The 71532-nt window shown below is 35.3% G+C and overlaps 2 protein-coding genes and 1 non-coding gene across 6 annotated transcripts; 2 read left to right on the top strand and 1 right to left on the bottom strand.

Annotated features, from left to right (window-relative positions):
- Window positions 1–24020: 24020 nt before the first annotated feature.
- Window positions 24021–45226, top strand: CLEC2B (C-type lectin domain family 2 member B). 2 transcript variants are annotated; one of them, XM_032854953.1, is made up of 5 exons: window positions 24021–24257; window positions 30742–30828; window positions 39979–40142; window positions 43643–43746; window positions 44588–45226. In XM_032854953.1, the coding sequence occupies exons 1-5, from the start codon at window positions 24188–24190 to the stop codon at window positions 44694–44696; spliced, it is 534 nt and encodes a 177-aa protein (XP_032710844.1). In that variant the 5' UTR covers window positions 24021–24187; the 3' UTR covers window positions 44697–45226. The 2 variants fall into 2 exon arrangements, with proteins under 2 accessions (XP_032710844.1, XP_032710845.1); XM_032854954.1 differs by lacking the exon at window positions 30742–30828 and having other exon boundaries at window positions 24022–24257.
- LOC116866465 lies at window positions 33763–33869 on the top strand. The gene has a single exon (XR_004382397.1). It is a non-coding gene; the product is annotated as a U6 spliceosomal RNA (small nuclear RNA).
- Window positions 45227–46474: 1248 nt separating the features above from the next.
- On the bottom strand, window positions 46475–59308 carry LOC116866188 (killer cell lectin-like receptor subfamily F member 1). Of its 3 annotated transcripts, XM_032854951.1 has the most exons (7): window positions 59072–59308; window position 58728; window positions 52591–52689; window positions 51534–51689; window positions 48682–48821; window positions 47593–47705; window positions 46475–47098 (listed from the first exon to the last, which is right to left on the bottom strand). In XM_032854951.1, the coding sequence occupies exons 1-7, from the start codon at window positions 59156–59158 to the stop codon at window positions 46978–46980; spliced, it is 717 nt and encodes a 238-aa protein (XP_032710842.1). In that variant the 5' UTR covers window positions 59159–59308; the 3' UTR covers window positions 46475–46977. The 3 variants fall into 3 exon arrangements, with proteins under 3 accessions (XP_032710842.1, XP_032710843.1, XP_032710841.1); XM_032854952.1 differs by lacking the exon at window position 58728 and having other exon boundaries at window positions 46477–47098; window positions 51543–51689; window positions 59086–59305; XM_032854950.1 differs by lacking the exons at window position 58728; window positions 59072–59308 and having other exon boundaries at window positions 46477–47098; window positions 51543–51689; window positions 52591–52895.
- Window positions 59309–71532: the final 12224 nt, after the last annotated feature.

Below are 71532 nucleotides of genomic sequence, written 5' to 3'. Positions count from 1 at the left end.
TCTAGAGAAAAATGCTTGTATGAGGCAAAACAGGAAAATAATAGTAAGTCTCAAAGTGGTGGGAACAAGAGTTACTATGAACATAGTAACTTTTCAAGAATTTTTTTTTTTTTTCCAGAAAAATTCCTGGCAGAGAGATTTTTTTCCTTCTGTAAGTGTGGTAGTTACTTTTATGTATTGACTTGCCTGGCTGGGCTACAGAGTGCCCAAATATTTGGTCAAACATTTTGACCATTTTTGTGATGATGGTTTCGGATGAAGTTCGTATTTAAACCAGTAGACTTTGAGGAAAACAGATCACTCCATGATATTAGTGGAACTCATGCAATCAGTCGAAGGCCTGACTAGAACAAAGACTGGCCTCCTAAGAGACTCTTAACTCTAGGAAACAAACTGAGGGTTGCTGGAGAGGAAGGAGGATGGGGGATGGGGTAACCAGGTGATGGACATTAAGGAGGGCACATGACGTAATGAGCACTGGGTGTTGTATGCAACTAACTGATGAAGCACTGAACTCTGTCTCTGAAATGAATAACACATTATATGTTAATTAATTGAATTTAAATAAAATAAAATTTAAAAACTGGCCTTCTCTGAGCAAGAAATACCCCATTAATCCATTGTGTTTTCCTGCTTCTTCTGCAATATTGGCTTTTCCTGGTTCTACAGCAGATGGCTTAAAAAACTGATGGGGCGCCTGGGTGGCTCAGTCTGTTAAGCATCTTCCTTCAGGTCAGTTCATGATCCCAGGGTCCTGCTCAGTGGGGACTCTGCTTCTCTCTCTCTCCACCCCACTTGTGCTTTCTCTCTCTCGCTCACTCTTTCCCTCAAATGAATAAAATTAAAATAAAATAAACTCAAACTGAAACATCAGCTTTCCAGGGTATCAAAAGTGCCAGTCCATCCTGCAGATTTTTGATTTGCTAGGCTCTATAATCTCATAAGCCAATTCCTTATAATGAATCAATCATCTATCTATCTATTTATCATCATCTTATCAGTTCTGTTTTTTTAGAGAACTCTGACTTACACAGTCAGGTTTGGAGTATGGTCCAGTAATCTTCGCTTTAAGAATCATCACCAAATGATATATATACAAATACTTGCACCATACACTTAAAAAACAGTGTTTTGTGAATAGTTTTAAATATACTTGATGTATGCTCAATTAATGTGTTTTAACAATGAATCCCACATTAAATTAAAACCTTTTATATAGTTGTGGCCAAAATTAACAGTCTATATTTTGACATCCTCTAATCTTGCCTAAGATCTGTTGATTTACCCTCCTGTTTTTCCTCTGTACAAGTTTGACATGTAGTCACCCTTGTTTCAGGGGCCTTATAATAAAGCAAATTTCATCTTCCTCCAGTCTTAGCCTGCACTAATCTGCTAGGGTCATTTTAAAGAAAAATAACTCATTTAAATCATCCATGACTTCCCAGATGTTAATTGCAGTACATATATTTCAGCCTGTAGCTTATAAGAAACTCAGAATTATTAAACTTTTGAGAAAAAAATTCCCCTCTTTTTGAAAGTCTTCACCTCAATTTTGTGATACCACATTCCTCTGATATTTCTTTATCTTCTCTGATAGCTTTTTTTAAAGCAGATTTATCTTCCTTTCACTAACTATTTAATGTTAGATTTCCTATAATCCTAAATAATTTCCTCTCTTCATTTCACTTTCTTCTCAGTAAAACTCTTATTCATAACCATGACCTAAATTAGTATCTATTTTTTCAACTACCCCTAAAGCTCATCACTGAAACTTCATTTGAGCTCCATACAATACACCCAACTGATTTCATAGTATCACAATGGCTCAAACAAAGTATTTCTACAATTGAATGCATGATTTTCTTCCTATTCAGTGTTTCCTACTGCACTCTATTTCACCACTACCCAACCAATTGTGAAAACAGTTTTGTTCCTGTCCTTTGCCCCTTCTTCAAGTAAGCACCAAGTCCCATAGATTTTGCTCCTGAAATGTCTGTCCAATCCATTTACTTCTCTCCACCTCAGTAGCCTTATCAATTAATTATCAATTAATAAGGTACTCACATCTCAAGCTTCTAATATTTCAATGACCTCCATATGAGTCTTCAGGGGTCCCCTTATCTATTTTCCTTTCTTCATCCAGACAAATCTTTGGTAAACTTATTCAGCTTCTTATCGCCTTTTATCAGTTCTTTTAATGAATACAAACTGCATAGCATGACTTATAAGCAATAGTCTTCATCTGTGTTTTCTTGTTAAGATCCTGCTCTCTGCTCCCCTTTATAAGGACCACCCTCTATCCTATTCATGTGATTCACCTTCTCTCTAAGATTGGCTGCCCTGACCAGATCCAGGGACAGCCATTTCAAGACATTTAATACTAAACATGCAAGTAATTATGTCCATTATTTTCAGATTTTTGACACCAGACTTTTCATTAAATTCATGAAGGTCTGAAAAATGCAGACAAAACTTAATATTTATTCACTACTATATTTTTATTTTAATATTATTTTTTAAAAGATTTATTTATTTATTTTAGAGACCAAGAGCAAGGGAACACAGGGTGTGGGGAGGGGGGTAGGGAGGGGGGAGGCAGAGAGAGAGGGAAAATGAAACCTAAGCAAACTCTGCACTGAGTGTGGAGCCAGATGTGGGGCTTGATCTCATAATACTGAGATCAAAGTGGAGCTGAAACCAAGAGTTAGAGGCTTAACCAACTATACCACCCAGGTTGACCACACTACTATATTCTTAAAATGCTGTTAAACTATAACATAGTTTTACTTTCACTAGGAATTTTTCCAATTTTTTCCTCTAATGAAAACTTCACCTATTTTACATTACTTTTAACCACAATTTTCCCCAAATATTATTAAATTAAAAATGTTTGCCTTCAGTCCCAATTACCTGTCTTTTCTTACTGTATCTTTTTTTCCTTTATCTCTCTAAATCAGTAATTTTTGACAGTGCTATTAATTACTAGCAACAAAATCAAAAGTTACCACTTATAGAAGTTATACAAATCTCCCTTGAGAAAACAGAACCAAGATCCAGACCCAAGCCTCTCTTGTTTCCATTAACACCACTCTGAGTCACAACAGATGTTAGCTATCTCAAGACTGCATCATTTATGGCCTGGACTCTTCCAATGGTCAATTGGTGGAGTCAAAGTCTACCCAGATCCTTTGTGTTCATCCTCCATGAACACACCCACAAAAACAGAAAAATTAGCTTAAAATTTTGAAAAAATATATATGAGGAAGTTTGGCTAGTGAGTTATAGAATAAGTAGATCTTATTTCTTTGAGAAAATATGGTGTGTTAAGAAAAGATGAATAGTCCCAGGCTCAATAACTACTGGACCATAGGATGCCCAGATATTTGGTTAAATTTTATTTCTGGGTGTATCTGTGAGGGTGTTTCTGTAAGAAATTAGCATTTGAATTGAAATGAACCCCCAAAATGGATGAGCTTAATCAGATCTGATGACGGATTAAAAAGTTTAAAAAGTCTGAGGATGTTGGAATTTACTCTCTCCACATCAATTTGTTTTTGAGCTGTTGATGAAGTCTTAGAATATAGATAAGGTTTAATGATGTAGAGTTCCAAGCAGATGGACAAGAAAGAATTCTTGAGATGTCTTTTGTGCAAAATGGTGGTTTATTAAAGCACAGGGACAGGACCTGTGGGCAGAAAGAGCTGCTGCCCTGGGGTTGTGAGAAGTGGTCCATTATATGCTTGTAAGTTGGGAGGGGGTCAGGGATTGCATAAGTCTCTAAGGACTTTTGGAAGCAAAGTTTCCAGGACCTTGAGGAGCTAGCTATTGTTGGGAAAAGGTTATTCATTACCAGTAATAAAACCTTTTCGTGAGACCCTTTAAATGTATATCAGTGGGCCATACGCATGGGAATGATTGTCGACACTATGTTGGAGGGTTTACAGATAAAGTTTCTGAAGGAATTGTTGAAGTAGACTTACAGGATCCTGGTTGGGGTAGGATCGGTCAGGGTAGGATTGCCCTTTGCCCTTAGTAAAGCCTTAAGGTGGGGGTAGTTGAGTCCCTAAAGGAATGTCACTTTGCCTGTTTTAAGGACTTATCAGTGAATAAGGAAATTTAATTTTCTTCTGCCTCTGTGTCCCACATCACTGTGATATCAGTTTTCTCCTTCTCTTGGGCCAGAACTTTTATCAACAGCTCTCCTGGTTCTTGGGCTTTCAGATTTGGACTGGAGCCACACCCTCACCTCCCTTGAGTCTTCAGTTTGCCAACTGCAGATTGTGGGACTTCTCAGCTTCCATAATTGCGTGATCCAATGGAGTTTCTGGGATCCATTCTTTTATATGATTAGAGTGAGACACTAATGACTCTATTTCCAGTAGTGGTAAACAGAGTAGAGTACTGAAGTAATCTGCCAATAGAGATATGCAAAATATCCCCATGGATACACCTAGTCAACTGTACACAAGAAAGAAGGAACTCAGTGTTTGTATATATGATACCTTCATTGATGCTATGATATAAACATTTTCACAAAAGTAACACATATAATGAGATTGCCTGGTTGCTACTAATGTTGCTAGACAAAGTGGTGAAAGAAAAGGATGAGCTCAGGGATTCAAGTTCTCAGCTCAAATTCCACATGAATGATCCACATCTTCTGGAGCCGCAGAGCTGAAATTGCTGAAAATCAAATGAAAAATCTACTGCTGTGACTGGCTGAGTTATAGCACTAGCTAAACTTTCAGACTTGCAGTGTCTACTGCTAAAATAAGGGCATTGATAGGGAAAGAATGAGATCCTGTCAGCTGAAATGGGGACATGTGGGAAGACCTTGTCAAATCTGGGCACATTGAGCCCCTAAATTCTGTTGAGTATTCCTTGCCAGTTGAAGAGTTTTCCCTACCCCCCATTAAAATGACCTCTACAGCACAGAGGAAGTGGTTTTCCTACCCACCAGAGTATGAGCCTCACCACTAACAAAGGTGTACGCCTTTCCACCCCTGTCTGAGGGGGATTAAACTTGCATTACCTGAGGAAGTGGTAATATCCTTTTATGGGGAACCAGCATGCACAACAATGATGATTATCCTGAAGACCCACCCCCATCACCTTTTTTTGTTTCTAGACCTATAACTAGACACAAGTCACAGCGGTGTCCTAAAGCTGATAGCCCATGAGGAGATGCATTTCACTCCAAAAGAATTATTTGAGTTTTCTAATTTACACAGCAGAAATCTTGGGAACATGTGTGGAAAATAAGGATACGGGATAATGGTAAAAGGAACACAAAGTTAGATCAGGCCAAAGGGGTATTAAGCAGAGATTATTCATTAAATGCTTCAGCTTGAGGAGTTAGAAAAGACCCTTTGACAATTCAGTAGGTTGACTAAAGCATGGACCAAAAGGTGGGCCTTGGTGTGCAGTGGAAATGATGGACCTGCCTTGGATTATGTAGAGGGAGGGATGCAAAGACTTAGGGAGACTGGAATGTCAACTTGGCTTTGTCTTTTAAGATCTATTACCTTCCCTGGGAAGGTCCAAAAGAAATATCTTTCAGCAACACTGAAAAAGTTCACGAAATGAAATTGGTGAACAATGCTCATCAATCGTAAAGAGCTCTGCAATTGATCTTTTCTGTAGGCAAGACAACTGATGTCTCTGAATTGAGAAACTTAAATGCAATGAGAATACTTTGATCCCTGGGTGTCAAGGGCCAAGTAGCAGCAATCACAAAAGGCAAGGTGGGTGCGGTTACTGTAACAGACAGTGGAGTCAAAACAGCAACCAGAATAGTCTGACCCTCACAGACCCATGGTGATGACTAGTTGATTATGGTTTTCCTAAAAATGAAATAGATAGGAAGTTTATTAAATTCTTGTTTGTCCTTTATAAGCAGAAAACTTCTAGGTCAAGTGAACATAGTGGACAAGTCCAACCTGAATCATAAAAACAAAGTCACAACTTTTCTTTTTGGCTTAAATTCATTTTATTTATTAATTATTTATTTTTAAATTATTTTAAAATTATTTTTATTTATTTTAAATTTAAATTCAGTTAATTAACATATGGTATATTATTAGTTTCAGAGGTAAAGCTCAGGGATTCATCAGTCTTACATAATACCCATAATTACATCATGTGCCCATCTTAATGTACATCACCCAGTTACTCCATCCCCTAACTTCCTTCCCCTCCAGCAACCTTGTTTGTTCCCTGTGATTGAGAATCTTATATGGTTTGTCTCCCTCTGACTTTTTTTTAAGATGTTATTTATTTATTTGACAGACAGATCACAAGTAGACAGAGAGGCAGGCAGAGAGAGAAGGGAAGCAGGCTCCCTGCTGAGCAGAGAGCCCAGTGGGGGGCTTGATCCCAGGACCCTGAGATCATCACCTGAGCTGAAGTTAACCCACTGAGCCACCCAGGCACCCCTCCCTCTCTGATTTTGTCTTGCTTTATTTTTACCTCCCTTCCCCTATGATCTTCTGTTTTGTTTCTTAAATTCCACATATGAGTGAGATCACATGATAATTGTCTTTCTCTGTTTAACTTATTTCTCCTAGCATAATACCCTCTAGTTCCATCCACATCGTTGCAAACAGCCATCATTTTTTTGATGGCTGAGTAGTATTTCATTGTGCATGTGTGTGTGTGTGTGTGTGTGTATGTATGTATTTATATACATATATATACAGTGTGTGTACATGTATGTATACATACACACACACACACCACATGTGTGTATATATATATACATACATATACACACACCACACCACCTCTTCTTTATCCGTTCATCTGTCAGTGGATATCTGGGCTCTTTCCATAGTTTGGCTATTGTGGACATTGCTGCTATAAACATTGGGGTGCTGGTGTCCCTTTGGATCACTGTATCTGTATCTTTGGGGTTAATACCTAGTAGTGCAATTGCTGGGTCATAGGGCAGCTGTACTTTCAACTTTTTGAGGAACTTCCATACTGTTTCCAGAGTGCTTATGTAAGCACTAGCTTACATCTCCACCAACAATGTAAGAGGGTTTGACTTTTTCCACATCCTCATCAACATCTGTTATTTCCTGACTTGTTAATTTTAGCCATTCTGACTGGTGTGAGGTGGTATCTCATTGTGGTTTTGATTTGTACTTCCCTGGCACTGAGTGATGTGGTGCATTTCTTCATATGTCTGTTGGCCACTTGGATATCTTCTTTGGAGAAGTTCATGTCTGTTCATGTCTTCTGCCCATTTCTTGATTGGATTATTTGTTCTCTGGGTGTTGAGTTTGGTAAGTTCTTTATAGATTTTGGATACTAGACCTTTATCTGATAAAATATTTGCAACTATCTTCTCCCATTCTATCCCATTCTATCCACTGTATTTTGGTTTTGTCAACTCTTTCCTTTGTTATGCAAAAGTTTTTTATCTTGATAAAGTCCCTATAGTTCATTTTTGCCTTTGCTTCCCTTGCCTTTGGAGCTGTGTCTAGCAAGAAGTTGCTGCAGCCAAGGTTGAAGAGGTTGTTGCCTGTGTTCTCCCCTAGGATTTTGATGGATTCCTCTCTCATGTTTAGGTCTTTTTTTTTATTTGAGTCTTTTTTTTTTTTTTTTTGTGCATGGTGTAAGGAAATGGTCCAGTTTCATTCTTCTTTCCAATTTTCCCAACACCATTTGTTGAAGAGACTTTTTTCCATTGGATGTTCCTTTCTGCTTTGTTGAAGATTAGTTAACTATAGAGTTGAGTGTCCATTTCTGGGTTCTCTATTCTATTCCATTGACCTATGTGTCTGTATTTGTGCCAGTATCATACTGCCTTGAATATTACACCTTTGTTATAGAGCTTGAGGTCTCGAATTGTGATGCCACCAGTTTTGGTTTCCTTTTTCAATATTCCTTTCACTCTTCAAGGTCTATTCCAGCTCTGTGAAAAAAGCTGATGGTATTTTGAAAGAAATTGCATTGAATGTATATATTGCTCTAGGTAGCATAGACATTTTAACAATATTTGTGCTTCCAGTCCATGAACATGGAATGTTTTAACATTTCTTTGTGTCTTCCTCAACTTCTTTTATGAGTGTTCTATAATTTTCTGAGTACAGATCCTTCCCTTCTTTGGCTAGGTTTATTCCTAGGTATCATAAGGGTTTGGTGCAATTATAAATGGGATTGACTCTTTAATTTCTCTTTCTTCTGTCTCATTGTTGGTGTATAGAAATGCAACTGATTTCTGTGCATTGATATTATATTCTGCAACTATGCAGAATCCCTGTATGAGTTCTAACAATTTTGGGGTGGAGTCTTTTGGGTTTTCCACATACAGTACCATGTCATCTGTGAAGAGTGAGAGTTTGACTTCTTTTCCAACTTGAATGATTTTTATTTCTTTTTGTTGTCTGATTGTTGAAGCTAGGACTTCTAGTACTATGTTGAATAGCAGTGGTGATAGTGGACATCTGTGACATGTTCCTGACCTTAGGGGAAAAGCTCTCAGTTTTTCCTATTGAGAATGATGTTCATTTTGGGCTTTCATAGATGGCTTTTATGATATTGAAGTATGTTCCCTCTATACCTAGACTATGAAGAGTTTTAATCAAGAAGAATGCTCTACTTTGTCAAATGCTTCTTCTGCATCTATTGAGAGTATCATATGGTTCTTGTGCTTTTTTTAATTTATGTAGTGTACCACATTGATTGATTTATGGATTATTGAATTACCCTTGCAGCCCAGAAATAAATCTTACTTGGTTGTGGTGAATAATCCTTTTAATGTACTGTTGGGTCCTATTGGCTAGTATCTTGGTGAGAATTCTTGCATCCATGTTTATCAGGGATATTGGTCTGTAATTCTTTATGGTGAATGGTGAGGCTTTGTTTGGTTTGGGGATCAAGGTAACATTGGCCTCATAGAAAGAGTTTGGATGTTTTCCTTCCATTTCTATTTTTTGTAACAGCTTCAAAAGAAAAGATAGTAGTTCTTATTTAAATGTTTGGTAAAATTACCCTGAGAGGTCATCCAGCCCTAGACTTTTGTTTCTTGGGAAATATATTTTTTAAAGATTTTATTTATTTATTTGTCAGAGCAAGAGAGGGAGAGAGAGCAAGCACAGGCAGACAGAATGGCAGGCAGAGGCAGAGGGAGCAGCAGGCTCCCCGCCAAGCAAGGAGTCTGATGTGGGACTCGATCCCAGGACGCTGGGATCATGACCTGGGCCGAAGGCAGCTGCTCAACCAACTGAGCCACCCAGGCATCCCGATTCTTGGGAAATTTTTGATTACTGTTTCAGTTTCCTTGCTGGTTATGGGCCTGTTCAGGTTTTCTATTTCTTCCTGTTTCAATTTTGGTAGTTTATGCATCATATGTTCCAGCTTAAGGTAGCCATCCCAGCAGGTTATAAGGACTAGATAAAAATATCCCTATGAGAACATAAATTTTAAGTTATGAGTAAGGCCCCCATATCAATATAAATTACATGTCTCTTGTCAGTCTTATGTTCCATCTATCCTTACACCACATAACTCCATAGATGATATTCCAGTTACTGCTAAGCCCCATAGTTTTGTTTTACCACGTAAGCTATTACCTCTCAAAACAAATGCTATTCTTCTCTATTTAGATTATGCTTTTGTCATGTGGAAGTCATCATCTGGACACGAAGACAGTAAGGGGAATATTCATTCTGTGAGGTACCTGCTTAAGGTAAGATCATTCAATGGTTTTCAGTTGTAGGAAGATTATTATTCTCTGGCAAAGGATAAAGAAACATTATCATTCTGAGGGCAGAGAGGAATTTTGGAATCTAAGATTTGCAGACTCATCTGACCAAATATTCCTATGTCAGGTCTCTGGAACATATTTATTTGTTTTTAGTCAAGGTTGATTTTTACTTACAGATGCACATGACTTTTATAATTGGATTTTGGGACAGATTCTTATCACAGTCTACCCTGAAGATCCAGAACATGCAAATTTTCACAAGCTGCCTTAGAAACATTCCAAATTTCATGTAATTCATTCAATTTTCAGCCAGTGAACAGACTTTAATTTTCTTTTACTAAGTTTTCTATTAGTCATCCCTTACCACAATGCCTATGATTACCTCCATACCAACAAAGGACCACACCATCATATACTCTTTACCTTCCCTGCACTCAGAGATATTGATCACAAGTAAGTATTTTAATATTTTGTTAATCCATGTACCAAGGGTCATTACTGTTTTATCTGCTTCTAGTGATGGAGTGCCCACTGTCCTCAGCCTAACTGACAAAATCACATTCAGAAAATCTACTTCTTGAAGTCAGTCAGTTACTAGTTTTTCTAGGAAGTGTGGTTCTTAGAAAATAAAGCCTGAGTGAAAGGCATTGAATGCTTTTTGCAGAAGTGCAACACAGGGAAACAGGAATGAGTGAAAGAGGAATGAAATAGGAAAAAAGAAAGAATAAATGTAAGTTGATCATTACTCAATATCAAGGATGATTTTTCATCTCACAGAATCATCTTTAGAAAAGTCATTTAGATTACTTTGTCTCAGGAGCAAAGAGCAGAACAAGGGAGAAAAGCTTATCCATTGCTCTAGTCCTTACATTGGTAAAAAGTTTACTCTACATGGCACTACTTTCACATTTGTGCATTGTGCATGAGTGTACACACATGAAAATGACTCTTTCAGTGGCAACTGGTAAGTGATAGGCTGTAAGGTGAGAAGCACATAATAAGGTCACAAGAAAAGGTTATATCAGCCTTCCTTTGAATTGATTGTCTTAACAATTAGCTTAAATAGAGAGGGGAGACAAGATGGCGGAGACAAGCAAGCTGAGACTACTTCAAGTAGCGGGAGATCAGCTAGATAGCTTATCTAAAGATTGCAAACACCTACAAATCCAACGGGAGATTGAAGAGAAGAAGAACAGCAATTTTAGAAACAGAAAATCAACCACTTTCTGAAAGGTAGGACTGGCTGAGAAGTGAATCCAAAGCGACGGGAAGATAGATCGCGGGGGGAGGGGCCGGCTCCCGGCAAGCAGCGGAGCAACGGAGCACAAAATCAGGACTTTTAAAAGTCTGTTCCACTGAGGGACATCGCTCCAGAGGCTAAACCGGGGTGAAGCCCACGCGGGGTCAGCGTGGCCTCAGGTCCCGCAGGGTCACAGAAGGATCGGGAGTGTATGAGTGTCACAGAGCTTACAGGTATTAGAACTGGGAAGCTGGCTACAGAGACAGAGCTGAGGAGTGAGCTCTAAACTCGGGGTTACCTTGAAGCGGTCACAGGCTCGGTCAGCTCAGAGCGCGACCGGAGGCCAGGGTGACGGGAGTAATTGGGCGCTGTTCTCTGAGGGAACACTGAGGAGTGGGGCCCTGGGCTGTCGTCTCCTACAGGCCAGAGACTGGGAGGCCGCCATCTTCATTCCTGTCCTCCGGAACTCTAAGGAAAGCGCTCAGGGAACAAAAGCTCCTGAAAGCAAACCCAAGCGAATTACTCAGCCCAGCCCCAGGTAAGGGCAGTGCAACCCAGCCTGGGGCAAAGACACTTGGAAATCACTAAAACAGGCCCCTCTACCAGAAGATCAACAAAATCCAGCCAGGACCAAGTTCACCTACCAAGGAGTGCACTTTTAATACCAAGGAGAGCAGCGGAATTCCAAAGGAGGAGAAAGCAAAGCACGGAACTCATGGCTTTCTCCCCATGATTCTTTAGCCTTGCAATTAATTTATTTTTTTTTCTTTTTCAATTTTTTTATCCTTTCTTCTGCTAAATTTTTTTAACTTTTACCCTTTTCTTTTTTAATGTTTTTTAACTGGTTTATCTAATATATATATATATTTTTTTCTTTATTCATTTTCTTCTTTTAATTGTTTCATTTTTGTTTTTCTCTCTGAACCTCTTTTTATCCCCTTTCTCCCCTCTCACGATTTGGGATCTCTTCTGATTTGGTTAAAGCAAATTTTCCTGGGGTTGTTGCCACCCTTTTAGTATTTCACTTGCTCCCTCATATACTCTTATCTGGACAAAATGACAAGTTGGAAAAATTCACCACAAAAAAAAGAACAAGAGGCAGTACCAAAGGCTAGGGACCTAATCAATACAGACATTGGTAATATGTCAGATCTAGAGTTCAGAATGTCAATTCTCAAGGTTCTAGTCGGGCTCGAAAAAGGCATGGAAGATATTAGAGAAACCCTCTCGGGAGATATAAAAGCCCTTTCTGGAGAAATAAAAGAACTAAAATCTAATCAAGTTGAAATCAAAAAAGCTATTAATGATGTGCAATCAAAAATGGAGGCTCTCACTGCTAGGATAAATGAGGCAGAAGAAAGAATTAGCGATATAGAAGACCAAATGACAGAGAATAAGGAAGCTGAGCAAAAGAGGGACAAACAGCTACTGGACCACAAGGGGAGAATTCGAGAGATAAGTGACACCATAAGATGAAACAACATTAGAATAATTGGGATTCCAGAAGAAGAAGAAAGAGAGAGGGGAGCAGAAGGTATTGGAGAGAATTATTGGAGAGAATTTCCCCAATATGGGAAAGGGAACAAGCATCAAAATCCAGGAGGTTCAGAGAACCCCCCTCAAAATCAGTAAGAATAGGTACACATCCCATCACCTAATAGTAAAATTTACAAGTCTTAGTGACAAAGAGAAAATCCTGAAAGCAACCCGGGAAAAGAAGTCGGTAACATACAATGGTAAAAATATTAGATTGGCAGGAGACTTATCCACAGAGACGTGGCAGGCCAGGAAGAGCTGGCATGATATATTCAGAGCACTAAACGAGAAAAACATGCAGCCAAGAATACTATATCCAGCTAGGCTATCAGTGAAAATAGAAGGAGAGATTAAAAGCTTCCAGGACAAACAAAAACTGAAAGAATTTGCAAACACCAAACCAGCTCTAAAGGAAATATTGAAAGGGGTCCTCTAAGCAAAGAAAGAGCCTAAAAGTAGTAGATCAGAAAGGAACAAAGACAATATACAATAACAGTCACCGTACAGGCAATACAATGGCTCTAAATTCATATCTCTCAATAGTTACCCTGAATGTTAATGGGCTAAATGCCCCAATCAAAAGACACAGGGTATCAGAATGGATAAAAAAACAAAGCCCATCTATATGTTGCCTACAAGAAACTCATTTTAAACCCGAAGACACCTCCAGATTTAAAGTGAGGGGGTGGAAAAGAATTTACCATGCTAATGGACATCAGAAAAAAGCAGGAATGGCAATCCTTATATCAGATCAATTAGATTGTAAGCCAAAGACTATAATAAGAGATGAGGAAGGACACTATATCATACTCAAAGGATCTGTCCAACAAGAAGATCTAACAATTTTAAATATCTATGCCCCTAACGTGGGAGCAGCCAACTATATAAACCAACTAATAACAAAATCAAAGAAACACATTGACAATAATACAATAATAGTAGGGGACTTTAACACTCCCTTCACTGAAATGGACAGATCATCCAAGCAAAAGATCAACAAGGAAATAAAGGCCTTAAATGACACACTGGACCAGATGGATATCACAGATCTATTCAGAACATTTCATCCCAAAGCAACAGAATACACATTCTTCTCTAGTGCACATGGAACATTCTCCAGAATAGATCACATCCTCAGTCCTAAATCAGGTCTCAACCGGTATCAAAAGATTGGGATCATTCCCTGCATATTTTCAGACCACAATGCTCTGAAGCTAGAACTCAATCACAAGAGGAAATTTGGAAAGAACCCAAATACATGGAGACTAAACAGCATCCTTCTAAAGAATGAATGGGTCAACCAGGAAATTAAAGAAGAATTGAAAAAATTCATGGAAACAAATGATAATGAAAACACAACGGTTCAAAATCTGTGAGACACAACAAAGGCAGTCCTGAGAGGAAAATATATAGCGGTACAAGCCTTTCTCAAGAAACAAGAAAGGTCTCCGGTACACAACCTAACCCTACACCTAAAGGAGCTGGAGGAAGAACAAGAAAGAAACCCTAAACCCAGCAGGAGAAGAGAAATCATAAAGATCAGAGCAGAAATCAATGAAATAGAAACCAAAAAAACTACAGAACAAATCAACGAAACTAGGAGCTGGTTCTTTGAAAGAATTAATAAGATTGAAAAACCCCTGGCCAGACTTATCAAACAGAAAAGAGAAAGGACCCAAATAAATAAAATCATGAATGAAAGAGTAGAGATCACAACTAACACCAAAGAAATATAGACAATTATAAGAACATACTATGAGCAACTCTACTCCAACAAATTTGACAATCTGGAAGAAATGGATGCATTCCTAGAGACATATAAACTACCACAACTGAACCAGGAAGAAATAGAAAACTTGAACAGACCCATAACCAGTAAGGAGATTGAAACAGTCATCAAAAATTTCCAAACAAACAAAAGCCCAGGGCCAGACGGCTTCCCGGGGGATTTCTACCAAACATTTAAAGAAGAACTAATTCCTATTCTCCTGAAACTGTTCCAAAAAATAGAAATGGAAGGAAAACTTCCAAACTCATTTTATGAGGCCAGCATCACCTCGATCCCAAAACCAGACAAGGATCCCATCAAAAAAGAGAACTACAGACCAATATCCTTGATGAACACAGATGCAAAAATTCTCACCAAAATACTAGCCAATAGGATTCAACAGTGCATTAAAAGGATTATTCACCAGAATAAAGAGCCCAGAAATAGACCCTCAATTCTATGGTCAACTAATCTTTGACAAAGCATGAAAGAATGTCCAATGGAAAAAAGACAGCCTCTTCAATAAATGGTGTTGGGACAGCCACATGCAGAAAAATGAAATTGGATCATTTCCTTACACCACACACGAAAATAGACTCAAAATGGATGAAAGACCTCAATGTGAGAAAGGAATCCATCAAAATCTTTGAAGAGAACACAGGCAGCAACCTCTTCGACCTCAGCTGCAACAATATCTTCCTAGGAACATCGCCAAAGGCAAGGGAAGCAAGGGCAAAAATGAACTATTGGGATTTCATCAAGATCAAAAGCTTTTGCACAGCAAAGGAAACAGTTAACAAAACCAAAAGACAACTGACAGAATTGGAGAAGATATTTGCAAATGACATATCAGATAAAGGGCTAGTGTCCAAAGCCTATAAAGAACTTAGCAAACTCAACACCCAAAGAACAAATAATCCAATCAAGAAATGGGCAGAAGACATGAACAGATATTTCTGCAAAGAAGACAACCAGATGGCCAACAGACACATGAAAAAGTGCTCCATATCACTCAGCATCAGGGAAATACAAATCAAAACCACAATGAGATACCACCTCACACCAGTCAGAATGGCTAAAATTAACAAGTCAAGAAATGACAGATGCTGGCGAGGATGCGGAGAAAGGGGAACCCTCCTACACTGTTGGTGGGAATGCAAGCTGGTGCAACCACTCTGGAAAACAGCATGGATGTTCCTCAAAATGTTGAAAATAGAACTACCCTATGACCCAGCAATTGCACTGCTGGGTATTTACCCTAAAGATACAAACGTAGTGATCCGAAGGGTCACATGCACCTGAATGTTTATAGCAACAATGTCTACAATAGCCAAACTATGGAAAGAACCTAGATGTCCATCAATAGATGAATGGATAAAGAAGATGTAGTATATATACACAATGGAATACTATGCAGCCATCAAAAGAAATGAAATCTTGCCATTTGCGATGACGTGAACGGAACTAGAGGGTATCATGCTTAGCGAAATAAGTCAATCAGAGAAAGACAACTATCATATGATCTCCCTGATATGAGGGAGAGGAGATGCAACATGGGTGTTAAGGGGGTAGGAGAAGAGTAAATGAAACAAGATGGGATTGGGAGGGAGACAAACCATAAGTGACTCTTAATCTCACAAAAGAAACTGAGGGTTGATAGGGGAAGGGGGGTTGGGAGAGGGGGGGTGGGGTTATGGACATTGGGGAGGGTATGTGCTGTGGTGAGTGCTGTGAAATGTGTAAACCTGGCGATTCACAGACCTGTACCCCTGGGGATAAAAATATATGTTTATAAAAAATTTTTTAAAAAGATAAAAAAAAAACAATTAGCTTAAATAATTTTCCAAAATCCTTTAAAGAGGTATAGTCACTATGGTCTGAGGTGGTTCTCAAGAGATGATCATTAACAAAACAATGGTACAGTGAATGTACTATAATTCTTTGCATCTCTAGATGATGGCACTGCAGAAGATCTGTGGGTACCAAGGCAAATTCATTGTATTGGAGTATGAGTCTACCTTATGAAACATAGTGTTGCCTCATTCAGTATGATAAAGAGTCAATGTAATTAATCTCCCACCAGGCTAGTCAGCTGTCCCTCCCTGATTTGGTGTTTTTTCTGAGACTTATATTCAGCTTCGGTATTTGGCAGGTTAGGCATTCATTAATTCCATTTATCCTTGGGTAGTAGAACCAGCATATCAAGCAACTACTTAGTCCTCTCCACCCCATTTCTAGGAATCAAGTCCAAAATCAAGTACCCATTGTCATAGATTGCTGTGAATCAAAACTCTGATTACCAGTAAGTTCCTTTGGCTTATCACAGAAATTGAATTCACTTGACCTTTAAAACCAGATAATTACCAGTGATATCAGAAATCTGATTCCACTGTAGCAACTTCCACTACATCTCTACAGAGAACAGTAGCTATCACCAATTGACTTTGATGTTGCATTCTTAAGGTTTTATTGTAAAGCATGCCCTCTGGGCCCTCCGGGGAAATATGGTTAAAATGTGGTTGAATAGATCGCACAGATTAGATTCATTTCAGCATAACCATTTCTCTGAGCCTTAAGAGTCTATCCATACCTTGTGCTATAGAATTTTCAATGTTTAGGGGCGCCTGGGTGGCTCACTGGGTTAAAGCCTCTGCCTTTGGCTCAGGTCATGATCCCAGGGTCCTGGGATTGAGCCACACATCCGGCTCTCTGCTCAGCGGGGAGCCTGCTTCCCTTCCTCTCTCTGCCTGCCTCTCTGCCTACTTGTGATCTCTGTCTGCCAAATACATAAATAAAATCTTAAAAAAAAAGAATTTTCAATGTTTAAGCATCATTAACTATATCCAGTGAATTAGATATCAACATAGCCTGGATAGAGAGGATAAAAGAATTATTTCTTTAAGAAATAGGATCACATGATTAGCTAATCTGTATTGGTAAGAACATGAGACCATATATTAGGGTGAGTTCTAAGAATGCCACTGCAATGGGATAAAATAGGTGAATTGAAAAAGATTAATTTTTTGACATTGAATTAGGACTAATGTTTGCTTCATCATCTAGGAAGTGAGTTAATGATTATCTAGCTTGGCTATCAAAAACCTGGATATAGTTAATGATGCTTAAACATTGAAAATTCTTTTTTTTTAAGATTTTATTTATTTATTTGACACTAACTTTGAGTCTGATTGTAGTAGGAGTTGATGGATTTGAATGTTGAGATAGCTCAGAGATATCCAGTTGAGAGATACCTTGATTTGAACATGTCTACAATTTATACCATAGTTTTTACCCCAAATTTAAGCTGTATTCAGTGTTTTCTATTCAATTAATCATAACATCCTGTCAGTTTAGCCCCTTGCACATTTCCCTAGTCAATTCACAACTGCCCATCTTAAGAGCCCTCATTTTAGTGCAACCTCCATTTTGGTCAATGTATAATTTATTTCATCATGGCATTTGGTCTACTTTTTCCCTGTCCTCTAGCTGACCCATGCAAGACAAAATACAGTAGCTTTCTACTAAATGTTATGTGAAATCAATGTGACAATAAAGAAAAGAGAATAAAAAATAAATTATTGAAAATTTACACCTTTTACAAAATTTATATCATCACCTATGAATAAGTTAATAGAAGAAAGCCTTTATTCTCTCCAGAAATGTTATAAATATACTCCCACTGAAATTGAAGTTTTACTCACATCCATGCAAATTATCACTTTAATTTTACAGGCCCATTTTTAGTCTTATTGATAAGCTGTTTTATTATATGCTTTACATTTCTTGGATTTCCTTTGACATCTTTGGATACATTTATGGACTATATTTCTTTCATTATTTGGGTAAACTATTGATTCCTTTATTTTTTTTTCCCAAAGTTTATTGAGTGATAGTAAAGTTTATTGAGCAATAGTAAAAGCCCCAAAGAGGGAGGGGACCTGAGAGGGCTGCTCTTTTTTGTTGTTGTTGTTCATTTTTTACTAACTTCTTAATGATCATTTTGCTATATATGTTCATCATATATTAATTCACTCAATAAGACTTTTTGAATACACATACATGCAAACACACACAGATTGCTAGGCACTGAGGATAGAGTAGTAAACAAAACAGATAACCAACTTTTGATTTCATGGTTTTGTGGAACTTCCATTTTAGTGTAGGAGACACAATCAGCAAAATAAGTAAATATATATTCACACCGTATATATGTGTATATGTTCTTGGAATTAAGACTTTGTGAGTAGCAGGTGGGGGTGGTTTTCAACTTAAATAGATCTATCATGAACTTCACTGAGAAGATGACAGTAAGCAAACTTGAAAAAAAGTGATGTAATAAATCTTTTCGGTATTTGAGGAAAGACATTTCTAGGCAGAAGGAACAGGAAGCTCAAAGTTCATGAGACCATGAAGCCACTGTGACTGGTATAGAATGAGTAAAAGTAGAATAGTAGAATCAGTGAGTCCATAAATATAAAACTAAAATATGATTAAGTACTTTGAAGGAGAAGTGTTTGGTCACTAAGGAAGAAATTATTAAGCAAAAAGGATCTAGAACTTGAAGATTTGAGTAATTCTCAGTCTCTAAATATAGCAGAAAAAATGAGAATGTGTGTTCTGGAAAAAACACTAAATGTGTGACTGGACAATTAGTCCATAAATAAATTACCCATAATTTTCATCAGCCATATCATCAGAAGCCATAGAGATAGGAATGAACCAGAAAAGATGCAAATTTGAACTAAAGATGGATGAGGCAGGATGAAATAAAAGGTTTTCAGACTGTCGGGGTTCTATGAACATAGTTTATCCTTCAAGAAAAGGGAAAGAAAACACTAAAGACTGTTAGGGATCATCAGGTCTGCCACTCCCATCACAAGCCCAGAACATAGGGCAAGAGGAGGAAGTAGGGAATGGGGAGGGACAAGGCTATTTTCTACTCAATTTCAGAGTGTGGGACAACTTCCTCAGTTTCAGAGAGTCTTTACTTAGGCTCTCAAGGGCAAGGCTGCCACTCAGAGCTGAGAAACCTAGGGTCCTGTGGTAACATTATTCATCAGTGGGCCCACAGAGCAGAGCATTCTGCCAAAGGGGATTACTCTTGAGCCCTAAGAGTAGTGAAATTTTCTTAAGTTTTGGACTGGCTTGGAGGGTGTCACCCCTCCCTTTATTCTTTCTGATTTCTCCCTTTTGGAATAAGAATTTCTACCTGAACTGATCTCACCATTATAACTTGTAAGGACATAACTTGTATTATTCAGTTTCACAGCTAGAGAGGAATTTTGTCTCAAGGTGAATCATACTTGAAGGTTCACCAGACATAATTAAATAAGACTTTGGACTTGGAATTAATGCTGGTTAGGTAAGACTTAGGCTACTGGGTGGGGTGGGTTGAATATATTTAACATGCAAGAAGGTTATGCTATTTGAAGGGCCAGAGGATGGCACATTATGAACTAAATTTTGTCTCTCTAGATTCATCTACTGAAGCTCTAACCCCCATTGTACTATATTTGGAGTTAGGATATTTAAGGAGATAATTAAAGGTAAATGAGGACATAAGGGTTGAGGCTTAATCTGATACAACTGGTGTCCTCATAAGAAGGGATGAGACACCAATGTGCTGTCAGTCCATGCATACCAACAAAAAATAATATGAGGAAACAGTGAAAAGATAGCCATCAGCAAGCAAGGAAGAGTGGTTTCATCAGATTATCAATTCTCTGGTGCTTTGATCTTGGACCTCCAGACTCTAAAACTGTGAGAAAATTGATTTCTATTATTTAAGTCACCCAGCCAGTGGTACTTTGAAACGGTACCCTGAGACAACTAATGGAAGTCCCTTTGGGATTGGATTGAGGGAATCATTTTGATTTATGCTAGCCATGTAATCTTCTTTCTGAAGACTTGCCTTTTCCTTTAATAATTGGGTAAAAAAACAGGCTCAGGCAGAAGTAGGATGAGGTAATAATTTATAACTTTGGGGGAGTGGTTTCCCTTAGTCTACTGATCATCCATTTTTGGTTTATTTCTATTGTAGGTGTTGAGCAGAACCCGGTGGTATGTTTGCAAGATTTGACTATTAAATTTTCAGGACTTTGTGGGCCAATCATTGAACACAATTATTGTTTAAAATTACATTATCTAAACCTAAAATTAAATAAATTATATTAAAAACAAAGGTAATAAATACTTGGCATAACTCAATTTCTGGTTATTTTTACTGTAATTTACCATTATCTGCACATGAAATTTTTTACATCTACTATATCCATATGATAGAAATACTATATAATCATCCACTATTGCTCATCTCTTTTCAACTCTGGCATTTAGTGATGTCACATTGGTAACTTGAAATCAGCTATGGTGAAAGTGATTACATCACAGGTATCAGCAATTATATAAACTAGGGTTTTGGCAGTTGTTCTCTTTTTCTCTGTTGCACCAGGTTAAAGACTAGCACGTAAGTAAAAATATCCTTTTCAGCTATCTATCTGTCTTACCTCAGAGACATTAACATTTCTGTAACCTTCTCTTGGTCAGGAATCTAGATGCTACTCCAAATTCAACCCTCATTACAGGATTTGTTAACCTGTTTCAGAGTTGACTGGTGCCACGGTTTAACCTCTGCTACTCCAAGGTCCTTTCAGTCTCAATGCTATCTGTAAATCCAAGTCTGTGAAGGCATCTCCTTTTGTAAACCTTGGTCTAGAGAGGAAATCTGCAGTAAGCTTCTCAGTGATGCTTATGTTCTCCTGTCACTGCATACTTTATTTCTTTCTTCATAGGGTGACCATCATACCATCCCACTACCATATCATGCTCCTGTCCATAAGAGTATACCCACTACAGAATGCCAAGTGCTGTGAGTACTTTTGTATTTTTATCTTCTCTTTATCTTCCACAGCAATTCTGGTATTTTACTCTGCTTAGCATAGGCTATTACATTCTTCAATCTTCTTGGAGTTATTTTAACAGTTTATCAGCACTGCTCAAAACATTTTCCCAAGTTATTCATTCTTATGCCTTAAGAGAATACTCCAATGTTGATAAAATCTCTCTTATCCAGCTCTGTGTTTCTCTCTTGATCTAACATCCCTGGAATCTGATCACACTGTATACTCTGTAGGTTGCCATTACATGTTGGTCAGATCAGAATTGCTCCTGAGTATTAAGATTAATAGCTAATCTTAGTTACTGGCTTTATGATCAGGAGGGGAAGGAAGGGATAATCATAAGGAGGGTGTGTAGTTTCTTTGATGGCAGAGGATTCAGCATCATCTTGAAGCAAAGATAAATGTTAGACTTTAACAATGGAGAATACGCCACTTTCAAAAGTCTAGAGAGCTCAACATTTAGAGGGTTCTAGATTTCTGAGGGTTTTGAGAAAGCTTTTAGGAAAAGACACTCTACAAATGGTGGAAAATATTTGTAATACGTATATCTGACAAAGGAATTGTTTCCATATTGTTTATATATTAGTTTACAACTCATTATATATATTTTTATAGGATGATTTGCCTTCTTTTCAATGAGTTATAAGACATATACATAAACATAACCACATATAACAAATATAAGATATATATCTTACAACCCATTAAAAAGAAGACAAATCATCCTATAAAAATTGGCAAAATATCTGAATAGAGAGTTCACCAAGAAGGATATATTGAGGTGCCTGGGTGGCTCAGTCTGTTAAGCGTATGCCTTCACCTCACGTCATGATCCCAGGATCCTGAGATCTAACCCCACATTGGGCTCCTTGCTCAGCGGGGAGCCTGCTTCTCCCTCTGCCTGCTCTTCCCACTGTTGGTTGCTCTCTCCCTAACAAATAAATAGAATCTTTAGAGAAAAAGATATATTAATTGCCATCAGCCTATGAGAAAAGGCTCAACAGATTCTCAGAGATTAAAACTACATTTAGATATCTCCACATACCTACTAGAATGGTGAAAATTAAAAAGACTGACCCTGTCAGATGCTGTTGTTGATATGAAGGAAATGCAACTGTTCTACTTGGAAGAACAACCTCCTTAGAAGATATATTATGTTTATAAAATTAAACATCTATTTTTTTTAAAAAACAGCTTTATTGAGGTATAATTGATATACAAAAAAACTGCACATACTTAATGTGTACAATCTGATGTGTTTCGACATATGCAAACACCTATGGTACCATTACCACAATTGAGATAACAGACATATCCATCATCTCCCAGATCACATGTGGAGTGTTCTTATCACAAAAAATACAAACATATTTTCTATTTGACCTAGCAATTCCCCTACTATGTATTTCCTCAAAAGATTAGAAAATAAATGTCCACAGAAAGACTAACAGAAATATCGATGCTGATTTTATGATAGTCAAAAAGTGGAAACAACCAAATGCAGTAATGGATAAGCAAATTATTATATAGTCACACAATGAGATTCTACTCAACAACAAAAAGGAATGAACTACTGGTCTATGTCACAATCTGGATGAAACTCCAAAACATTTTACTGTGCAAAAGATACCAGACCAACAAGGGTGCATGACTCCATTTAAATAAAATTCTAAACCCAGCAAAACTCATCTCTGTTGATATTAGATAAGTGGCTGCCTGGTTCCTGGGATGAACTGCAAAAGTTCATCAGAAAACACTTTGAGTTGATAGAAATGTTTTGTATTTTGCATGAAATTGTATATCTTAATTGCTTCTCCTTAGAAACCAAACTAAATTTCATTCAACTATGATAGTGGAATCCCTAGAATATTTTGCTGATGACATAGAAGGAATGGTTCATTTCTGCCCAAACGTTTAGTCTTCTTTCTGTTCCAAAATGGAATAATTTTGTTATCGGTATTTTATCTCATGTAATTTTGTTTTGCGTGATGATAGAAGTGACCAGAGCTGTATATTCAAGGCCGTCTGGAAGAGTTTAATCCTGTATTAAATGGGATTATTCTCTTTGCATTTTTTTTCTTTTCATTTCTTTGCCTTCTACGTTCCTCTCCATTCTCATTTCCTTTTCCCTTTAAAGAGTCCCTGTCAGAACAGATATGGTGTTAATCCTGAAGGAACCTGTAGGACATCAGCTGCATCTCTGTAGAATTTGAATATATTTACTGAAAAAGAATATGAAATCATTTGAAAATTCTGATGAGGAGAGATTTGAAAAGGAAATTTTTTCCTGATAATCTAACACTAGCTTCATAGTGTTACCCTTGAACATTGATAATATCTTGAGTACCTTTTAACTTTAGTTTCCTTTTTCTCTTTGTTTTCTTTTTGTGTAGGACTGTGTGAGTGTGCGTGCCCCCGTGATAGCTTTCCTTTTTCTCTTTGTGTAGGAGTGTGAGGGTGTGCACGTCACTGTGATAGCATCTGAGAAAGAGAGAAAATTGTTTATATTCTTGTTTCAGTAGCCAGCTTGAAACATAGCTTTCTCATTATTGATATCATCACCTTTAAGATTGTCTTTCTAAACATGATTGTTATGTCTGAGCACATGTCTAAACACACGTCTTAAATCATGACTTTTAATTAATTAATGTTCTTACCTCCTATGGCCCTGGAAGGACAATAGTTATATACTACTCTTGAAACAATCGAAAAAACAGCCTCTTCAATATTTTGTTGTTTTTCGACGGGGATCCCCTATAGAGAAAATAAGAATCTACAAGCTTGTTATTTCTTATATTTTAGGGAACTTCCTCTTTCTTCTGCACATTTTTTTTGGTTTTGTTTTACAGGAAGAAATTGTGTTTAGGCAATAGTTTCACTCAATCAGACGCAGTTACTTTCATTTTGAGAAAGACTGCTTAACATTATTCTGTTTTTCTAAGGTAGAGTAACTCTAGTTTGAAGCTGCTTCTAAAGAGTCTAATAACATTTTTATATTTAATTTGCAAATTTGAAGAGAAGTTTTGGAAAAGATGACACAAAGCCCCCTGATACTTACTCAGACTGATCACAGGAATCAAAGAACCAATGAAAAAAAACAAGGTAAGGACATTTACAGTTGTTAAGAATGAAAGTTATTGATAGAAATTTTGACATTATGTTAAAAGCCTTCCAAGGTATGGGACAGGTTTTGTTGTTTTTTTTTTTTCATCAAACAGAAAAATCCTTTTTTGAATTAACATCTCCATAAAATGAAAATTGTGGCAACAAAATTCAGATTTGGAATTGCTATTTTGTCTTATGAATGGAGATTATCTTAACTGATAGTGGAGAGGGGTTAACCGCAGCTTAAAACTGTTCAAGATTTAATTTCATTTTTACTAAATATTTAATAAAACGAATACTGGAGAAGATGTTAAATTTGCTCCACATATTCATTCAAGGCCCAGAATGAAGACAAAGTATGAAAATTTTGGCCAGTATTTCTAAATGTCTTAAAAGGTTGTTTATGGACAGTGAGTGGAATCAAAATAAGCCAGACTTTGCGGGTACTTAATAGCAGAGAGATTATCTCCCTATCTTCCTCTTATCTAAAGAATCATTAGTACTCTGATGTCTTGAAAATGTTTCTGTCAACCTCAAGAAGGATAAGAAAAGAAAATGCACTTTAAAATTAAAACTAGAAACTAGATGGGGTGCCTGGGTGGCTCAGTGGGTTAAATCCTCTGCCTTCAAGGTCATGATCCCAGGGTCCTGGAATTGAGCCCTGCATCAGGCTCTCTGCTCAGCAGGGAGCCTGCTTCCCTTCCTCTCTCTCTGCTTGCCTCTCTGCCTGCTTGTGATCTCTGTCCGTCAAATAAATAAATAAAATCTTAAAAAAAAAAAACAAAACAATAGAAACTAGAAAACAGCTTAGTAGCTTTAGACCTACCAGCTAGCAAGTTCAGAATATGTAAGATCCAAATTCTAAATCAAGGAGAAAAATCTTTCAAAGTTATTTCAACAAGGGTCTTCTTAATCAAAATATGGTGAAGAAGAGAGGTTAAAATGCATTAAATACAATGATCGATTTAGGGACTCTGGTGAATTTTAGACATTTGCCATTTAATTCTTTTCAATTTATTAGTGCATGCAACAGTTAAAAGTTTTTGTTACTACAGTTCATATTAGAATGCATAGATACTTATTCCTCATTTTTTGACCATTTAATAATTCTGTCTAAGGTTAGATCAAAAGGTTTTGGGACAGTGGGATCAAATATTAGATAATAACATGAAAATATCAGAACCAAAGTTATAAGGATGTTTTCTAGCCACTCATAAAGTCAATGTTAATTTCTACCCTAAAGATTGATCAACAATATGAATTTATGTATTTTATGTATAAATAAATGATATATATTACATATAGTCTTTAATTTACTAAGTAATATTATGTATATGTAAATATTATATGTAGCATATATAGATATATAATTTGAACTTATAAACACCATTGCAATAGTTAATTTAGTGCATGATAAATTTTTTTTAATATTTTATTTATTTTTTAATATTTTCTTTTATATTATTTTTTCTTATTAGTAATTTGTGATTTTTTTTTCCCCATAGCTGTCAGGTAGGGAAAAGTGTATTTTATTTAGTTTTAAATTCATTGGTCACCCTGGGTTTTTCCTCTTATCTCTCCTTGGAGATGATTGTCAATTTTAGTATATGTGCTACAGAATCGAGCACAGAGATCAGAGCCAGAAACAGGGAGAAATTAATTGAGTCAGCTTTTCTATAGGGAAAGTAATTGGAATCCTTAGCTGTCTAGATTATCACAGGGATGAGTTTAGAACCATTTTAGTTACATTATTAATTAAATGGACTTTTATTGAGCTACCCAGGGATGTTATCTGCTTTTACATTCCTTTGTTGAACACATTATGAGGGTTGAGCACCTTCTTTGAAATTCATCTCTCACTACTAAATTCACAGTGGGAAAACAACAGGTTCTGTTCTTTTTGTTTTTTGGATAATTTTGCAGTGTACAAGTGTTGATCATTGAGTATAGGGGTAAAGAGAAGGAACTTATAAAGTGGAAGCTATTTATATGAATGTAGAAAAGTAGATTTTAGGTTTAGATTTAGATTAGAGAATGAACATGTCGCATGCTTAAATGTGTACCTGCATATGAGAAATGCAGTAAATGTCCAATTCATTAGTGTCCTGTATCAAACTAAATGTCACTCCAAGTCTGCATCCCACTGAGCTGACAGGACATTTAATCTTTGCTGTTTGGTGATATTGAGAGTGTGGGGGAGTGTGTTCTTCCGGGTTGTCTGACATTTCCTAGCTTTATTGAGCCATCGAAACATGGAGAGAATCTTAGTCATCTCTTTTCTCTGATTATTTGTGAAAACATACATCCCAACATCAGTTAGCCTTTTGGCTCTAGTCCAGCTATTTCTGTGCTACAGTTGTAACAACAGCCACACTGTTTCTTCGCCCCATCAATGGCAGATGCATCTTTTTGAGTCTGGTGTTGTATGCGTACAGGATCTAGCATTCTCAACTGCACCACGGAATTAAATGATCTAATATCTTGTCCACTTTGCCATGGAAAGGACTCTCTGTTTCTGTAATGCAAACGAGCGTTTCTCCCATTGTCAGGAGGTATGCGTCTTTCTTCTTGTTGATTTTGGAGGCATTTCCTCTTTTTAAAACACCTCCACGATTCTTAGAATCATCCCTTTAATAAGCTTATTTTTTTTTTAAAGAAGGGTCATTGATTCTAAGCAGTTTTGGGTTTTCTTTCAACAATCATCCTGGAGGGAAGGATTACAAAGAGGCTCACTACCTACTTAAAATAATAAATAGAAATATTACATTTAAAAAATTCCACTTAATATTGCAGTAAATGATCTTCATGTTCCCTCCCCCCCACACACAATAATTAAAATATGGAAGGATGGGAGACCTATAACACAAGAAAAAACAATAGCATAAGCTTTCTTTTATTTAATTACTATCATATGCCAGAACTTCTGAAAACATAGCACACATATATTCTCTAATTTCAAAAAAAAGAGATAGGGGAGGGAGCCTGGGGATTCAGCCCTTTAAGTGTCTGACATCCTCCCATCCTGATCTCAAGGTCCTGGGATGAGCCTTGAGTCAGGCTCCATGCTGAGCAATGAGTCTACTTGAGGTTCTCTCCCTGTCCTTCCTGTCACTTGCATGCTCCCTCTCTCTCAAAATAATGAAAATTAAAAAAATATAAAAGAGAGAATGTTATTTAGTGGATGAAGAGATTAATAGGGTCAAAAGAGGTAAGAAAATAAAGTTATACACTATAAAATTTCGATCAAGATTTTGACCTGTAATATTTATAACAATAATGTTCTTTTGTTCACACTGCCAATTCACGAACAAATAGAATGTCATAATGACACATTGACTTGAATGATGCTATAGAAAAAGGAGGAATGTGCTTGTTTTCTTGATAGCTGATATTTGAAGAAAACTAATAGGGAATTAGAGCAATTAATATGGTGACACTTGAAAAGTGATTAAAACCCCACTAGAAAGAGCATGAACTCTAGCTTGGGACCAAGGCATATATGGAACCAAAAGGCTGAAAAGACAGGTGTATGTTTTGTTTCTCCTCTTTTTTGACTTTTGCTGCGTTGGAGGAAGTGTCATTTCTCTTACATAGGACTACCCCTTCCTTTTGTACTTCAGACCACATCCCCCGTAGCCAGTGCAAGAATTCTTCTTCTTAATTTAATTATTCTCTCCCTCTTTTGCCTGTATTGACAATCTATACCTTCCATTTTAAATCACCCCCAAATGAACAAAAGAAACATTATGTGTTAAATGTTTAAAAAAAAACCTCATGATAACCACTCCCCTCATTTTAACTACCTCTTTGCTTGCCTCAATACACACAGCACAAGTTTCTCTGAAATGCTGATTTTACTTCCTTATTCCAACAGTGTACCTTTATTCTGTGTGACTGAAGGCACTCTATCAAGGATACCAGTGCCCTCCAAGTGCTCCACTTGATTTTTCTATCTCCACCCCTACCACTCTTGTTTATGAGATCCCCATAATTAGATTTAATTAGAGTTATAGCTCCCTAAATGACCTCTCCACTCACTAGTCACAAGGAACTTTTAAAAGCATAAATTTGGCAGTGCCAAACACCCACCTAAAACAATTCAGTAGCTTCCCATTATACTTTGAAGAAAGTCAAGTTCTTTCCCAAAGTTTAAAGCTTAGCATCATTTTGTTCCTAACTAGTCAGTATTCTCTGCTACTTTTGACCAAATCAGACTCCTTCTACTTCGCCATGTTCTTTTCCATTCTTTCCTGATTTAAGGCACTTGAACTTGCTCTTCTCTTTGCTTAAAATTCTTTCTCTGGTTTATTTCACATAAATGGCCACTGCTCATATTTTAGGTTTGGTTTTAATGTCAGTTCCACAGAATTCCACCTCCCACCCACCATCTTTTCTGGTTATTTGCCTTTATCAATCACCCAGCTTATCGCCTTCCAACTCTTGTTGCAATCTGTAATTTTTAATTTTTTTTTCAGGTGACTGTGTCTTCTCCACCAAATATAAGTAGCAGAAGAGCTTTTGTTTATTTTTATGTTTATGGAAACTAGCACATAGTAGGTGATTAGTAAATATTTGTCAAAGAATGATCAAATAAACACGATGCTGCCTCACAAGTGTAGCACTGTAGTTCATGTTTATTATGTAGCTTTGAAATCCCAGATGGTTAGAAGAAATGTAAAACTAATGACAGGACTTTTCAGAAATTTGGCAGAAACACGCAGGTTAGACATGATTTCTAATTATATTTACAACATAACTGAAATAACCGTCTGGTGGCTCAAAAACAATGCTAGTTTTCTCTAGCTGCATTCCCTCTCCCTCTTTATGGTACTTTTAAACAATTATTATGAATTTTTATAAGTACGAATGTTTTCATATGTTGTTCATGATAGTGTAGATTGCTACTATCCTTTTGGAAGAATATCTATTCAATATATGCCAATTTATTTATTTTTGAGATTTTTTTCTTGAGAAGATAATTAGACAAATATGCAAGACATTTAAACTATAATTCTAATTATGGTTAAAACTCAAAAAGGGTGGGACAGCCCAAATACCCATTGGAAGAGGACTTTTTTTTAAATCCATCATTCAAATTCTTATGTCAAATTATTCTTCTACATGATGTGTAAATTTACCTGTTTCTCTGAATGAACAACCACCTCCAAATTTTAGTGGCTATTGCTTATGGTTCTAAGGTTTAGGGATAAGTACAGATTCAATAGGAATGGCTCATGTCTCCTCTGTTGCGTGGGACTCAAAAACAGTGAAAGTAGGAATTACAAAGTCTCTTAAGACTTGGGCTCTAAAGTTTCAGTATCACATCTGCCACAGTCTCCTGGCTAAAGCAAGGCATAAGGCAGTTCATATTCAAGTGTTGGGGAATACAGTATATCTCTTGATGGGAGGAGGAACAGGATCGAACAGGATCATGTGTCAAAACGGTAGTGGACACAGGGGGGCCATGATTCACTGGGGCCATTCTTAACAGTCAACCACATATGAGAAGAACAAATTGTTAACTGAAAACATTAGAATATAAAATAGTGGGTACTTGATGAGTGTACTGATTTAAAATCATGTGTATTTGTAGGCGAGGTTATATATGTGAAAAAAGGATTAGAGAGATATATGGATGGAAGGATGTTAACCCAAATGATAATGCTGGTAATGTTGAAGGAGTAGAAATTTAGATGTGTTTTAAATTTAATATCTTCCATACATCCACAATGAAAAACGTTTATTCAACAAAAGAATAGCTGTTCACCAGGAAAAAGATAGGAATGATAAATGCCCTCAATAAGTTTACTGTCTATCTTAGAGTATCATAAATTTTACAGTAAGGATGTTTATAATCACATAAAATAACAAAATTGTTTTATTTCAAAAAAACTTATGTCTATTTTTTTCCCCAAATGGGCACTAATTTTTCTGTTCTGCTGACTTTGTAGATGAAGAAATACCAGGCCAGGAAAAAAAGAAAGTAGTGTCTTGTTCAAGGTCCTTTGATCATTTGCAGCAAAAATTTCAATTCCAAATCTTTGGATTGATTATTTATGAACTTTCAAATATGTTATGCTACCTATCCTTTAAAATAAAGTTTTCATTAGTTAAAAAGTAGATGATCTTAGAAATATTCAAGGAGTGTTAAGATGTGCTGATATTGTACCATAGAAGAAGGATATTGAAGGCCTGGGAGTGGCTCCAGATCTTAAGAAATTCTACCCTAAAGAATTATACATATTTGATTCCTTGGACTATGACAGTAAGGTCAATGGTAACACTAGATTGAATGTAAGGATAAACTGAGAAATTTCCAAAAAGAAGCAAGTTTTTTTTTTTCCATATAACAAACAGAAATGGTAGGTTTGTGTTATCTGATGAAATAGTGGAATAAATTGCTAAAAGGAGTTTGTTAGTTATAGTCATGAATGCAAATTTAATCTTTCTTTTACCTGTTTCTAAAATTAATTTTTTTCAGGTCTTAAGAACAGCTATAAGAAGATTCTCATATGTATTTTGCTTGCAATATCTTTCACTCTCATTAATATTGTAATTACTGGAATAGGTGAGTAAATTACATTTTTTATTTCTTTACTTATTATTTTTTACTTTTCTATGGCCTCTATTGAATGATCTTTTCTTATTTTTCTCACTCTTTCCCCATTATCCATGATCTATTTCATGGGTATAATGAATGGGTTATTATGAATTACATGACCTATGTAAAGCATTGGGAGATGCAAAAATGATTAAGACAAAATCATTCACCCTGATAATGTCACATTCCACCATCATTCCCATACCAATGGCAATCTCTATTTTGATTTCTATGGACTAGTTTAGTTTTGCCCATTTAAAAATTTTTCCATAAATAAGATCATACAATTCTTACTTATTCTTTGCATCTTGTTGTTTTTGTTCCACAACATGTTTGTGTGATTCTTCCATGTCATAACCGGTAGCAAAATTTCATTACGTCATTTTTGAAAGGGGTTGGAAAAATTTTTAGGCAAAGAGCCAGATATTAAATAAATGTATCTTTGTTAGCCATACAGTTTGTGTTGCAAGTACTCCATTCAGCATTTGTAGTGAAAAAACAGCCGCACATGATATGTAAACAATTGTGCTTGCTGTGTTTCACTGTAGTTAAACATGAAAATTTGAATATTTTCATGTGTCACAAAATGTTACTCCTCTTTTAATTGTTTTGATTTTCTGTTATTTATTATTTTATTGATGATTTTAAATTGTAAAATCATTTTGCATTTTACTCTGATTTTGGCCTCAGGCTGTAGTTTACAGATCCTCGCTGTAGAATATCTCATGCTATATATTATTTTATTAATCATTCTACTCATGATGGACATTTGGATCGTGCCACATTTTTACTACTGCAGACTATGCTGTTTGAACATCCTTATGTTTTTAGACTTTTAGTGAATAGTGGGTATGATTTGGGATACACTTACGAGAAAAATTATTAAACCATGTAGTATATATATGTCAACTTTAGTAAATAATTCCATAGATTGTAAACAACCCAGCCCAAAGTTTATGACATATTGGTTGGTTAACATACTGGTCAACACTTTGTTGTCAGTTTTACCCATTTTTGCCATTTTGATGAGTGTGCGCTATTACCTTATAGTGAATTTAATTGACGTTTTCTTGATGACCAACACTGTTAAGCTCCTTGTCGTATTGAACTTAGCTCACTTAGTTACAGTATTTTGTGATGGGTATATTCAAATACTTGAGTTAGCTCTTTGTTTTTTGTTAGATTCATAGGCATTCTTTAATATAATCAATAAAAATGTTTTGCATTTCTATTGTAAATATCTTCTGCTATTTAAATTTAAGTATACTAAAAATCTTTCTGAAGTTTACATTTATTTTCTGTAATGTTTTTCAATGAAGGGAAGTTCTTAATTTTTAGATAGTTTGAATTTTTTAAATTTTTTTCTCTATTTTTATTATGTTTTACATTCTTTTTAGGAAATTTGCTGTACTCCACATGCATGAAGATATTACTCTAGAGTTTCCATTGTAGCATTCATTATATTTCTATTAATTTCACATCCAGAACTATAACACTTTTGAAATTGATTGTTATAAGTGTTTGGGTATAATGTCAAATGTGCTTTTCTTCATTAATAGTCTTCTGATCTGAAGCAATTTATTGAAACGTACATAGTTTACTTTACACTTCATTCCTGGTTTTGTGCATTCTGAATTTTGAAAAATGTATAATGACATCTATCCTTCATTCTGGTATCCTACAGAGCATCTTCACTGCCTCCAAAATCTTCTATGCCCCACATATTCATCTATTCTCAAATTCCAGCCACTGGCAATCACTAATCTTTTTACTGTCTCCATCGTTTTGACTTTTCCAGAATGTCATACAGTTAGAATCATAGAGTATATAATCTTTTCAGATGGGCTTTTTTCACTTAGTAATATGTATCTAAGGATCCTCTGTGTCTTATGGTTTGAGAGGTTTTTGTTTGTTTGCGCTGAATAATATTCCACTGTCGAATGTATCACAGCTTATTTATCTACGCACTTACTGGAGGCCATCTTGGTTGCTTAAAAACCGTGTCTAGGTTTTTGTGTGGACAAAAGTTTTCATCTCCTTTGGGTAAATACCAAGGAGTGCAATTGCTGGATTGTATGGTAAGAGTGTTTAGTTTGGTGGGAAACCTCCAAATACATTTCAAAGTGCCTTACCATTTTGCATTCCCACTGGCAATGAATGGAAGTTCCTGTTGCTCCACATCCTCACCAGAATTTGGTATTGTCAGTCTCCTGGATTTTGGCCTTTCTAACAGGTGTGTAGTATCCCGTTGTTGTTTACATTTGCATTTTCCTAATGACATACAATGTGGAGCATATTTTCTTATATTTATTTGCCATCTATATATCTTCTTTGCTGAGGTGTCTGTTCAGGTTTTAGGTTGTTTCTTTTCTCATTGTTGAATTTTAAGTGTTCTTTATATGTTTGGATAATAGTTCTTCATCAGATGAGTCTTTTGTAAGTATGTTCTCCCAGTCTGTGGTTTGTCTTCTCATTTTCTTGACATTGTTTTTCACAGAGCAAAAATGTTTAATTTTAATGAAGTGCAAGGAAATCATGCTCTATGCCTCAATATGGCTGACCCTGGAGGGGATTACACTAAGTCAAATAAGCCAATCACAAAAAGGATAAATACTGCATGATTCCATTTACATGAGGTACCTAGAGTAGTCAAACTCACAGAGACAGAAAGGAAATGGTAATTGCCAGGGGCTGAGGGATGGGGGCTAGGTATCTGGATGATGCTATTGAATGGATACAGAATTTCAGTTTAGAAAGTTAAAAAACTTCTGGAGATTGGTTCACAACAATGTAAACAAACTCAACACTGTTCAACTGTACTTAGAACTGGTTAAGATGGTTAATTTAACATTATGTACTTTTTGCCACAATTAAAAACTTTTTAATTAAAAGAAAAAAGTAGTGCTCGCTTCAGCAGCACATATACTAAAATTGGAACAATACAGAAAAGATTAGTATGGCCCCTGTGCAAGGATGATATGCAAATTCGTGAAGTGTTGCACATTTTTGGGCCCCTGGGTGGCTCAGTGGGTTAAAGCCTCTGCCTTCAGCTCAGGTCATGATCCCAGGGTCCTGGGATTGAGCCCTGCCTCAGTCTCTCTGCTCAGCCGGGAGACTCTTCCCTTCCTCTCTCTCTGCCTGCCTCTCTGCCTACTTGTGATCTCTGTCTGTCAAATAAATAAATAAAATCTTTAAAAAAAAATGTAATGAAGTACAGCTTATTAATTATTGCTTTCATAGGCTGTGACTTTGGCATTGTATCTAAAAAATCATCACCATAGCCATGGTCATTAAGGTTTGCTCCTATGAAATCTTACAGAATTTTTTTAGTTTTGTGTTTACATTTAAGTCTTTGATATGTTTTGAGTTAATTTTTATGAAGAATGGAAAGTCTGGGTTTAGATTAATTTTTTTTGTATGTGAATGTCTAGTTGTTTTAGCACCGTTAGTTGAAAAGACTATCTTAGCTCCATTATATTGTCTTTGCTCCTTTGTTCAAGTTCAGGTGATGACATTTATGTAAACCTATCTTTGATCTTCCTTCTCTATTACATTGGTTTATTTGTCTATTCTTTCATCGATACTACACACTGCCTTAGAGATTACCGTAGTTTTATAGCAAGTCTTGATGTTGGGTAGTGTTAGTCCCCCAATTTTGTTCTTCTTCCAAATTGAGTTGGTTATTCTTTACATTTTGCTTCTCAATATAAATGTTAGAATTAATTTGTTGGTATTCGTAGATAACCTGACTAGAATTTGATTGGGATTTCAACAAATCTTTAGCTCAAGTTGGGAAAGAACTAACATGTCAACAATATTGTGTCTTCCTGATTATAAACATAGAATGTATCTCTAAAAAGTGTTTTGTTCTTTGATTTTGTTCATCAGAATTTTGTACTTTTCCTTAGATAGATAATATAGTATATATTTTATTAGATTTATATGTAAGTATTCAATTTTGGAGGATTCTAATGTAAGTCATTATTTTATTTTTAATTTCAAATTACACATCTTTATTTCTGGTACAAGGGAAAACAACTGACTTTTGCATGTTAACCTGTATCCCCCAAACTTGCCATGATTATTTATTAGTTCAAGGAATTGTCTTTTGGGTTGTTTTTTTTTTAACTTCTTTCAGATTTTCTACAGAAGTGATCATGTCATTTCTGAACAAAGGAATTGGGTTTAGTTTTTGTTTTTTTTAGGGTTTTTTTTTTTTCAGATTTTCTATAGAATGATCATGTCATCTCTGAACATCTCTCCTTTCCAATATGTAGGCCTGTCATTTTCTTATCTTGCATTCTTGCATTACATGGAACTTTTAGTATGATAATAAAAAGTAGTGGTGAGAAGGGAAAGCTCATTTCAGTGGGGAAGCCTCCAGTTTCTCGCCATTAAGTATTATATAATCTGTAGGGTATTTTTGTAAATAGTCTTTTTTAAAAAATATTTTATTTATTTATTTGACAGAGATCACAAGTAGGCAGATAGGCAGGCAGAGGCGGAGTGGGGTAAGCAGGATCCCTACTGAGCAGAGAACCCGGTGTTGGTTTTGATCCCAGGACCCTGGAATCATGACCTGAGCCAAAAGCAGAGGCTTTAACCCACTGAGCCACCCAGGCGCCCCTGTAAATAGTCTTTATCAAGTTGAGGAAGTGCCCCTTCTCTTCCTAGATTATTGGGAGTTTGTGTCGCAAATGTTAGATTTTTGTCAAATGCTTTTATTCATATGATCGTGAATCATGTCACTTTTCTTTTTTAGCCTGTTGATATGATATATGACATTAATTGATTTTCAAATGCTGAACCAGCTTTACAGATCTGAGATAAATCCCACTTTGTCAAGGTATATACCTCTTTTTATATACTGTTGGATTGAATTTGTTAATATTTTGTTGAGGATTTTTGTGTCTATGTACATGAGATATATGTAAGAAAAGTTTCCTTTTCTTATCTTTGTCTGGTTTTGGTATTAGGGTAATGCTTGCCTCATAGATTCAGTTAGGAAGTATTCTATCTACTTCTATCCTCTGAAAAAGATTATAGAGGACTGGTATAATTTCTTCCTTAAATGTTTGGTAGAATTCACCAGTGAATCTATCTGGGTCTGGTGAACAGAAGTTTTGAGATATTACTAATTATTCATTCAATTTATTTAATAGATATAGGCCTATTCATATTGTTTTTTCTCATTTGAGTTTTGGAAGATTGTGTTATTCAAGGAGTTGGTCCATTTCATTTAGGTTAGCAAATATTGGGTAATTAAGTTATTCATAGTATTTCTTTATTATATTTTGATTTCCATTGATCTGTAATGATGTCTTCTCTTTCATTTCTGATATTATTAATCTGCATCCTTTCTCTCTCTCTCTCTCTCTCTTTTTTTTTTTTTTTTTTGGCATAGTTAACCTGGGTAGAAGTTAGCTGATTTTATTTTTCCTCAAAGAACAAACTTTTGATTTTTTAAATTTTCTTTGTTAATTTCCTACTTTTATTTCATTGATTTTTGTTGTATTTCTTATTATTTCTTCTCCTCTGTTTACTTGGGTTTAGTTGTCTTTTATTAGTTTTTTAAGATGAAAACTTAGATGATTGATTTTACATTTTTCTTTTCTTTTTTTTTAAATTTTATTTAATCATTTGACAGAGGGAATGAGAGATCACAAGTAGGCAGAGAGGCAGACAGAGAGAGAAGGGGAAACAGGCTCCCTGCTGATCAGAGAGCCCGATGCGGGGCTCAATCCCAGGACCCTGAGATCATGACCTGAGCCGAAGGCAGAGGCTTAACCCACTGAGCCACCCAGGTGCCTCAGATCTTTTTCTTTTCTAAAGTATGTTTTCAATAGCATATATTTTCCTGTAAGCATTGCTTTTGCTGCATCCCACAAGTTTTGATAAGTTGTGTCTTTATTTTTCTTCAGTTCAAAACATTTTAAAATTTCTCTTGAGATTTCTTCTTTGGTCCATGTGCTATTTAGATCTGTGTTGTTTTATCGACATGGTTTGGGAAATCTTTCAGCTATCTTTCTGTTATTGACTTCTGGTTTAATTGCAATGTGATCTGAATGCAGAAATTCCATTGTGATTAATGTGGTTAACTCCATTGTGATCTGAAAGAAAGATTTCCTTTCTTCTAAATTTGTTAATGTGTGTTTTATATTGATAATTAATTTAAATAACTATCAGTCTTCATCTGGAAGTTTATGTAAGCATTCAGATTATCAGCAAATAGAAGTGTTTTTATTTATTCTTTTAAAATCTTTATACCTTTCAGTGTATTGCCTTCTTTTACTGGCTTGAACTTCCACTACAGGGTTGAAGAAAAATAGTTAGGGTTGTATCATTACCTCATTCTTAAATCCATGAGAAAGTTTTTAAATATTTCTCCATTAAGCATGGTATTTTAGGGGCACTTGGCTGGCTCAGTCAGTTGAGCAGTTGTGAGATTGAGTGATCTTGAGTCGTGAGATTGAGCCCCACATTGGGGCTCCACACTCAGCATGGAGTCTGCTTCTCTTTCTCCCTCTGCCTCTCCCCCTGCTCATGCTCTCTCTCTCTCTCTGTATCTCTCTGTCTCAAATGAATAAATAAAATTAAAAAAAAAAAAAAGAAAAAGGTGTTAAACTACATCAAAATAAAAAGCATCTGCACAGTGAGGAAAATAACAAAACTAAAAGGCAAACTATGGGATGAGACAAGATATTTTGCCAATGACATATTCCATTAAGAGTTAGTCTCCAAAATATATAAAGAACTTATAAAACTCAACACCCAAAAGACAAATAATCCAATTTAAAAATGGGCAGAAGACATGAACAGACATTTCTCCAAAGAAGACATACATATAGCCAACACACACATAAAAAGACGTTCAGTATCACCTATCAAGGAAGTATAAATCAAAACTATAATGAGATATGCCCTCACACCTGTCAGAATGGCTAAAATCCACAACACAAGAAACAACAGGTGTTGGTGAGGATGTGGAGAGAAAGGAATATTCATTCATTGTTGTTGGAAATGCAAACAATGCAGCCACCTTGGAAAACAGTATGGAGGTTCCTTAAAAATTTAAAAATCAAACTACCTTATGATCCAGCAGTCACACTCCTGGCTATTTACCCAAGGAATATGAAAACATTAATTCAAAGGGGTACATGCACCCTTACGTTTATAGCAGCGTTATTTATAATAACCAAGGTATGGAGTCGCCCATGAGTCCATCAGTAGACAACTGGGTAAAAGAGATGTGATATATATTTACAGTGGAATATAATTTGGCATGACAAAGAACGAAATCTCACCATTTGTAATGAGATGGATGGAGCTAGACAGTATAATGCTAAGTGCAATAAGTCAGTCAGAGATAGACAAATACCATATGATTTCACTCACATGTGGAATTTAAGAAACAAAACAAGCAAAGGGGAAAAAAAGTGAGACAAATCGGGAAACAAACTTAATTATAGAGAACAAACTGATGATTTTTTTTTTAAGATTTTATTTATTTGACAGAGCAACAGCGAGAGAGAGAACACAAGCAATGGGAGAGGGGGAAGCAGGCTTCCCCATGAGCAGGGAACCCAATGTGGGGCTCAATCCCAGGACCCTGGGATCATGACCTGAGCCGAAGGCAGATGCTTAACAGACTGAGCCACCCAGACGCCCCACTAACAAACTGATGATTATCAGAGGGGAAGGAGGTGGGGGATGGGTTAAATAGATGATGAGGATGAAGGAGGGCACTTGTGATGAGCACAGGGGGATGTATGGAAGTGGTGAATCACAATATTTACACCTGAAACTAGTATAACAATATATGTTAACTAACTGGAATTAAATTTAAAAAAAAAGACAAAGAAAAGAAAAAGGTGGGGCTCCTGGGTGGCTCAGTCATTAAGTGTCTGTTCAGGTCATGATCCCAGGGTCCTGGGTTTGAGCCCCTGAATCTGGCTGCCTGTTCAGTGGGAAGCCTGCTTATCCTTCTCCCACTCCCCCTGCTGTGTTCCCTCTCTTGCTCTGTCAAATAAATAAATAAAATCTTTTTTCAGAAAGAAAAAAAGAAAAAGAAAAGAGTGTTAAAGGCTTTACCTTCTATAGGTACTTGGCATCAGGTTTACTATAGGTGATAATTTGTCTTATGTTCATATATCATATATCACCAGCATCCCATTTATGACTGGTGTTTGAATCAATGCCTTTAAAGTGAATCATGTGGATAATCAATACCATAGCTCATCCTTAAGGTTTTGCTCCTTTAGACCCACTTTTAGTATCCAGAACTGATTCATTCTGGGTGCCTTCAGGAAAACAGACACTGAAAATGTTACAAGAATAGGACTTTAATATGGGAATTAGGAATAACATGACTGTGGAAGGAGCTGAGGAGTGATGGTCTGAAAGCTGTGTAGCTGGAGGAGAAATAGTCACTAATGATTTTGGCTTAAAGCACTAATGAGTTTGGAGAACATAAGATTAAAGTCTAAAAAAGACATCAAGCTGCCAAGACTACCAAGAGCAAACTCATTAAAGGCCTGTGAATTTCCTATGCCCTAGGTCTCTAAGAATAAAATTTTCTGCTTTACTCCCACCTTCAAAATCTCATGTGGGTTCTTTTCAGTGGCTAACTCAGAGTCATACAATGATGGTGGTAACTAGCTAACAATAACCAATCAAACACACATACTGTTAATTATATATTCCGTTTTATTCTTTTCATTGTTTCCTTAGAAACTAAAACATGTGTTCTAGATTATAACAGCCTAACATAAATTACTACTTTTTTACCCTCAGATAATGCGAGGATTTTGTTATATTTCACTTACCCAAAAGTGGTATAGGTGACTTAACTCAAGTAAAAATCACACTGGTAGCCCTATGATGGATGATGGACCACTGGGATTTGGGTTGAAAAGAATATCAGTGTCCTATCAAATCCTGAACTGCTGTCTTTTAACACAACATGAAATTTGTCTTTCAATTTATTGCATGACAGATATGCAATTCTGGTCATAATCAAAATCTTATATCACAATCTTGTCTTTCCCCATTGATCTCAAAATACAGTGATATATTATTTCTACTGGACTTTAATAAATGTGTTTGTCTCATTTCCAGGTTTAGTATGTAAGAGTACTCGGGATTCCTGCCCAGATGATTGGATTGGTTTCCAAAACAAATGTTATTATTTCTCTGAAGAACAACAAGATTGGAATTCAAGTAGACACAACTGTGTCACTCAACATGCTGACCTAACTATGATTGACACTGACGAGGAAATGGTAATTTGACACACAATTCTTATGCAATTTCTTCAGTAGAGGCATTGGAAATATTCAAATGATATTATGATTTTAAAATTTTTTTCACACATGCCTGTCTATGCCAGAGATTTTTAGAGCTTGCCATATGAGATACAGTTGTAAAACTTGGTTATGTTTGTTTTGAATAGTGTAAGGCTTACATCAAGGAGTAGACTTGACAGATATTTTTGTATTTTAAGTATAAATCAAAGAACTTGATATTATTTGGAATCCTTTTAAAAGTCAGTACTGCAGGAAAACGACTGTTTTAGGAAGGATGGGATTCTCCAATCTACCCCCTTTGAGGAAGCTTCCTCTGACTTCTCAGTCTTGCTTTGCTCTCTCTGAGGTTCCATCACAGCTTCCATCAGAGCACTCACTATGAGTTAAGAATAGGTATGTTACTGAAAGTCTTCTTAGACTGAAGCGTGAGCTTCCACTGAACACACACTATGTCTTATTTGAAATTATTGCATTTGCTATACCATAAAGGCAGGTACAAATTAAAAGCTTAACGGCCCATTTTAAAATAAGTATTGATTTACATGGTAAAAATCCTATGAATAAGGAAATCTTCTAGAACTTTAACAGAGGATTTTGCAACTACATGCTTCTGCACTTGTGAAATTTGTTCTTTCCCTCAATCATTTATGCGATAAGCATATGTTTTTACTTCTGTCTAGTCTCTTTAAAAGTTAAGGGTCAAGATATGGTTTACTCATGTGTGGTCTCAAAAAAAAATGAATAAACAAACAAAAAGCAAAATCAGACCTGGAAATACAGAGAACAAACTGGTGGTTGCCAGAGGGAAGGGGGTGGGGGGATGGGCAAAATGGGTGAAAGGGAATGAGAAGTGAAGATTTCCAGTTATAGAATGAATAAGTCATGGGGGGAAAAGGCACAGCATAGGGAACAATCAATGATATTGTAATAGCCTTGTATGGTGACAGATGGTATCTACACTTGTGATGAGTATGCTGTAATGCATAAATTTGTTGAAACACTATGTTGTACACCCGAAACTAATGTAATATTGTACATCAACTATGCTCAAATTTTAAAAATTAGGTAAAGGATCAATATAAGAGGTAAGATAACTTGAATAATTTGCAGTTAAGAAGTGTTAACATGTTAAGCAGCACAACACAGCATTTAAAATGGTTAAAAGAGAATTCTCTTAATTCTGTGGTCAATAAAATATATTTGGGCAATCTACATAAAGGTTGGTTCAAATTTAAGTGGATGTGAACTGGATGGGGGCAATCTATAGACCAGTGCAGTAAAACAACTATTTTGGTTGCAACAAAAGGTATAGAAATCCAAATAAATTTAAAAACTAAGTATGTTAAGAGTAAGACACAGCAAATCAACAAGTAAGATGCAAACTTGAGTTAATAGAAGATCTTCTGTATGTAGTCAGTGGTTTCATTGTTAACTTTTGCAAGATATTTGCAATGAACATTCTAAGAAATTCTTAAATTGTCCTTTACAGTTCCTTTCGGGGGAAAATGTCTAAATTTGCTAATTTAGACAAGATGGAAAAATATTGAGTGCTAGTAAAATTTTTGAGAGGTAAAGAGTTAAGGTAAAATACTTTAAAAATCTTCACTTATAAGACTCTTGTCAGCAAAAGCTGACAAAAATAGTGAATATCATAGAACACAAAGATCAGAGCATACCAAAATAATTAGTTTTGAACTTAAGAGACATTATTAAACGTAGCAGATAAAAATGATTGTACTCTTTGGATCAAGAAAAGAGACTTTGATCTTACAATTTCCTAATATATTTTGAAGGTCATAGATGCCTATATTTACTATATAATCTGGGGAAAATTTAAGTAACAAAATGAAGTAAAGTTATCTGTGAAGAGTGATAAAAAATAAAGCACTGTTTATTTAAAATGGTTTAATTAAAATATCATATTTGTTTACTTAAATTACAAAATGTTTTCCTTAGTTAAAATGAAATACAGCTTGTTTCATGAAATATTTTTCATATTTATTTCCACCTATGTAAAGTTATCTTGCATCTTTTATAAGAAACCACATGGGTATTCTTTTAGTGAGCAAATAATAATTAACATTTTTCCTAGGAGAGGCTTTTGGAAATGCCATCCCTGTTCCATGTCACTAAGACCACAACTACTGAAACTCATCCGATTTTCCCAATTATCCAATAACATACATACTGTGATTGTCAATACATTTATCCTTTCTCACATTTTTTTTTGCCTTCAAGCAAGCTCTTTCCTAAGCCTAGAATATGAATTGCCCTCTTCTTCCTTATCCTCTGTTTTTATTATGGAATATCCTATTCTTCCCTTCCAGATACACCTCTTAAAGCATACCTGATATGCAATTGCCTTATAAAGATTCAGATACTTCTTTCTTGTAAAGTAAATTTCACTTTGTATTTATTATAGTGACATTCTTCTCCTTATCCAGGAAGATATTTTCTAACCCTATGTTTACATTAGTTTCTTCACTATAAATGAAACTCTGTGAATTCAGACACAGTGTTTGACTAACCTGTTCTTTTACAAACCCAAAGCTTAGCTCAATGAGTTAATTTTTTTTCAAATAAATTTATTAAATTCTGCAGAAAAATGGTATATTAAAATGTCAAAGTTTATTAGTAGTGTCACTGTTATAGACAGGAATGGACCATAGTGTTGTGAACTGTATCCTTTATATTTATCATAAAATTGAAACATGGAATGATACAATATCAAGTTTGTGGTTTCCCAGCTATTAAGTGGCATAATAGACTCAATGACTTTCTGTATATAACTGTATGGTTAAAAAGGTTCCAAGGCAGCAAGAAATTTCAACATTGAATGAATAAGGAGAAATATGAGGATAAAGTTATATTTTTCTCCTGAATGATCTTTCTCCTGAATTTTTCAGGGTTTTTCTCCTGAATGATCTATTTCTTTAGAAATAGAAATTTTTGACTGAAAAATAAAATTTGAGAATTAAATTCTAAAAGAATTGGATATATGAAGGGTGTGTGTGTTTGTGTATATGTGTATGTGCATGTGTCCATGCAATACTTTTAGGAGAGAATATGAAGTAAAATATAATATTGAAATCAATATACTAGTATTTACTGTGAAGTGGAAAAACATTATAATAAATATCCGATGATTAGAAAGGCTGTGTAGGAAGTCATTTGCAACCTTTGGTTTTCCAGGAGTTTACAATATTAAAATCCTGGAAGAATAGATTTCCATATTGAGTATTTATCAATTTGGAATCAAAAAGTATCTTAAAGAAAACTTACCTCACATCTTTGTTTACAAGTAAGAAAACTGAGGGTCAGAGAGTGAAATGCTTTTTCAAAATCCCATAGCTATTTTCTGGTGAAGTGGGAGTTGAACATTTGTTGCCTTGCCCCTCAAAACCTGCAAAGCAAGGGGGACGCAATAGGTTGTAGCAAAAACTAAAAAACATATGAAATTTATTTTGTCTCTAAAGGGATTTCTTAAGCGATACAAATGCACTTCTGATCAATGGATTGGGCTGGAGATGACAGAAAATCAAACAGGACGATGGGTAAATGGAACCATATTTAACAAATGGTGAGTTTCTTTCTTTGGGGGATTATTTAAATTTAGACAGCACAGCCTTCTCCAAAAACTTTGCATTAGCTGCCTTTCTCTAGAGCCCAAGGTTTGGGTGTGTATTGGAAAAATGAGATAGGGAAAATTGTATCATGTATTAAGATTAGTTCTAAGAATCAACCAGGGAGGTTGGAAATTAAGATATAAGAAGGAAGATCTTTGCTGGTTATTTTGAAAATAAAGACCAGTGATTCATAAACTGTGTTTTTTGGTCTGTACCAAAAAAAAAAAAAAAAAAATTCCAAGAAACATATGCCTGATTTTAGCCTATATTCTCCAATTTGTATTTATTTTTCAAACCTCATGCTACCTGTTTGCTGACACCTTTTACAGTTCAATTTAAACTTCCTGTTCATTTTAACTTGATTTTTATCTGGGCTTCATAGCTACCATTTTGCAAAATTTACTGCACATATGACCTCCACATAACCACCCTAAATGGTGACCACCAGCCGTTTAGCCACTTAGTTTATATTAGAATTTCTCAACACTACTGGAGGGTGGAGTAGGGAACACAAAGCAAAAATCACCTTGTGTTGAGAACTATTGGTTCATATAAACTGGTAGTTCTGCTGATTACACATAACTCTCTTAATGTCAGTTTAACAGGTATAAATTCTTGGAAGAGAAACTTTTATGGTCTAATTTGGTACAGGTATTTGCCCCTTAACAAGAGAGCACTGTGCCACAGCACACTTTTCAGGACGCTGGAAAGATTTTTTTTTTTTTTAATGGTCATTGGGCAAGTGAGAAATCACAGGATTTCTTTCTTACATGGTGTTTAATCCCTTTATCATAGGTTTCCTGTGAGAGGAAGTGAAAAATGTGCTTACTTAGATGATGATGGTGCAGCAACGGCTAGATGCTACACAGTAAGAAAATGGATTTGTAGGCGGAAAATGCACTAACTGACATGGTTACCTGAATTTTGTCATCCTTTTTTTCTTTCCCTCTGTATAATTTAATTTTCAACACTTCACTACTTTAATGTTCGAACCTGATAATACATCTTGATAATTGTCAAAATAACTTACTTCAACTTATTTTTCTTCTTTTCAAGTTGCCTGGATCTTTTTTTTTCTATAGCAATTTTAGAAAATGCCTGTAATTAATTTCACAGGATCTATAGGTCAATTTGAAGAGTGCTATATTTAAAATATTATTTTTTATTAATTTATAATATATATGTTGTATTGGTGTTTATCATCTTGTATGATTTATAGCTTTTCTAATAAGTCATGTTATTTATTATATGTATCCCTATTAAATGTATCTGAAGCTTATGCTATTCCAACTATGTAATTTTATTATTTTTTAGAATTGTTACTTTTTTATATGGCAGTGTAATTGTTTACATTATTCTAGAGAACGAAAATCTGCTGAAACAGAGGACAGCAGTGTTTTGCAGAGCTAGGGTGGGGGGGCATCATACACCATATGTGTCTGCCATCTTTTACGGGTCTTCATGATAGGAGAGAATTTCACAACTCTTGTTTTTTAATTAATTTCACATTTTAAAGAAAATGCTTCTAACATTTGGTTCTTTCTCTTTTTTAAAGATTTTATTTATTTGAGAGAGCACAGCAGGAGAGAGGGAGGAGCAGCAGACTCCCAGCCAAGCAAGGAGCCTGACACTGAGCTTTTGCTCTGTACCTGTAATGTTTGTTTTACAACTTGGTTCTAGGTGCCCACTGAAGTTAGCCTCCTACCTTCCCACAGAAACTAAGAAATAGAGGTTCCACTTTTCTTGATGGTTAGTTACATTTCGAAGGAATGACTCTCTGGTCCTTAAGATAGGCACTTCTGGGTTGTAAAGCCTTTAAAAAGCTCTTTGAAAGATTTACATCTCAAAGAAGCAGACACAGAATTTGCAATCACAAATTTCCTAAAGTAAACAGTCTAAAAATGAGGAGTCAGGGACTCATAAGATAGGAAGAACAAAGCTTGTCTAAAATTTAATCAAGCTGAAGGGAATGTTAAAGCCATCTTTGTTATTGTCCACAAAATATTAATTAAATACAAAGGGAAAGAGAAACTTTACAGTGAAGTCTGATAGATATCACATTAAGCATGTGAACAAAGTCAATGGCATCAACAATGGACAAATAAATATGTGTGCTTCCTGACGGGATGCAATAAGAACTTCTCACTGTTTCTGCCAAGGAGCAGTTGAATATGACAACGAGAAATAATCAGACAGATTGAGATTAAAGAGCATTTTGCAGAAAAACTGGGTTGTAGTATTCCAAAGTGCCAAGTTGTGAATAACAAGGAAGGCTAAAGAACTCTTCCAAAGGGAAGGAGATTAAAGAGACATAATAACTAAACGCAGAAGATGATTCTGAGCTGGATCCTTTAGAGACAAATGGCAAACCTTAAAGAGAGTCTGGGAACTAGATGGTAGCACTGTGTTGATGCTGGTTTATTAATTTTGATCACGTAATTGTGATTAAGTAGAGGATTTTTTTTTAGAAAATATGCACAAAAGTATCCAATGATACTTGAAATTTTCATAGTAAAATGTATCAATCTGGCAAGTAATTCTCAAGAGGTTCAGGAAGAAGGAAAGTGCTTTTGCTCTGTACCTGTAATGTTATACGTTTATGATAGTTTCTAAATTTAGATGAAAATTGTATAAAATCTAAAGCAAACAAAATATTTAATGCTTTTGAGTTGCAAATCCAGTTTTAAGGTTTATATCAAAGAAATAAAAGGTACTACTTTTTAAAAAGATGTTCAAAATGTTTATTGCAGCATAGTTTACAGCAGAAAAAACTTGAAAACAAAGTTAATGCTTATCAACAAACCAGTAAAAAAAACATATATAAATCCACACTATAATGCAACTCAGAATTGTATGAAATTTGCGTAGGATATTGTTACAAATTAAACAAGCACAATACAGAAAAACAGATGTAATTTGATCATATTTGTTGTAAAATGAAAGTGAATAAACATCCTGAGTATGAATGCATGGACTCATACTTTATTATATTACCACATAAAACATTGAAGGGGCATATTTTAGATGGTTTACATGGTGTACTCTAAGGTTGGGATCCATGTAGATGATGGAGGGAACATAGAGAAGACATTTTGTTGTTTAATCACACTTCTATTTTTTAATTGTGCTTTTAAATTCTGACTCCTTAATATTAATATTAAACCTTAATTGGCAAAAAACTTTGATTATAGATTATTGATTGATTGACAAATCCATCTGAAAACACTGCTGCAGGTTTCAGAATAAATTTTGTTTTCCTTGACGGCAGCACAGCTATTTTCTTCAGTTGGCCCTTTTATGGAAAATCTGTAGAAGAAGGGATAAGTACATGGTTAATCCTTGTTGCTGAAGACATTCGTTTGTGTTTGCAGCCAATACCCTCCTTTAGTTAAAAGGCCATTCGGATTTCAGGGCATTTTCAAAGTTTACTAGAAGTTACAATATCTCTGTGACTTAGACTTACTCTGTCATTGGCACGGAGTTCGCAAAGAATCTGTTAGAAATGACAAAGCTAAGAGTAAATCTGTGTCCATATCCCTGTTCTAGTCTTTTTTCCATTGTTCTATATGGTGTAGTCTTTAAACAATAAATGCAAAATAATTACTGTTTTCAAATCTTTTTTTTTAAACAAACCCAAATATCCATCATTACTCCAATGAACATTAAATTGATTTTCATCCTTTCAAATTCTTTAGTATCAAGAATTATTTCACATTAGATTTTGGTAAACTTAGAGGTACTTTATGAAGATAAGTTCTACAATAGATAGAAAGTCAGACAGTGTTTTTGGAAAGACTCACGTCTTTGAATCTAATGGAGAACCATCCACCCAGGTCCATGTCCTCTTCAGGGATGTAAAGTTAAGCCCAATCCACACATAATTTGTTTGTTTTAGGTTTTTCTGTATGAAAGCCTATGAAGTGAGTAAAGAGTAACTCAATGAACAGAATATTTTAATGATGTAGACATACTAAGTAAGATTTAGAATTTTATTGGACAGTTAGCATCCTACATGAACATTCTTATACTAGTCAATTCATAACTTATTTACATACTATATATTACATACATACATACACATACATATATATCACTTGTAAGTCGAATATAAATATTCAGCCCAGAATTAGCATGAGCCAAGTGAGGCACTGGCATTGAGCACAAAATTTAGGAGGATGCAAAAACTCAGTAATCAAGATAAATGATTCTTTAACAGAAGGAATGAGAAGAAATTTGAGAAAAGCCATTTTTAAAAAAGACTTTATTGATTTATTTTAGAGGGACTGAGAGAGAGAGTGTGTGTGTGTGAGTGAGGGGATAGGCAGAGGGGAAAAGAAAGAGGGAATCCCATGCACCCTCTGTGCTGAGTGGGGAGCTGATGGGGACCTTGATGTCAGGACCCTGAGATCATGACCTGAGCTGAAATCAAGAGTCAGATGCTTAACTGATTGAGCCACTAAGGTACCCCTTGAGGAAAACCTTTTTTTTTTTACATTCATTTAGCATAATGTTTTCTTTTTTAATTCAAGTAATTAACATATAGTATATTATTAGTTTCACAGGTAGAGTTTAGTGATTCATCAGTTGCATATAACACCCAGTGCTCATTACATCATGTGCCCTCCTTAATACCCATCACCCAATTACCACATCCTCCCTTCCACCTCCCCTCCAGCAACCCTCAGTTTGTTTCCTATAGTCAAGAGTCTCTTATGGTGTGTCTCCTTCTCTGATTTCACCTTTTTTTTTTTCCCCTCTTTTCCCCTACGATCCTCTGTTTTGTTTCTTAAATTCCACATACGAGTGAAATCATCTGATAATTGTCTTGAGGAAAACCACTTTTATCTGTACAGAGACTAATGCCATAACCCTGACACTAAACCACTTACCATTTCAAGTTGGTCCTGAATGATTGGTAGATGAGATTTCCTTCCCAAACAATACCCATAACTGTCACTCCAACTTTTCATTTCATTAGAGAACCAATAACACTTTTTTTGATATTTGAGCCATTCCGATGGGCACAACCCTACAGGGAAATGGAGGAAATAAAGAAAATTAAGTTATATACATATCTCTGAAAATTGAATACTTCTGTGTTGTATAAATAAGAGTGGAGCTGTATGATAAAATCACTCACAACAAAGTGTTCAGATTTACAAGATGTCCAAATTGCAAATGATAATTCTTGGGAATTAAATTAATTTGGTAAGATGAAGAAAAACTTAGACAAAAGGGGATTTCTTTTTCATTCCCAGATCTAATGTAATTACTAAAATAACATCAGCCATTTAAGCTTTAAATTGCATTAATGCTACTTGTGAGATTAAATATTATTTATACCATTCACTTAGAATTTAATTATAGAAAGCTTTAAGATTTCTCTCATTTTGTATGCATAAATCTTACTTAATAACTCCCTTTTGATATTAAATAATGTTGAGCATAATAGTTTTTTGGCCTCTATATAATTATAAGTTCAAGTTCTTTGATTTTCTTAATTAAATTAAACCTAGGTCTTCAATTGAAAATATCTGAGACTTTGGCATAATAATGAGAGAAAGCGAATTGAATGAATAAATATGAGTTCAGATCAGTATAACTATTCAAACTTCCAGCCATTAAATTCTCCTTTCTTTGTTGAAGTTAAATTCATACGACATAAATTCACCATCTTAATTACCTTAAATTGGAAATTCCATGGATTTTAGTACAGCTACAACATGTAAGCATAACTACTATCTAATTTCAAACTATTTTCATCACCCCAAAATAAAATCCTGTAAATTGCAGCCACTATTCATTCTCCCCATCCTATTAAGTTTTAACATTGGAAAATATGAATCTTCCAAGTTAATTCTTCTTTTTCAAGATTGTTTTTGCTATCCAGGATTTCTTTCAATTTCACATGAATTTTAGGATCACCTTGTCCATTTTCATGAAAAAAAGGCCATTGGAATTTTGATAAGAATTTCTTTGAATCTGCAGATCTCTTTGATCAGTATTGCCATCTTAAGCCAATTGTGATATATATTCAGAGGAATGTTCTCCAGTCATAAAAGGGAATAAAATGCTGATATATGATACAACATAGGTGAATCTTGAAAACATTATGCTAAGTGAAAGAAGCAAAACACAAAAAGTGAAATATTCTATGATTCCATTATATGAAAGTCTAAAATAGGTAAATCCACAGAGACAGAAAGCAGATTAGTGGTTGTTAAAGGCTGCGTGAGAGGAAATGGGCAATTGCTTACTGGGAATAGAATTTCTTTTTGGGTGATGAAAATGTGTTGGAACTAGATAGATATAGTTGTTGCACATTCAAATGTCCTAATGCTATTGAATTGTTTTATTTTTGTAAAGATTTTACTTATTTATTTGATAGACAGAGATCACAAGTAGGCAGAGAGGCAGGCAGAGAGAGAGGGGGAAGCAGGCTCCCTGCTGAACAGAGAGCCCAATGCGGGGTTTAATCCCAGGACCCTGGGATCATGACCTGAGCCAAAGGCAGAGGCTTTAACCAACTGAGCCACCCAGGCATCCTGAATTGTTCTATTTTAAATGGCTAACTTCATGTTTGTGGATATTTCCTCATTTAAAAAAGAAGAAAAAGCTAATGGAAATTAATACCTTACAGCTCAATATACAGTATTTAGACTAATTTTAAGAAAAATTTAATGTTATCTATATGATTCCACATTTACCTATCAATGTTTCCTTATCTCTGAAAATGTTCCATTATAATACCCAACATAATGATAAATTAAATAGTCATGGTCAAATATACGTGTTAAAATTACAGTATTTCAATTAGTTTGGGACTTGTACATGTAAAACAGATAGATAATCCAAAACAAAACAATATCAATAAGTAAACCTTAATATATATACATTTTCATATGTGATCAAGAGAACAACATAAACTAGTGGATTAGAGAAAATCCTTTTTTTAAAAAGATTTTATTTATTTATTTATTTATTTAGAATGGAGGGAGGAGCAAAGAGAGAGGCAGAGAGAGAAACTCCAGCAGAAGACTCCCCACTGAATGTGAAGCCCTACTTGGGGCTCGATCCCAGGATCCCAAGATCGTGACCTGACCAGAAAGCAAGAGTCCAACGACTAACTGGCTGAGCCACCCCGGCACCCCTAGGGAAAATCCTTTGGTAAATAATCATAAAACAAAATAATCTATAAATTTTGCACATTACTATAAAATAGATGTTGAAGGCCCCAAAAGTTAAGCACTTTAAAGTTAAACTAAAACAAAATTGGAAGTAGAAGGCATGGTTTTTCCAAAATTTTGTATAATTGGAAGTTCTAAGCACAAAATCATAATGAATCATTCATTACGTATAATTACTTTTATTCATTTTGTATTTCAAAACAGAATAAATGAGACAAAATATAGTTATTTACATACTGCCTTATAATCACAATTAATTTGCCATGTTTATGTGTTTCGATTTGATTTTAAACTCCTGCAAGGAAGAGCCTCTTTGTTATTTTTTCACTGATACTATCCTCCCACTGCAAAAAAAATAATAAATATATATTTATTATATATTTTTATATATATACATATGCATATATAGATATAGATATATGAAATTTTGAATGAAAAGTAGATTGATATCATATCTTTGTTAATGTAAATCTGCATAACTGTTAAATAAGATTTTTTAAACTTAGAAAACCAAAACAATTAAAACAAATACAAGCCAAAATCTTGAGAGATACCTGTATGGCCTGTAGCTTTTGAACCACAGTAACTTCTGTCCTTATTACTTATATTTCCTCTTGTGCCACTGTTCATTATCAGGTTTCCAATATCATCATGTTGGGTGATATTTGAATTCTTTGTTTCTTGGCATTTTAGCAATATTCCCTGAGAAACTTAAAAACAGAATTATTTTAACACTGGGTAAATATCTTTTCCCTGTGCAGTGCTCCAGACAGAAATTCTTTGGAATGATTCTGATGATTAGAACAAGAAACAACTAAAGAGATAACTAGAAAGTTTCTTTCTTATTTTCATGCTTATTTAATGAAAAATAATTTCAAATGTTACATAATTAATTCACTTACAGAATACATATTTGTTGAGGAACTATTCTGTGCCAGGCATCATGCTAAGAACTGGTGATACAGTAGTAAATAAAGCAAAATTCCCTCTCTAAAGAGTATACATGCTCTTTCCATGCTTTCTTGATGTCATGTTTTTCTGAAACCTATGACACTGTGCTTAGCCCATTCTACCGTAATTACTTATTTAAAAATCTGTTTATTTCATTAGAGATTTCTCACCATGTTTATTCATTTTGTTTGTTTGTTTGTTTGTTTGTTTTGAGAGGTTTTTTTTTAATTCTGGAAATTTGCAGTAAACCTTGGGATATAGTAGTACACAGTATAAATTAAATACAATTTTACATACAACATATAAAAATTTCTAAGAAAAATCACGGAATTCTATCTATTCACAGGTTTCTAAGAAATCAAAAAATGTGGTTTCCTAATATACATCTCTCTCTCTCTCTCTCTCTCTCACACACACACACACACACACACACACACATTTTCTTCCTTTTAGATTGTATGCCATTTGAGAACAAGATACTTACCTGATTTGATTACATATTAAATACATTGCTATGGAGTACAATATACAGCTTTATACATAGTAGCTTCTTTTTAAGACTTTGTTAACAAAAAATGAACAAATGAGTAAATAAGTATGAAAAGTCATAAGAAAAGAGTAAACATTTTCCATATTTTTATTTAAGATCTTTTAACTTACCCAATAAAGACAGGGAGATCAAAGTCAAAACCAGTATACCGTTTACTGTTCCTGATATCCCCAATAAGATTTTATACCAGTGTGACATCACAGAACCATCTGAGAGATTAATCACATAAATTAGCTCAGAAAAGTACATTTCCAAGTAGTGAAAGCAACTGTAATAATAGGATTGCATATAATATTGGGTTTGAATTTTAAAGGATGTTAGGCAATCAAAAGCTTAAAACTTAAATAAATAGAAAAATGCAATCCTATTTTATTTAGTAATGGTAACATTGCATGGGGAGAGCTATGATGCATGTTATTTTGCATCTTAAGAAATTGCTAATATTTGACATAATTGACTAGTATATTTAACGTATATACCTAATAATTCCCCAAGTGTGCATGTGTATGCACACACACAAGTTCATGGGCACTTACAGATACACACATATATAGTCACACAAATATATACTTTCTAATTAATAATTTGCTTTAATATAATATTCCCAAGTAGTCAACCTATTTAATTTACTGAGGTTGTAATACAAATCAGAACTAAATATGACTCCTGATACCTGCTATTTTAACCTAAAAAAATCCTAAAATTTTTTTTAACCAGTGTAATAATGATGTTTCAGCTTCTCGTTAAATGTTAAACACTTTAAGAGTGATGACTGTTTTATTTTTCATATGCCTATGCTGCTACATTAGAAATGAGATGTGCATTCTGTGATGGCTATTAATGAACAAATTGATATGATAATACAGAAAGGAAATAGTCTCAATATGTTGCTATTTTTCTCAATCTCATGAAATAGGACATGGGTTGGTGGACATTAGCATATGGAATTGGATGAGTAATTAGTATATACTAAATAAATGAACATCTATATTTTGCATAATAGTTTTGTCATCCAAGATAATTTTTATAAAAGCATCACAGTAAGGAGCCACTCCTCATAACTATTATTATCCTTAGAGTTCAGTCAATAAATTGAGTTACTAAATACTGAACTTCATGTTCCAAATACCCCTTAAACCTGTGGGAATAAAAAAAAAAAAAAAGCACATTTGAAGATGCTGAAATCTGTCAAGAAAAAGTATAATAAACCATATAAAACAGTATGTCAGAGAAATAGTACACAGTTTTTATCTTATGATAATGCCAAAGATCATAAAATAAGATTTATTGTAATTCAATTAATGAATACCCTATATTCCCCAGATATTTTTCTAATATTTTAATATAATAAAATTTATAATCAACAAATCCAAAGTATTCAACACATGTAAAAAATGTCATTTATTCATTTAAAAAAATAAAACACATGGCTATCAGAAAACATGAGGAGAAAGGGTGTGGAAGCCTTTTCAAATTCAATTCAAACTCAATTATTTCTTCTAAGTATCCTGAGTTGAGCTTCACAGTATGAATTTGAGGCATATAAGGCTTACAGTTTTGCAGGATATAACATTTTCATTACCCTGTATTTTCTCCTTTAGAGAAGTTGTAGAGAATTCTCCTGTACAGACTTTAACTTATAAATCTTTTAATATCAGAAAATGAAAATAAAAATAATTTAAAAATAAAAAGCCCCACGATCAGTCACTCCTAAGTGTCCATACAAAATTCTTAAATATATTATTAGTAGCCAAAACATACCTTGACCATAATGGGTTTATTCAGGAATACAAGTGTTGTCCAATAGTAAGAAATTCATTTTATCTTACTAAAGAGCTAGAGAGAAATGTATCATCATCCTAATAGATGTAAAAAGTGCAATTGATAAAATCCAACAACTTTAAACTAGAAAATGAAGCAAGAATCGATGGATACTTGTTCAATATGCAAAGTTTTTTTGTCTAATTAAGTTCATTGAGAAATGTCAGAAATTTTCCCCAAAAGTTTGGAAAAAAATTAACTCTAGTATAAAGATTAAAAGAAAATATTCTTGAAAATAACTATAGCTACAGTAATTTGCTAATGAATACACAATATAAAAAGAGGTAAATTGTGATATCAAATACATAAAAGATAGGCATTTAAAAGGCAGAGTTTTGCATGCAATTGTAATTAGTTGTTATAAGTGTAAAATAGACTGTTATATCTATAAGATGTTTTATATAAACCTCATGGTAATCACAAAGCAAAACCTACAGCAGATGCACACATTAAAAGAAAAGGGAATCAGGGTGCCTGGGTGGCTCAGCGGGTTGGGCCTCTGCCTTCTGCTCAGGTCATGATCTCAGGGTCCTGGGATCGAGCCCCACATCAGGCTCTCTGCTCAGCAGGGAGCCTGCTTCCTTCTCTTTCTCTCTGCCTGGCTCTCTGCCTACTTGTGCTCTCTCTCTGTCAAATAAATAAATAAAATCTTAAAAAAAAAAAAAAAAGAAAAGGGAATCAAAGCATACCACTATGAAAAGTTAGTTCACAAAGGAAGGCCACAAGAGAAGGAGAAAAGAATAAGGGAATTACTAATGCCATCTTATTACCTGATATTTGGCTGTTTTATGTCATTTCATTTGAAGAATTAGAATTATTCTAATTCTTAACAGATCCAATACTCTAATCAAAAGATATGGAGTGGCTAGATAAATTTAAAAAAAAAAAAAAAAAACGGGACACAACTACATGCTGCATACAAGAGACTCACTTCATCTTTAAGGATACACATAGACTTAAAGAGAAGGGATAGAAAAAGATACCCCATGCAGATAGAAACTAAAGAGAGCAGAGGTAGCTATACTTATATAAGACAATGTAGAGGTTAAGTCAAAAACTGTAACAAGAGACAAAGAAGGTTATTATGTAATGATAAAGGGCTCAGTTTATCAAGAGAATATAACAATCATAAATATATATGCGGCCAACATCAGAGTAGCTAAATACATCAAACAAATATTAACAGATGTGAAAGGGAAGAATAGACAACAATGCCCTAATAACAGGGGATTTCAATACCTCACATTCAACAACAGATAGATCATCCAAACCAAAAATCACTACAAAAATCTGGGATGTCAGCTATTACTTTAGACAAAATGGACCTAAAAGACATACACAGAACATTCCATCCAACAACAGTGGGAAACACATTCTTCTCAAATGCACACAGAACATTCTCCAGGATAGATCATATTATAGGCTACAAAAGAAGTCATGGCAAATTTAAGAAGACTGAAATGATATCAAGGATTTTTTTCCAATGACAATAGTATGAAACTACACATCAAGGCAGCAGGATAACTGGAGAATTTACAGATACGTCAAATAAAGCAACACACTCCTGAACAACTAACAAGTCAAAGAAGAAACCAAAATGAAAATTTAAAAAAATCTTGAAACAAACATGAAAATACATTGAACTTAAAGGATGCAACAAAAGCCCCCTTTTTTTTTTTTAGATTTTCCAAGGACCCTGGCAAATCTTTTTTTTTAATTTAATTTAATTTAATTTTTGTTCAGTGTTCCAAAATTCATTGTTTATACACCACACCCAATGCTCCAAAAGCACTTCTAAGAAAGAAGTTTATAACGATAAATAACTACATTTTATATTAAAAGAAAAATCTCAAATAAACCATCTAACTTCTTTTTTTAAGATTTTATTTATTTATTTGACAGACAGAGATCACAAGTAGGCAGAGAGGCAGGCGGAGAGGGCGGGCAGGCTCCCTGCTGAGCAGAGAGCCCTAAGCAGGGCTCAATCCAGGATCTTGGGATCATGACCTGAGCCGAAGGCAGAGGCTTTAACCCATTGAGCCACCCAGGCACCCCTCAAATAAACCATCTAACTTTAAACATTAAGGAACTAGGAATAAAAACAAAATAGAGGGAGAAAATATTGGAAAATTATGTAACTATCTGATAAATGGTCAACATCCAAAATATATAAGGGATGCATACAACTTATACAACTCAGTTAGGAAAAAATTATTAAAAAATGGGCAGAGGATATGAATAGACAGTTTTCCAAAGAAGGCCTACAAATGGCCAAGTACATGAAAAGTTGTTCAATGTCACTAATCATCAGGGAAATGCAAACAAAACCATAATGAGATATCGCTTCACATCTGTCAGAATGGCTACTACCAAAAAGAGTTAACAGGTGTTGGTGAGGGTGTGGAGAACTTTGAACCCTTGCACACTGTTGGTGAAAATGTAAGATGGTGCAGTCACTAGGAAACCAGAATGGCAATCCCTCAAAAAATTAAAATTAGTGCTATCATATAATCCAGCAATTGCATTCATGGGTATATCCTAGAGAATTGAAATCAGTATTTCAAAAAGATGTTTGCATTCAGTGACCATTGTAGCATAGAATGGTACAATCCTGTGGAGGATATTTGGGGGAAAACTAGGAAAATTATATAAACATTTATGTTGACATCCAGCAGTCTGTCTTCTAGGAAAACATCCAAGTTACACATCAGGCAATATATGGAAAGACATGTGCAAGGCATTGCAATGCTATTTATAACAGGGGTAGAATAGAAAAAGAATGTAAACATCTTAAGTGTCCAGTAATGGAACTAGTTGAATGAAGTATGGTGTATACCCACTTAATAGAGAAATATTAGGCTGTATATAGGATTGAAATGTATGGAGGGAGAGAGCAGGGTGAAGGCAACAAGACAGAAGCTGGATCTTTGGGAGCTGAAGATCTCTGGAAGTACCTTGCTATACAGACTTTAGAAATATATAAATGTTTTAAATAATGATAAAATGATTCTAATTATATAATAAGCATTATGTATATTGTTATGATTGCATAATATGTATATTTATACATAATTATAATTACATCAAAATGAAAAAAGTGATCCCCCAAAATAAAATGGAATATGAAGTGAAGGGCTCTAACCCGTAGAGAGGAAATATTTCAAGCAATTTCATTTTTCTTATTTTTAATTTTTTAAAAGATTTTATTTAGCTATTTGAGAGAGAGAGTGCGCATGTATGCACAAGCAAGTGGGGAGAGGTAAAGGGAGATGGAGAAGACCCCCTACTGAGAAGGAAGCCCTGACTGTGGGGCATGGGGGAGGCTTGTTCCCAGGACCCTGAGACAGTGAACTGAGCTGAAGGCAGACCCTTAAATGACTGAGCCACCCAGGTGCCCCTCAAGCAATTTAACATAATTTGACTGTACTTGCCTAATAGAATATATTCTAAGGACAAAAAGCCCTGCAAAAACATTTCAATCTGCTTTAAGTAACTATATTATTAGTAATTCTATTTCTATAGTGATTCTGAAGCTTTAGATAGTAGCAAAAAAATGTAATTTCTTATTTCCATTAGCGCCAAGACATGAGAAAATATATACAAATATATAATCACAAAGTTAAGTAAAATCTCTGTGTATAATGACAGGGCTTAAATTGTCAACTAGATTTAAATGTATGTCATACCGCAAGCTTTACTAAATATTAGCAAACTTTACTCTTAGCGAAGGATACATTGGTAAAGGATAAGTATCAGTATACACCACTTAAATAGCTAGGAGTTGCACATTTATCATTGGCAGCCTCCTGAGCTCCTTTCCTCAACCAAAACACATTCTGGTTTCAGAGTGGCATCTACAAACTGAGTGTGAAAAAAAGTTTGCACAGAAGAGCCATTACATTTGTGGTCTTTCAGGTTATTATCTCTATTTTCCAAAACAAAATTTTCCATCTGGTGAAAAACATATTTTAAAGTTTTTGACACACTGAATTAAAAACTGGTATTAAAGATGCCATTTTTATCAATGATAAAGAGGTTGATGAGTGGCACTAAATATTCATTTTAATTTTATTAATTTTAACTTATTTGTATTTTTCCTGAGAATCCTTAGGAAATTATATGATTATATGATTTACTTTATTTTTTAAAGATTTTTATTTATTTATTTGACTTTATTTTTTGAAGATTTTTATTTATTTATTTGACAGAGAGAGAAACAGTGAGAGAGGGAACACAAGCAGCGGAACCAGGAGAGGGAGAAGCAGGTTTCCCGCTAAGCAGGGAACCTGATGTGGTCCTGGATCTTTAAAAGAAAATAACTTGGAGCACCTGGGTGGCTCAGTTGGTTAAGCGTCTGCCTTCGGCCCAGGTCAGGATCAGGGTCCTGGAATCGAGCCCCACTTTGGGCTTCCTGCTTTGCGGAGACCCTGCTTCTCCCTCTCCCTCTGCCTTTCCCCCTGCTTGTGCTCTCTCTGCATCAAATAAGTAAATAAACTCTTTAAATTTTTAAATTAAATAATAAAATAAAACAAGTAAATAATTGTTGGTCCTCGCCTTGATAAATGAGACAGAGAGACAGAAAGACAAGACGGAGACAGAAAGAGAAAAACACCAAAAATTAAAATAGTCCAAGAACAGTAAAAAATAGAATATTGGAAATTATGGTCCACATTCATATTCATATTAATACTAACCCATATTAAATCCATACTCATATTAACCCACACCAATTAAAAAAAAAAACTGAATTCCATACCTTTAAATTTATACCTTAAATTCCATACCTTGGGATGTTTGGCCGGAACTCCTCTTTTTCAATTGTAAATTCAATGTCATATATCTGTCTTCATCTTCCATCTTCGATGTGGGTGAATATATGTGTATATATGTGTGCGTTTTATTTTTAAGTATGATATGTAATTAAAAAGTAAAATCTGCTGTTAATCAGAGCTAGTCCTCAAATTGTCCACTCAGAATACAAACAAGGGCTCAGAGTTTTTCATCTATTGGTGAAAACCACAAAGGAAGTGTTTTCTTTTTTTTTTTCAGTTTATTTCTCTTGACCTAGATAACATGTGATTTTCTCAACTGTCCACCACATATTGAATTTAACATCATATGTGGTTCTTCATTTTTTAAAGATTTTATTTATTTATTTGACAGAGACAGGGAGAGAGAGGGAACACAAGCAGGGAAAGTGGGAGAGAGAGAAGCAGGCTTCCCGCTGAGTAGGGAATCTGATGGCCTGGATCCCAGGACCCTGGGATCATGACCTGAGCTGAAGGCAGTTGCTTAATGACTGAGCCACCCAGGAACCCAGTATGTGGTTCTTTAAAAAATGCTCCCTGATTAACACATAAAGTCAGGCAAATGGAAATTGTACACCTTTTAGGGTTATAGGATATGTAAGTGTCTCCTGGTTTAGCCAAAATATGTGAATTTTCAATTACACTTCCTAATATAGTGATATTTGATTCAATATAATAGCTTGCAATTGCCTAACAGTTAAACTTCCTGATCCAAAAACAACATTGCTTAAAAATCATGCTAATAATTTAATAATACAATTTGAAGAAAATAAACACTGGCAATTTTTAGCATTCTAAAGACATCTTAAATAGAAAAAAAAAATAAGGGGTGGGGAGAACTTGGGAAATAAACCATATTTTTCAGTTACCTTTTCTGGTATTTGAAAAGAAAGCCCAATATTCACAAGACGGGCCGAAATGTCAGATTTTTTTCCTCAGCTTTAGTGAGGTTTACTTTATATACCATAAAATGCACTCATTGTAAGCACATGATTAGCTGATTTTTAGCAAACATACAGATTTGTGCAACCACCACTCAAGTCCAGTTTGGGAACTTTCTTATCACTAAAAAATTCCCTCGAGGCCAATCTCAAAGGAGTAATATAATTCTGGAAATATTAATTTTATACGTTGAGATGAAATTTAAAGTTTGCCACATAAATCCCAACTCTTTGGTCATTGTAGCAAATCGAGAACAGAAAGTGAAAGCTTTGCACCAGAAGACTTGACTGGTGAGGCAGAAGACTGAGGAAAGATTGCTGAGTAGATCAGGCAACCCTGCCTGGAGCACAGCCAGTCCTGCTCTCACAGAGGGGGCCCGGGCCCATTAGCCCAACTCTCATCTCATTCCTCTGCTTTCCTGTCCCTAAATCAGTAAGTGGGAGGCCCAGGGCAAGTTTGTCTCCATGGGTCACTCTTCCAGGGCAAAGAATGAGCTGTAGAAGGCACACAACAGAGCTGGAGGGACAAAAATCAGCCTTTTAAATTTAGGAGTGACTTAATGACAATTACATTTGATATTTTCACAGATACAGTAGCACAATTTTGGCTAAAAATTCCTGTTATGTTCCTGCTGTACATTTTTCACCAAGAGTCTTCAACTTTTGATGTTATTTACCAATAATTGGGTGGACAAAGTGACCTCTCCTGTGGATATCAATCAGCCTCTTTCCTCAGATATCCTGGAACTTATTAAATGAGCACCTGTAAAATGATCCAGGACAGTAAGGATGGAAGTTACAAATGCTCATACAATAAGGCCCTCTGCCATCACAGCTGATTTTGCTAAAACCTCTGCCAAATGCCCAGCCTGTTAAAGGCAAAGATCAAAGATTCCGAGGGAAGCCAGCCAACCTCGATGGCAGACCTATTACATAAGGATCTTCCATCATGCCCTGGATAGTGCTCTGTGTTCATGGGAATAATCACATATTTTAGGAGTCAATTTCGCTTCTCTACCTGCAATGCTTCTGCTAGCACCACCATTCACAACGTTATAGAACATCTTCTTTGTCATCATGATTTTCCACACACTCTTGGCATTTGACATTTTGCAGAATAGAAAGTTTGGGAGTCAGTTCCCGCCTGAGGAATTTACTTCTCCATAAGCAACCTGCTGGGCGGGATGCCGAAATGACTTTCTGAAGGCACACTAGTGACACCAGCTGGTGCCATAGACAGAATGTGCAGGTCTGTGAATCCACACATGGAGTTAGGATTCAACTACAAAGTGCTCCCCTCCCATCATTACACCTAATAATCCACATGAAGAAAACTGCTTCCTTTACCCAAGAGTGGGGTTTTTTTACATTGTGTAAAGTTTTTACTTAAATTCCAGCTAGTTAATATACAGGTATACAATGTAGTGACTCAGCACTTCCAACATCGCCCCGTGCTCATCACAGGTGCACGCCTTAATCCCCGTCACTTATTTCACCCAAGATCTGTCTTTGTCAGGTTTAGAGCTTCCAATACCCAAAAGAAGACTGTTCTAATAAGGAACATGATCAAGTTCCTCATGAACTGGAAGCCAGTAATTATAATAAATATGCAAATCATTGTGGAAGTAAAGAACGGGGTCACTGAACTTCCCCTCGTGCTTTTTTGTGCCTCTATAAATTAAGGTAATTCTCCCCACCCCATTACTTTTTCGGTTTAGGTTTTAATACAAACTTAAAAGATTCATCTTGTCAGATTCCTCATTTTCTCTGAATTTCAGAGTGTCTAGAGTGTATGACTCTGTCACTCAGTGCATTAGCTATCCAAGTTGTGTGTCATTTGCATATTCATTATGTTAATTGAAGCATCCGTAAAATGTGGGACAAGATGGGAGCAAAGACAATACATCTGGCATATAGCTAATGATCTCTCTCCCAACTAATGATACCTAATCTGAGTAAAACTTCTTTCATGGAGATTGGTATTATGGAATATTTTATCAAATATCTCAATGAACACCACATATACTTTATCATGAGTCTTTTTCAGACACATTAGTGTAAAACTACCAAGAATATGAGGTCTTTCTGGCATGATTTGTCTACTTATTCATACTATACCCATGACTATTTACTAAGACTTAGCAAACCTTGTTTTTAATAATTTGCTCTGCCCATTGTTGCCCAAGGCTCTCAGCTCCAGAAATATCTGATCCATTTTGTCTTATCTCTCGTAGAGAACTTGTTTAATGTCATACATTTGTGAATTTTCCAGTTTCCCTTCTGCTGCTGGTTTTTAATTCCATGCCCCTGTAGTCAGAAAAGACACTTAGCGTGATTTCAGTCTTCAATGTTGTAAGATTTATGTTGGGACCTAACATGTAATCTGTGCTGGAGAATGTTTCTGTGTGTTGGAGAAGTTGTGTGTTCTGCTATTGAGTGGAGTACTTTCTATATGTCTGTTAGGTTCGTTTGGTTTAAAATATGCTCAAGTCTGTTGTTTTCCTTATTGATATCTATCTGGATGATCCATCTGTTGTTGAGAGTGGGGTAGTCAAGTCTCCTACTATTGTTGCGTTGCTGTTCTATTTCTCCTTTCTGTTTGTCAATGTTTGTTTTATATATGTGGGTGCTCTGATGTTGAGTGCATATATATTTGTAACTGTTATATGTTCTCAATTAATCCTTTTATCACTATGTAATGTCCTTCTTTGTCTCTTGTGACAGTTTTTAACTTAAAGTCTGTTTTTTTATGATATAAATATAGCCACCTCTGCTCTCTTTATTTATCATTTTCATGAAATATCTTTTTCTGACTTTTCACTTTCAGCTCGTGTGTGTCCTTTGTAGCTAAAGTGAGTTTATTCTAGAAAGCATGCAGTTAGGTCTTGTGTTTTGTCCATTTGTTTGCCCATTCAAGCGCTCAGTGTCTTTCTTATGGGGGAGTTTAATTATTTACTTTTTAAGTAATTATTGATAGAGAAGGATTTACTATTGCCATCTTGTTCTTTTCCCTTAGTCTTATTTTTTTATATGTATCTTTCTCTCTTGATGTCTGCCTTTGTGTTTTGCTAATCTTTTGCATCAGTATGCTTTGACTTCTTTCTCTTCTGTGTGCGTATATAACTTCTATGTATATTTTTTGTTGTGGCTTAAGATTTACATAAAATATGTTAAGAGTTCTAACAATCTATTTTTTATACCAGATATCAAAATTTACTGGATAGTAATATATATATATATGTATATATATATATATTAAGCAGCACAGTATCTGTGTAAGGATGATAGACAAATAAAAGAGAAAAACGATCTCAGAAACAGGTGCACAGATATACAGACAGTTATAGCAAAAGTGGCTTTGCAGACCAGGAGAGGAAGGGCTGACTTTTCAACAAATGATGCTAGCACATCTGGTTATCCATATGTGAAAAAATGAGGGGAGGTAGGTGAGGCAATAGGGGCAATACGAGTGCATTTATTTTGATGAGCCTGAAAAGAGTATAAAATTGCTGAATCATTATATTGTATACCTAAACTAATATATACTGTATGTTAATTATACTTGAATTAAAAATATCTGTACAAATGCATATCGAACTAGTTTAAATTGAACTATTTTATTATTAAATATTCAAAAGAATCTATAATAAAATAACATTTTGCTTCATAAGATTCCTTAAAAATTTAATACTGTATTTCACAGCTAAAATATGCAGCTAAGAAGCTACTTCCTGATTTCCTGTAGCTTTTATTTATTAACTTTTGAAACCTTGATGGAGGTTTCACTTATGGAAGTGATTCATGCAAAGAATCATATTATGTCATGAAGTTTTCCCATTGACCTTTTCATATATAGGAATTAAGTTGGGGAGTTTGTTGTTATTGAACTCCAATACACTCATTAACCATACTGTAAATGTCCATGTACCTATTGATGGCTAGATCAATATATATTCTATCTGCCTATTTGACTTATATTAACAATAGAAGTGATATGTCTTAAGATGTCAATTCAAACATCATTTCCTCAAGATCTTCCTTGATAATGCAACCTAGAGTCCCTCTTATTGGCTTACTACTGTCTTCATAGCATTCATATAAGTACATTTACACTAAAAGTGTCTTAAAGTACAAGACCGTAAACTATCACAGAATTATCTTTTTAAAAAATTATAGGACCCTTTGCTACAGATTTTATCATCGGTTTTTGCTGATACATCCCCAATGAATATATGCCCTATTTTATTCATTCATGGTCCAAATATTTAAAAGAATTCTAAGCACAGATTCTTTGTTAGGTAGTGTGCTAGGTATTGCTAGGTACTGGGAAGTGAAGATATTGATAAAAGCCAAAACTGTCTCAAAGTATTCCCTGTTTACAATACAGGCCAAGTTCAAGACCAGAGGAAAGGCATAGGACTGAAAGTCTTGGAAGGCTATAGAAGTACATCTGATTGGACATAAGGGTAACAAAAAGACTGAATCAGGCTGGGGAGTAGGATAGTTACCCTGAGTATTGCTCATGGTAGTAGTAATTCAAATATGAAGTGATATTTAAATGTGTTCCATATTCATTATATCATTAGAACTTAGGATCACACTTCTGTGTCAACATGGATTGTTATCTGATTTTGAAAATGAAGAAGAGGAACATAAGAAAGACTATGTTATTTTCCCAAGATAACCCAGGGATGGTGAAAATACGAGGTTAAAACTTAGAAGACCTCAAATTTGGTCTCTCCCCCTGCACCAGCTTTTCCTATAGTAACAAGTAATGCGGCTGATATTATATTCTCTTACACCTTTCATCTTAGTCCTCCAAGGCCACAAACACACTGGTCTACAAGTCAAATAACTGCCTAAATTAGATTTTGTTTTTTCTGTCTATGTAAGCAATGACCTCCAAAATGAAGAAAGACCCTCTAGTATTTGTACGTGTCTGGAAACAGTAGATACTATATAACAAAATGCAATGGATGATTTAATCTTTGAAAAACTTCACATCATACAAAACTGAAAATCATATATGAAAATGTATTAAAACCATATGACTGAGCACTCATATAAAGTAGGAAAAAAGCGTGTTTCAGAAAAGGAATCTTGAAGTTCTCTCTTCCCTGTTTTTGCTTGCATATCCAAGCTTTTTCCCTTTTTCAATAAGCTCTGCATAGGCTGTTTTTCCTGAAACAGCTTCTACCACAGATTCATTCATTCATTCATTCATTCATCCATTCAGTATTAATTTAATAGCTACCATGTTGCAGATATTGACAGTACAAAAACTTAAGAATAATGACTAACAAGAAAGGAAATACCAAACATTAGTGACTAGAGTTTCCGCTGAGCTAATCTCTACTTTTTTTTCAGACTATAATTTATAAAACATGTGAAGTAGGAAAGAGTCTGTAACTTTTAGGTTTGTATGTCCAGCATCCATCAGTCACTGTCCTATTCGCTCGTGTCTGACATGTGTCTGGATAATGCCTGGAGGGGAAGCTAGGATTTGGTGACGGTATCCAGCCTGGGGAAGGAAGCTACTTGCAAGAGATGATCACAAAGTAGCAGGTCTTGTTTAAAGCCTCACACAACCACTAGAGAGCACCAGCTGGTTAGCAGAGCTGAAGGTCTGTGAGTGAGCATCCTGACTGGAATAAGGAAAAAGAAAAAAAAAAAAAAAAGTGAGCACCAGGTGGCTCAGTTGGTTAGGTGACTGCTTTTGGCTCAGGTCATGATCCTGATTTCATGATCCCTGGATCAACTCCTCCATCAGGCTCCCTGCCCAGTGAGGAGCCTGTTACTCCCTCTGGCCCTTACTGCTTCTCATGCTCTCTCTCCCTCCCTCTCTCTCTCTCAAATAAATAAATAAAATCTTACAAATTTAAAAAAATATATTTTTTTAAAGGGATATGGAAAAAGAAAGCCTGAAGGCAGCCTGTTGTCAGCAGTCTGCAGATCTCAAACCCAAGCAGTCTTTTGGAAGACAAACTCATTATGTAATGTGTTCTCATGCACTAACTTGTGCCTTCTTTTAATTAATCTAATTCTTTTTAAAGCATACAACAGCAATCAAGTTACATTTGCTGAATATTTATTAATTATCTGCGCTGATCTGGTTGGTCATTGTGCTCAGTACCGTCACCTGCTACATACTAATATCTACCTTCATTCAGCAAGGCTGTTATGCTGGTGTAATGAATTATTCTTTTTTAAAATTAGTTTTTAGGATTAACTTCCCTACCCCAAAATTAAAATTATCAAAATAAAATATAGCAATTTAGATTTGGAATTTTCTATATTATTGAATACTGCATGAGATACCTGAATATGCATTTCAAGTTTATGAAAATAGCAACTTCTAAAAACAGTAAACATCCATGCTATTGATTCATAATTCCATTAAAGTCAGTGGCCCTGAAACCGTGATGAAATTATAGGTTTTTTTTAAACTTTATTATATGAGAAATATGTTTGCCACAAATTAACAGACTTTACTGCCTTATAAACATATTTCCTTTTAAGAATGCTAAGTAAAAATGACTTACAAAAGATTAAGCTGAAATACTCCCAGCGCCAACCTCCTTTGGACACCCTATGTCAAGTACCCTTCAACAGGCCTCAAGACTCTAACAGTCCTGTAAAATTAATTAATTTTCTTTCTTTCTTTAAGGATTAAAAAATGGAATTAATGAATGATGTGTTAGGTATTTTGCCAAAGTCACACTAAGACCTGTGTAAAGCATTGTTAAAAAAGTCACATTTCACAGGGTTTTGGGTGGCTCAGCCAGTTAAAAGGATGATCCTTGGTTTCAGCTCAGGTCATGATCTCAGTGTCCTGATATTGAGCTCCAGTCCGGCTCTGTGATCAGTGCAGAGTCTGCTTGACAGGGTCTTTTTTTTTCCTTCTCCTTCCCCTTTTGCCCCTCCCCCCATTCATGCTCTCTCTTGATCCCTCTCTTTCTAAAAAGTAATTAAATCTAGTTTAAAAAATTACATTTCAAAAATTGCAGTGAAGGGCACCTGGATGGCTCAGCCCATTAAGTATCTACCTTCAACTCAGGTCATTATTCCAGGGTCCTGGGATCCAGCCCTGCCTGGGTCTCCCTGCTCCACAGGAAGCCTGTTTCTCCCTCTCTCTGTGCCTGCTGCTCCCCTGCTTGTGCTCTCTCTGTATCAAATAAGTAAATAAAATCTTTTTTAAAAAATTGCAATGAATAAAAATATGATTTTTTTAAAAATTTTCTGAGAAGTCATTGTCCTAAATGATGTTGACTTCCTGTTTCATATTCTACCAAGAAAACAAAGTGGAACATGCGCTTTTAACACAGCTCAAGTTAAATAACGGAGTTAGCATTAGAACTCATCCCATGATAGCCAATTATTTTAATTCATGATATAATAGTCAAAAGACTGATTACCTGTCCTCTCCCCACCTCCATCCCCTGCTTTTTGAAATAGTAGCCTAATTGTAAACCAAAGCATTTAGGTCCACTAACCCAAAAAAGTGTGGTGGGAAATTTTGCAAAAGAAAGAAGAAAGTTTATTAGCGGAGGTTTGAAGCCGGCCAATCCAGATTATATTTAAGTGTTTTATATTTTGTTGAACCGAGATCAAATGAGGAGTGAAAAAAATAAACCTATCTTATTCAGTATCCTGGAATTAGTCTACTTTCAGTAGGAAAAAATTAAGACTATCCCGGTGAACAGAGACTAACTTTGGCAATGGACTAATTATATATATGGAAACACTTATTGGAGGAAATTAACAAAAGAAATCCTGACAGTAAGTATGAAATTTCAATGCAGGCTTATGAAAATAACAGTCTATATATATATCCTTCACTGCCAAATCAGATCACTGAGGAAACTACTTATTATAGCTACAAATATGGCTAATTAAAAAAAAAAGTCAATATGAAACAAAGAACTTTTACACAAATTTCACATGAGAAGATTAACAGTGGTGGAGTCAGGGGAAGTGCTAGATGTAGTGAAGATGGTGGTTTTGTTAGTAATGGTATTGCTAATACTAGTTCTCCAGCAGCCAAAGGAAGGAAGAAAATTGAGTATTGAATACAGAATACAATGATAGAGTAATAATGACCTTGATAACATCAGAAAAATAATTTTAAGATTTATCCAGGAGAATACAGCAGAAGAGCTCAGATTTCTTTCCCCTAAAGAAAGAATATTGTGGTGTCTTCAATGATCAGAATCAAATAAAGAAAATAATAGCAACCATTTATAAATGATGATAAAAACAACCACTCTCTAATTTTCAGCTGAATTTAAAATTTTGGAACAGTCAGACTAGATGTGGAGACAACATTGTCAGTCAGGTGGATCTACCTAAAACCCATGTAAAAGCCAACGTAGTCATCCTCACTGTATCTCTGTGGTCTACATACCACTGCTGCTTAAATTTTGGAAACTTAAGTCATGATGAATGTTTGGTCGTTAACTGACACAAGACGAATCAATTTAAAACAAACTATATAAGAAATTCTGATTGCTCAATCTAGGGACTCCCTCCCAAGCTACTGCCAATTTCATCTACCCAGGGGAGGGGGGATGGGGAAGAGCTGAAGCTTGGTATATAATGAATCATTTGGAAAGGAGGGTTTTGAGAGCTATAAAATCATGGTACCTTTCAAAGCAGGGTACAGCTGAAAAGAATGTATGGTGCCTCCGAGTTATAAGGCTTCTGTGTCTTATTTCTTGGAGTTGGTATCTGCACACCACCTCTGCCTGCTCAGTTCTTTCCTGGGCACTACTGTAGGTACAAAAACAAAGCCTAGAATAAATCTCCGGAATTATTCAGGGAAGTCCTTTCTGAGCACTTTTTCTAGTATGACCACCTTCAATCTACTCACTTTGTTGCTCACTATCATACACGTACATCGATTTATCTATTAATTCAACAGATAATGATGGAACACCAACTATCCGTCTGTCAGTGTTCTCAGCACTGGAGATATAGCAGTGAATACAAAAAAAATCCGATGCTGTCATGCTGTTTACATTCAAATAGTGGGAGAGAGCAGTAAACACAACAAAACAAGACAGTTATATAGATTCAGATGGTGGTAAGTACGTTGAAGAGAAACAGAGCAAGATCCAGAGCACTCGGATGGTGCAGTTAGTTAAGCATCCAACTTTTGGTTTCAGCTCTGGTCATGATACCCAGGTCATGAGCTTGAGCCTTGCATCAGGCTCCAAGCTCAACTGAGAGTCTGCTTGAGTTTCTTTCTCTTCCCCTCCTTTTGTTGGTCCCCTGCCTGCTCGATCTCTATCTTTTTCTCAAATAAATAAATACATCTTTAAAAAGAAGAAGAAGAAGAAGAAAATAGAGCAAGATCCAGTTATAAAAATAAGGATTGTTTTGCAATTTCTGCAAGGTCAAAAGATCCCAATTAAGACCTTTTTGGCAGACAAGAGTTTGTGTTAGCTTGAAATGCAGTGATAACAGGGGAGGTGGATTTTGTATGTATGAAAGAAGAACCCAAAGACTCATAGGAAAGTTCAATGTAGTGTTTAAGGAAAAGAAAAAAGAGACAGAGATGACTCTGTAATTTTAGGTTCAGGTACTGGGATGAAAATACCATTAATTGAGATGAAAAACTGGAAAATAGTTTGGTATGAAGATTAGTTTTGAACATTTTAAGTTCAAGATGTCTATTTGTTATTGAAATAGAGAGGGTGAATAAACAATTGATAGACAAGTATGGAATGCGGCAAAGAGATCATAGGTTATGAGAACTGGATAGCATTAATGCCAAGATGGGGTCATCTAAGAAGTTGATGTATATAGAGTATTGTAAGAAAACAAAAGAGGATAGAAAAGGTTCTGCAGAAGAGACAGAAGGGATGTTCAGTAAGTTGGAGAGAGTCTCATGCAGGCCAAATAGATAAAATGAAGGAGAGGAGGAGAGGGGTTTGGGGGGTGGGTAGGGAGAGGAAGCCAGAGAGGGAAGGGCAAGGGAGGAAGGGAAAAAAGAGAAATCTACAGGGTCATAAGCTGCTGAATGAAGCATAAAATGGATGAAAACAGAGAGAATCGGTCATTGGTTTTGCAAAATGAGGGTCATTGTTGATCCTGACAGAAAGTTTAAGGTGAAATACTAACAACAAAAACCTATGTAGAGTTGTATATTCTTTTATAATGAGACATTTCAACCTGGTTTTATGTTATTCCCCCGCTGGATAGATCTATTCAAGGGCTATTCAGGTATAAGACAACAGAAAAGTAGATTTAAATACGTAGGAATAGCCAAATGGTATTAGTCAAGTCACAGAGCTATGACAGGAGACACCAATTTCACTATAATCATGACACACAGGTGATCTTGCTGTCACTATAAGAATTTTACAATCCCAGGCCACTCGGGACTCTTATAGACACAACCATTTTAAGAAAAATATTTTTTGCTTTACAGGCACCTTGAATTCTATATTTATACTCTTTGCTAATGTTCTTTTTAAAAAAAAATTTATTTCTTTATTTGACAGATAGAGAGATCACAAGTAGGCAGAGAGGCAGGCGGGGAGTGGTGGTGGTGGGGGGGAAGTAGGCCCCCCGCTGAGCAGAGAGTCCAACGTGGGGCTCCATCTCAGGACCCTGAGATCATGACCTGAGCCGAAGGCAGAGGCTTAACCCACTGAGCCACCCAGGCGCCTATGTTCTTATTTTATCTTCTTTAGAATTAATTCAGGTATTTGCTATTTTGACCTATATTTTATGTTAGGGTTTTCTTATACTAATAAGAGTTACAAATGATAACCTTAATTAAGCAATTCTTTTTCTTAAACCTAAAGTAAAATTATGAACTTCCGGTACCCCTAAAAAATACCCCTGAAATTTGTAACTTCTTGTTTCTATGTAAGGAAACCAAATTGACTTCCTATAAATTACACAGCTTTGATAGTAAAATAAAAGAAACATGTAAAGGAAACAGATGCATAGGCGTTGCTCCCTTACTGAGTTGCAAATGAATTCTGTGACTTTAATGAAAAGTGAAATGTGACTTTTCCCAAAACCTGGCCAGTTGAAAAACTATTTCAACATTGAAAGCAAGATTGTTAAGTATATTATCTACAACTGGTTTTCCATATAAGCCCTTAGCAAGGCTTATTGTTAAATCTTTTCCTTTTACCATCTTGGGTAGTTGTATCATTTTGTAATTATATTTTTCTTTTTCTGTTCTCTATTGAGAAGTGTGGGACACTAGAGCTTTGCAGGTGAAAAGCTGGATAATAAAGATATTTCCTATTTTATTCATTAATTTAATATTGACTAGCTCTGTTGTTCTTCCAGACACTAGGTGCTCATTGACCTTACCATTCAATCGCATTCAATTCAGAACCCCTACCACTTAAGGCTATCAGTCATTTGGTCAATGAAGAAAAAAAAAAATACATTTAAATAGATAGCCTCAGCTATGATAGTCATAATTATAAATTTTGTCTTTACAACCTCATCCTTCCAA

The sequence above is a fragment of the Lontra canadensis genome, unplaced genomic scaffold (assembly GCF_010015895.1).
Source record: "Lontra canadensis isolate GAN:19392208 unplaced genomic scaffold, GSC_riverotter_1.0 scaffold9, whole genome shotgun sequence".
NCBI lineage: Eukaryota > Metazoa > Chordata > Mammalia > Carnivora > Mustelidae > Lontra > Lontra canadensis.
This window is presented reverse-complemented; position numbering and strand designations above follow the sequence as displayed.

Excerpts from the sequence above, each read along its gene's own strand:
- CLEC2B (XM_032854953.1), top strand. The coding sequence starts at position 24,188 with ATGACACAAAGCCCCCTGATACTTACTCAGACTGATCACAGGAATCAA. Across the intron at positions 24,258-30,741 it reads AACCAATGAAAAAAAACAAG|GTCTTAAGAACAGCTATAAG; the intron begins GTAAGGACATTT and ends AATTTTTTTCAG. Across the intron at positions 43,747-44,587 it reads GGAACCATATTTAACAAATG|GTTTCCTGTGAGAGGAAGTG; the intron begins GTGAGTTTCTTT and ends CCTTTATCATAG.
- LOC116866188 (XM_032854951.1), bottom strand. The coding sequence starts at position 59,158 with ATGGAAGATGAAGACAGATATATGACATTGAATTTACAATTGAAAAAG. Across the intron at positions 48,822-51,533 it reads AAAAGCTACAGGCCATACAG|GGTTGTGCCCATCGGAATGG; the intron begins GTATCTCTCAAG and ends ATTTCCCTGTAG. Across the intron at positions 47,706-48,681 it reads TTCAGGACCAACTTGAAATG|GCTTTCATACAGAAAAACCT; the intron begins GTAAGTGGTTTA and ends CTCACTTCATAG.